Here is a 72,089-nt window from a genome sequence, read left to right as displayed (position 1 = left end):
ACCAGAAAATAGGAACTCTCTCACGGTACCTTGGCGTAACCTGAATATGATGGGTAAGCACTCACTGGACAGAAAGGTTTACCTGAAAATGGCTCTGAACCTTGTCTGACAGAGGCCAAAGGGAAACTCATTTGATGAGTGGATATGATCCGTCACAGAAAGGTGGTGAGGTTATGCAGCTGAAACAGTTGGCTTCACGCACCCCATGTGATTTCCCACATTTCTAGAGACATTTCGTCGTCTCTGTCACTGAGAAAGGAGGGAAATCTCAGAGATGAACAAATGGGAATGGAACATAGATTAAAAGCCATATCTATGTAGGTAACATGAATCAAACTAAGGTTGTGGACTAATGATTTTGTTGTTTTATTAGAAAATGGCAAACAGTAAATTCGCAAAGCTTCTAGATGATAACAAGCTTAAGGGCCCAAATTATGCTGACTGGTACAAAAATCTTATGCTGGTCCTAACTTCTGAAAAGTTAGATAAGGTGGTGAAAAATCCTACCCCAGAGCATTCGGGTGATAGGGCTTTTGAGGACCGTAGGAGGGACTACAAAGATTGGGAGGATAAGAACTCCCTAGCCCCCTACTTTGTCATTGCCTCACTAGACAACTCAATACAGAGGCAGTTCGATCAGATCGAACTAGCCAAGCACATATTGGATAGTCTAAAGACAATATATGAAGAGCAGAACCGTTCTACTCGACAGAAGGTCCTAAAACTGTTAATGACCGCGTAGATGTCTAAGGGGCAGAAAGTTCATGACCATTCTCTTTGGATGATGGGCTACATTAACGAAGTTGAAGCCCTTGGATCCGGGCTAGGTCTTGGCACGCAAGTGGATGCCATCCTGAATTCTTTGCCCTCTTCCTTCAATGCATTCACAATAAACTATAACATGAATAAACTGAATGTCAGCGTCCAGGAACTCAGCAATATGTTGCAGAGGGCTGAGGATCTATTCAAGAACGATGAGCCTGTTGTTATGCTTGCTAAAGCTAACAAATCGGGCAAGAAAAAGAGAAAGGCAAAGAAGCCACAAAAAAAAACTACCAAACCTAAGAAGTAGAAGAAGAACAAGGCATCTGATGTCTGTCACTTCTGCAAGCAGACCGGCCACTGGAAGAGGAATTGTCCTGCCTACCTGGAATCTAAGAAAGGTAACATCGAAACTTGTGTCATAGAAACTAACATGTTAGTTACTTCTGTGTCCTAGTGTGTTGACTCCGGGGCTTCAACTCATGCATGTAACTCACTGCAAGGGTTCAAAGTTAGCAGAAGGTTGAGTGAAGGTGAAATGACATTATTCTTGGGAACAACTGCAAGTGTTGCAGCAGCGGCAATAGGAACCATAGAATTAGTTTTTAAAGAAGGAATACTTGTACTTAAAGATTGTCTTTATGTACAGAACTTGAGAAGAAATTTAATTTCTGTTTCAAAACTGTGTGCTGATGGATATACTGTTTATTTTAGTAATGTGATTACTGTTAAACGGAATAATAAATTCATCGTATGCGGGGAACAAGAGAACGGTCTCTATGTTCTACATCCTTCTCTGAAAACTAACTTAACCGAAACTACGTCGGTCGAAAATCCCAAGAAAAGGAATTGTGATACAGTAAGTCCCACGTGCCTCTGGCATTACCGACTTGGCCATATCGGTATTGACCGAATCACAAGGCTGGTAAAGGATGGTCCTTTGGATTTTCTAACTGTAGAAAATCTTCCCACTTGTGAACCTTGCCTTCAAGGTAAGATGTCTAAGCGGCCATTTGACGGTAAGCCTGAAAGATCTGAAGGCACACTTGACCTAATACATACTGATGTTTGTGGTCCCCTGAGTGTTAGGACACGGAATCAACACGTGTACTTCATCACCTTTACAGATGATTTTTCACGATATGGTTACGTGTACCTAATGAGACATAAGTCTGAATCTTTTGAAAAGTTCAAAGAGTTCAGACAGAAAGTCGAGAAACAGTTAGGGAGAGAAATGAAGGCCCTTCGATCAGATCGAGGTGGCGAGTATCTCTCTGACGAATTCAGGGACTACTTAAAGGCCAATGGGATAGTGTCACAATTAGCTCCTCCTGCTACACCTCAACTCAAGGGTGTCTCAGAGAGAAGGAATAGGACCTTGTTAGACATGGTCCGGTCACTTCTCGTATGTTCACAATTACCCACATCCTTTTGGGGATACGCATTAGAGACTGCTATCTACGTGCTGAATCGGGTTCCAACCAAATCAGTTCCGAAAACTCCATATGAACTTTGGACCGGAAGGAAGCCAAGTGTAAGACATTTGAAGATTTGGGGTTGTCCTGCACACGTTAAAAGAACAAGTGCGGACAAGTTGGAATCTAAAACCAGTTGTTGCCTGTTTATAGGCTACCCAAAGGATTCGGTGGGTTATCTATTCTATGACCCGAGTGAGCAGAAAGTGTTCTGCAGTCGAAACGCCCAGTTCTTAGAATCCGATTACATCCTGGACACCCATCGTCAGGAAATAGTTCTTGATGAGAAGTCCGGAGCAGTGGGAGATGTCCCACAAATTCCAGGTAATTACCAACCTAGAAGAACCACCCGGGTATCCAGACCACCAGTCCGATATGGTTATGACCAGGATAGTTACCTAGTGGAAACCTTGACTAGTGAAGAGGATCCCGTGACTTACGCGGAAGTTATGTTAGACATAGACTCCCAGAAGTGGGTGGAGGCCATGAGGGCTGAAATGGACTCAATGGAGACCAATGGAGTCTGGACTCTAGTGGATCCGCCCTCCGGGGTAAAAGCAATTGGTTGCAAATGGATCTACAAGAGGAAGAAGGGCCCCGATGGCAGGATTGAGACCTTTAAAGCTCGCTTGGTGGCGAAAGGGTATACTCAGAAAGAAGGCATCGACTATGAGGAAACCTTTTCGCCCGTGGCCATGCTTAAATCCATTAGGATCCTGCTAGCTGTAGCAGCGTACCATGACTGTGAGATTTGGCAAATGGATGTCAAAACCGCGTTCCTGAATGGAGATCTTAGTGAAGATATCTACATGCAGCAACCGCAAGGCTTCATTGCTACTGGTCAGGAACACATGGTATGTAAACTTAATAGATCCATATATGGACTTAAGCAGGCTTCTAGGAGTTGGAACATCCGTTTTGATTCTGCAGTCAAAACGTTTGACTTTGAGCAGAATCCGGATGAGCCCTGTGTTTACAGGAAGTCCAGTGGGGATAAGATCACCTTTTTGGTGTTGTACGTGGACGATATCCTACTCATTGGGAATGATGTAGGAATGTTGACTTCGGTCAAGGTATGGCTATCACAGCAGTTCTCCATGAAAGATCTTGGAGAAGCTTCATACATACTGGGTCTTCGACTCTATAGAGATAGATCGAAGCGGATAATTGGATTATCCCAGGCTGCTTATATTGACAAAATTGTCAAGAGGTACAGCATGGAGAACTCCAAGAAAGGAAACGTTCCTTTCAGGCACGGAGTCACTCTCTCCAAGAAGATGTCTCCCAAGACTTCTGAGGAGATTGAGAGCATGAGAGACGTTCCCTATGCCTCAGCCGTAGGGAGCATCATGTATGCCATGCTGTGCACTCGCCCTGACATTGCTCAGGCGATGAGTGTGGTAAGCAGATTCTAGGCAAACCCAGGGCAGGAGCATTGGACTGCTGTGAAGAACATACTCAAATACCTTCGAAGGACAAAAGAGTTTTGTCTGGTATTCGATGGTAGTTCACTGCAAGTCTAGGGTATACCGATGCCGATTTCCAGTCGGATCCAGATGATAGAAAGTCTACATCTGGGTATATTTTCACGATAGGATCGTGTGTTGTTTCCTGAGTGTCAGCAAATAGGGGTCCTAAGTTGCAAATTAATAGTACACAACCCAAGCCGAGCGCATTGCCATAAGTGATGCTGCCTTAGGAGTGAAGGTGTTCATTCATTAATTTGGAATTCAGCACATCACCCATTCCATTATTGTATGACAACACTGGACCTATGGGAGGATGATAGCAAGAGGTAGCATCAGCGGAGAATGTGGTAGACCCATTGACTAAGCCACTAACACAGAAGGTGTTTGAGAAACACGTGGAAAGTATGGGACTCCGGCTTGTACCAGATTGGACCTAAGTGCAAGTGGGAGCTTTTGAAATTCGCCCACCCATTCCGCACTATTATGTACAGTGCACCCTCTGAAACCCGTCAAATGGGCTCTATGGGCCCAACACTTACCTTAAGTGGTCCCTGGGCCAAGCCACCTTGTAACACCCAGGGAGTGTGGGCAGATGCAAGATTAGCCCATCAGGTATTATCCTCAATGGTCTTACACTCAACCTCTCAGCCCATAATGATCAAACACTGCCCATCAGGTATTATCCCGGGAATTAAAACCTTTTGCAAATATTTTAGAAACCATAATACTATATATATACTTTTATATCTAATATAAGATATATTTTGCAAAACAAATCTCAACGATTGAAATCGGCTGCCGGCAGTCTAGGTTTCCATCAGTGAGAGTGCATCCCCGATCATTACCTTTGTCCGACAAAGGGGATGATCCTGTCACTATAATCACCCACTCAGATGAATTCTTAGACTGTTCCAACATACCTAGGTTTTGACCCCCGCTAAAGATCTCACTTGATTGGTACATCAAAGATAGCCCAATCCGACACCTAGTGCAGTATCATAATCGAGTCTAGGGGTCGGGTGTAACTTTCCAGTTTTGCCCATTAATCTCCAACGTCTAAGGCAATACTGGAAATCTGGTCCAGTTCAAAGATTCAATTAATCCAACACTGCATGTGCCAAGGGTCTCACCCTGGCAGCTGAGATAGGCCACACCAACTAACTTGGTGGCACATCAGTGTCAGCCTCATCAGGATAGGTCTCCCCAAACCAACCCACTGGTTGTGAACATTCTAAACTAACACCAGTCTCATTAAGTGTCCAGTTTAAGGGTATTACACAGAACATACCAAGGGAACATGAATCAAATATGCACTTTTAGTTATTTACAATAAACTCATGAAGTACAACATTCTGATTGAAGCTAAGGGCATACAAAACTGTCCAACAACAGTGATGAGCAAGGTCATCTCCATAGGGATAGGGTGGATTTATTTCCAAGTATATGAAGTAGGGGGTTGTTGAATTAAGGAAAATAAGATGAAATAAAAGAAAATAACAGAAAACGAGGATCAAATCGATGGGAGATAGCTTCCGGTTGAAGGACCAAGTTTAGCTTTGATTCTTATCATTGATCCTCGATGCAAGGATGAATTCTTAGGATATGAATAAATTGGTTATAGCCATTAACAAGCTCTAACAACCAACCTCTACTCGTATTATTCGACAACCAAAACAAGCTCTTTGATTGCTTCGCTTATTAATAGATGGTCCTAAACAAGCTCTTAGGATTTAATCTATTAATAGCATTAAGAGGGGAGAGACCCAATTTTGGTCAGTGATCTCACAAGCTCAGACCGTTTAAACCATATCATATATTTTCCAAATATAGATCAAAAACCTTTTTGCAAACAATTTATATTAGTTGCCACCATGATTAAATCTACCAATCATATACAAAATTTAAGGTTCAATCTGCCATAGATTATTCTCATTGAATGAGCAAGGGGCCCTTCTTGCTTAATCAATAAAAGTAATCTTAACAGGAAATCACAGAAAACATTTGAATACCCATAAACAATGAACTAAAATAAAATCAATTAGATCTCACAATGTTATAGAACCAAAGCATCCCAAACCCTTCAACCAGAAAATAAAACCTTATAGATACTTCATGATGAAATTGAAGGGATAGGAAATCCATTACATGGACGCCCAAAGATTGCGGAATAAGGGGGCGAATTTCAAAAATTTTTCTCTCCCTTCAACTGGGAACCGAATTCTCTATTTAGAAAATCATATTTTCAAGGATCATTCTTGAACCATAAACTGAACCAGATCTGAACCAAATCTCTCTGGAGTGTGTATGAGATCCTATCTCAATTCACAGGATGATTTTCTTTTTACACAACCCTAGGTTTGAAATCTGATTATGATCTCTCAGGGTTTCTACTCTTTTCTTCTTGATTAAGAAACCTCCTAATTAGAAGTTATCCCAATCCAAATTAGTATATGGATAGGGGATGATCTTAATCCTATCTTTAGATTAAGCTAGCTTACTCCTGATCTTATCAGGAGGTTACCATATTCAAATCTGATTTGAATTTGGTCTCCCAGAGGATAAGGTTAAAGGCCCAATCCTTCTTGCTAACTTTAATCCCAGATTCGCCCCATAGATGGGTGATCATATCATCCCAGCTCGAAAAGGGCTTTTGGCCCATTAAGTGTTTAGTGCTTAACTAGTTTCCAATTTGCTGCCCAGTTGGGCTTCTTTGTATGGCATGGGACCCAAGCATTGATCTACACACTAGCCACATGGGCTCGGCCCAGCCTTTATAACAAGGCCCAGCCGAATTCACTGACAAACTCAGTGAACCCCTGAGCCCATCACATGGACCCTATGGGCCCAACACTTACATTAAGTGGTCCCTGGGCCAAGCCATCTTATAAAAACTCAGTCCAGTTTTAGATTCTTACACAGAATTATACCAAACAACATGAATCAAACATGCAATTTATTTATTTACACTAAATATCAAAAGTACATCTAATCGGATTGAAGCTAAGGGCATACAAAACTGTCTAACAGGGATAGTTCCTCTTCCAGTGGTTGGCCTACTTGCAGAGGTGACAGGCATCAGATGCCTTGTTTTTCTTCTACTTCTTAGATTTTCCAGCTTTCTTCTGGGGGCTTCTTTGCCTTCCTCTTTTTCTTGCTCGATTTGCTAGCTTCAATAAGCATAGCCATAGAGGCTCATCCTTTTTTATCAAATCCTTGGCCCTCTGCAACATATTGATGAGTTCCTGGACGCTGACATTCAGCTTGTTCATATTGTAGTTCATTATGAATGGATTAAAGGAAGGAGGTAGAGAATTAAGGATGGTATTCACTTGCATGGCAAGATCTAGCCCAGATCCAAGAGCTTCGAGTTCGTTGATGTAGCCCATCATCCGAAGACAATGGTCATGAACTTTCTACCCCTTGGACATCTGCACGGTCATGAACAACTTCAAGACCTTCTGCCGAGTAAAATGATTCTGCTCTTTGTACATCGTCTTTAAACTATCCAATATGTCCTTGGCTAGTTCGATCTGATCAAACTGCCTCTGTATTGGATTGTCCAGGGAGGCAATGACATACCAGCGGGGTAGGGAGTTTTTATCCTCCCAATCTTGGAATTCCCTCCTTTGGGCCTCAGAAGCCTTGTCACTCGGACACTCTAGAGCAGGATTTTTAACTACCTTATCCAATTTCTCAAAAGTTAAGACCAGCATAAGGTTCTATACCAATTGGCATAGTTTGGGCCCTTAAGCTTGTTATCGTCAAGTAGCTTAGCAAATTATCTATTTTCCATTTTCTGATAAAACAGCAAAACATTAGTCCACAACCTTAGTTTGATTCATGTTACCTACATAGATATGACTTTTATTCTATGCTCCATTTCCATTTGTTCATCTCTGAGATTTTCCTCCTATCTCACTGACAAAGATGGCGAAGATGTCTCTAGAAATGTGGGAAATTACGTAGGGTGCGTGGAGCCAACTGTTTCAACTGCATAACCCAACAACATTTCTATGACGGATCATATCCACTCATCGTATGAGTTTCCCTTTGGCCTCTGTCGGACAAGGTTCAGAGCCGTTTTTCAAGTAAACTTTTCTATCCATTGAGTGCTAACCCGTCATATTTAGGTTACACCAAGGTACCGTGAGAGAGTTCCCATTTTCTCGTTAAGCCCCTCCCACATCGATCTATGACACCCCTATCATCTTATGAAACATTCAAACAAGCCCAACAGCAAATGGATAGCCCATTTTTTGGTGTGTTTCCTCATTACTGAAGAACACATCCTCATGCTAATGATGGAAGGCCTTTAGAGAATCCATCATATGGATCTCCCTATCACAAGCACTCATATTTGCTGGAGGGAACAAAAAATTACACCCTAGTTAATTTAGGTCAAACCAGAGTGGCTCCCACTGACTTTCATAAAGTCAGATTTGTGGTGGCCCAATTCGGCTAGGGTTTCTGCATGCATCCCATTTTAGGGTTGTGGGGCTTAGCATGAAAGGAAGGGGTCATCCAATGACCGTATAGGACACCATGGCAATGATGTGAATTTAGCCATGGTGTGCGCAAGAGCCACTAACGTATCATCACGGGCCAAGTGTTTATGGCCCATGGTCACAGCACATCAAACATCCACACATCACATGAAATGGAAGAATTAATCCAATCAATTAACTATTGTAAAGCCCATTAATTAGCCCGTTTAATGTCCATAATATTAACCATTAATATCATCTAGGTATATGGACTGAATCGCAGTTAGCAGTTCGGCCCATATAACTTTTATGTAAAACTGGGCTTTTGCAGTTTTAACCCCTTAAAACTGGGCTTTACAGGTTGGGCCGAATTGGTTCTTCCAATTAAAAATTGATTTTAGACTAGGAAGTAATAACAGGACTGAATACAGCCCCTTTCGAACTCTAGATTCGGTCGAAACAGTTTTGGTTTAATCTGGTCCAAAACGGTCCTAAAACAATTTTTAATTCAAGAAACAATTCAATGAAAGATTTGAAATTAAAATTCCAAATTTTTGACAATCAAAAACAGATCTGGATTGTTCGTACAACCTGCAAAATAGAGGTCAGTAATTAGGGTTGCAGTTTCCCAAACTGCAAAAACGCAGATGCGAACTCTTCATCTGCAAATCTCCAGTGCCACCATCTTCTCAATCAAGAAAAAAGAAAAAATAGAAATCCTATTTCTATTAAATAATTACATTCTTGATTGAATCCTATACATTCAGTCTAGAAAAAAAATTATTTTATAGACCATAATGAATAAAAATTGCAAACAACAGGTGCGCAGACATTCTGCACCAAATCTGATCTTCAAACTCCATGTACGAACAGTCCATTAAATCATAAATAAAATAAAAATCATTCTAAATTAAATTTTAGATTTAACAAAAATTAATTTTAGATCAATCGCCCATACAAGAAACAATTTCTTGAAATAAAAATGCAATCTGCACAATACCCAGATAGAACAACTGCTACCAAATTGCACAGGTTCAGATCTGATTTCTTGGTTCAACATTCGAACCTATGGCTCTGATACCACTGAAAGGAGAGAGAAATCCATCGTATGGATGCCAAGAAAGAAGTGGAATAGGTGGGCGAATTTTAAAAAATTTTCTCCCTTCTATCAATGGGGAATCGCATTCCCTTATTTTAGAATCAAATATTCAAGGATCTACTCGAACCAAATCAAACTAGATCTGAACCAAAGATCAGGGGAAGGGTTATACCTGATGCGGAGAATCAAAATCTTCCAACATCGGTGTTCACGCCCAAAGAAAGATCCAAGATCTGCTCCCGCTGAAGATGACACAACGATGGTGGGGCAGAACCAACAGTGTACGTCCTACGTACCAAACTCTTCGCAAGAATCCATTGGAGGCTTAGAGCACCGAACCAAATCAGTCTTTCAGCAAAGACTGATATCAAGAACTAGTTTCTTAATCTTACCTTCAGAGGAGTTCGAACCAAGCAGTAAGATGGTGGCGGCTGGAGGAGTTCCTAAGGCTGAAAGTGGCATGAATGCACATTTCAGCTTAGAGAAGCAGAGATCCTATCTCAGATTGCAGAAGATGTTACTGCAAAAAACCTAGGTCGAATTCTTGTAATTCTTGATTAGGGTTTCCTCCTTTCTTAGTAATTAAGAAAACTCCTAATCCTATTAGGAGTTATCCCAATCCAAATTTGTATTTGGATAAGGGATAATCTTAATCCTATATACAGATTAGGTCAGCCCACTCCTGATCTTATCAGGAGGTTACTAGATTCAAATCACTTTTAAAATTGGTCTCCAAGAGTGGATAGGGTTAGAACCCTAATCCTTTAGCTAACCCTAATCCCAGATATGACCCCTTAAGTGGGTGATCTTATCAACCAGGCCAAAATGGGCTTTAGGCCCAATAAGTAATCAGTGCTCAATAAGTTTCCAAACTACTGCCCAGTTGGGCTTCTTTTTTTAGCGTGGGACCCAAGCATTGATCTACACATCAGCCACATGGGTTCAATGCAGCCTTTGTTACAAGGCCTAGCCGAATTCACTAAAAACTCCAGTGAACCCCTTGAGCCCATCACATGAACTCTATAGGCCCAACACTTACACTAAGTGGTCTTGGGCCAAGCCATCTTATAAAAACCTAGGGACTATGGGCAGATGCATGATTAGCCCATTAGCTACAACCCTAAATGGCCTTACACTTAACCTCTCAGCCCATAATGATCAAATACTGCTCAACAAGCCACCCCAACACTTGGCTGCATACTAGTGTTAGCCTTGGTAGGATAAATCTCCCCAGACTTATCCAACGGCTGTGAAGGTTCTAAACTAACACGAGTCTCATTAAGTGTCTAGTTTCAGGGTCTTACACATAAATGTACCACACAACATGAATCAAACATGTACTTTATTTATTTACACTAAATGTCAAAAGTACATAAAACTTATTGGAGCTAAGGGCATACAAAACTGTCTAACACCATCATATGGATGGTCATACCCTGCAGGTAGGTTGGGCAAAATTTCAAAAATTTTTCTCTCTCCCATTTGGGAATCACATTCCCTATTTTAGAAAACTACATTTTCAATGATCAATCTTGAATCCTAAACCAGACCAGATCTGAAACCAAAAGGTAGGAGAGGGATATACTTGATACGGAGTAGTAGTAACTCCCAATGAAGGTGTTCACGCCCAAGGAGATCACCAAAGATTGCTCTCACTGATGATGACACAACGTAGGGTGGAGCAGAATCAATAGGGTGGTTCTTCAGCAAGAACCTGATTCTTCACCAAGAATCTGATGGAGAGTAAGTGAGCACAATTTCATATTAGTTTTTCTCCAAAAACTAATATCAAGAACCTTTTTTGATCACTCCTATAGGTGGAGATCGAACTGGCTATGGCAGCAACAACAGGAGAAGGCAAGAGTAGAAGATGACATCAGTCCAACTGTAGTTGTATTCTTTCTTGTATCAGTAATTTGATTGGGTGAATTGGGGTTCGTCCTCCTCCTCTTTTTATAGCTTAAAAGAGAGGTTCTCCTAATCCCATTAGGAGTTTCCTAATCCAAATCTTGTATTTGGATCTGGACTCTCTTTAAGAGATAAGGATAATCCATTATCATATCTGTAGATAAAGATCAGCCCTCCTAATCTAATTAGGAGTTTCCTGATCCAAATATCTATTTGGATCTGGACTCTCTGAGTGGATAGGGACAATCCCTTATCCTATCTACTGATCTAAATCCTAGAACTGCCCCTATTTAATTAATCTTATTAAACCAGTTCGAATTGGGATTTAGGCTCATTAAGTCCATGTGCTCATTTATCCTCCAAACTGTTGCCCAGTTGGGTATCCTTGTATGGCGTGGGACCCAAACATTGATCTACACGTCAGCCAAATGGGTTCAGCCCAGCCTTTGTTACAAGGCCTGGCCGAATTCACTTTAAGAGACAGTGAACCCCTGAGTCCATCATCATGGGATCTTAATGGGCCCAACATTTACACTAAATGGTCCTTGGGTCAAGCCACCTTATAAAAACACAAGGACTATGGGAAGATGCAAGACTAGCCCATCAGGTATTACCCCTCAATGGTCTTACACTTAATCACTCAACCCATAATGATCAAACACTGCACTCTCTACTCAAATGGATCTTGGGAATTAAAACCTTTTGCAAACATTGAAGGGATGAGAGATCCATCATATGGATGGCCGAACCAAGTAGGTAAATTGGGAAAATTTTCAAAAATTTCTCTCTCTCCCATCTAGAAATCACATTCCCTATTTTAGAAAAACTGCATTTTTCAAGGATCAATAATGAACCAAGATCCGAACATGATCTGAAACAAAGAGAGAGTTACCAAATACGAAGAAATAATATCTTCCAATGGAGGTGTTCACACCCATGGAAGGATCCAAAGACAGCTCCCACTAAAGATGACACAATGCAGGATGGAGCAAAATCAGTAGTGTTCTTCCAAAGAACCAAATCCTTCACCAAGAATTCCTTGGAGGGTAAGTGAGCACGACTCACAATCAGTTTTTCTCCAAAAATTGATATCAACAATGCTTCTTGATTGCTCCTACAACAATGGAGATCGAACAGGCTATGGCGGCAACTGGAGGAGAACATAGGGAGGAGATGGCACAGTCACACTGTTGCTGCCTTCTCTCTACATGATCTGAGATCTGATATCTCTGGTGGAGTTGGATGTAGAATGGTCCTTCCCCTCCTCCTTTTATATCTTTAAAGAGATTTGCTCCTAATCCCATTAGGAGTGTCATATTTGCAGATTAGATCAGCCCTCCTAATCTTATTAGGAGTTTTCAGATCCAAATCTATATTTGGATCTGGACTCTTTGAGTGGATAGGGATAAAGCCCTATCCGATCTACTGATCCAAATCCCAGATCTACCCCTCTTTAAATAATGTAATTATACCAGTTCAAATTGGGATTTAGGCCCATTAAGTCTATATGCTCACTAACCTTCCAAATTGCTGCCTAGTTGGGCTTCCTTGTATGGTGTGAGACCCAAACATTGATCTACACAATAGCCACAAGGGTTCAGCTCAGCCTCTATTATAAGGCCTGGCCGAATTCACTGAAAAGACAATGAACCTCCTGAAGCCCATCACATGGGCTCCTAATGGGCCCAACACTTACACAAAGTGGTCCCTGGGCCTAGCCACCATATAAAAACCCAAAGACTGTGAGCAGATGCAAGATTAGCCCATCAGGTATAACCCCCAATGGTCTTACACTTAACCTCCCAGCCCATAATGATCAATCATTGCCCGACAAGAGGGGACCTCTCCCTCGACTGCAAGGAACAGTGTTGCACGCTCTACTCACATGGATCCTGGGAATTAAAACCTTTTGCAAACAATTTGTAACTATCAGACAAAATGCATCATCAATCATTACCTTTGCCTGACAAAGGGGCTGATCCTATCACTATGATCACCCACTCAAATGAATTCTCGGACTGTCCCAACATACCAAGGTTTTGACCCCCTCTAAGGATCTCACTGATTGGCACATCAAAGATAGCCCAATTTGATACCTAGTGCAGTATTATAATTGAGTCTAGGGGCCAGGTGTAACATTCCAGTTTTGCTCACTAATCGCCAAGGTCCTGGGCAATACTGGAATTCTGGTCTGGTTCAGGGTTTCAAGAAAACCTACACTGCATGCACCTCGGGTCTCACCCTGGTAGCTGAGACAGGATACCCCAACCAATTTGGCAGCACATCAGTGTCAACCTTAGTAGGATAAATCTCCCCAGACTTATCCAACGACTGTGAACATTCTAAACTAACACAAGTCTCATATGTGTCTAGTTTAAGGGTATTACATAGAAATACACCATAATAACACGAATCAAATATATACTTTATTCATTTACTATAAATGTCATAATGTACATCAATTTGATTGTAGCTAAGGGCATACAATGTCTAACAACTCCCACTTGCACATAAGTCCAATCTGGTATAAGCTAGAGTACCATGCTTTCCACGTGTTTCTCAAACACTTTCTGTGTTAGTGGCTTAGTCAATGGGTCTGCCACATTCTCCGCTGATGCTACCTTTTAACATCAATCTCCCGTAGATCCAGTGTTGTCACATAATAGTGGAATGGGTGATGTGCAGAATTCCAAATTTCAGAATGAACACCTTCATTCATAAGGTAGCCTCACTTACGACAATGTGTTCGGCTTGGGTTGTGGACTATTATTCTTACTACTTAGGACCCCTGTTTGATAACTTTCAGCAAACAACACACAATCATATCATGAAGATATACCCAGATGTGGACTTTCTATCATCTGGATCTAACTGGTAGTCGGCATCAGTATACCCCTGGATCTGTAGTGAGCTACCATTGAATACCAGACAAAACTCTTTTGTCCTTCAAAGGTACTTAAGTATGTTTTTCACAACAATCCAGTGCAACTGCCCTGGGTTGGCCTGGAATCTGCTTACCACACTCACTGCCTAAGCAATGTCACGATGAGTGCATAGCATGGCATGCATGATGCTTCCTATGGTTGAGGCATAGGGAACGTCCTTCATGCCCTCAATCTCCTCAGAAGTCTTGGGAGACATCTTCTTGGAGACAGTGACTCTGTGTCTGAAAGGAACATTTCCCTTCTTGAAGTTCTCCATGCTATATCTTTTGACTATTTTGTCAATGTAAGCAGATTGGGATAATCCTATTATCCACTTCGATCTATCTCTATAGAGTCAAAGACCCAGTATATAGGAGGCTTCTGCAAAATCTTTCATGGAGAATTGTTGTGAAAGTCATACTTTCATCGTAGTCAACATTTCTATGTCATTCCCAATGAATAGAATGTCATCAACATACAGAACCAAGAATGTAAACATATCTCCACTGGATTTCCTATAAACATAGGGTTCATCCGGATTCTTCTTAAAGTCAAACTTTTTGATAGTTGAGTCAAACTGGATGTTCCAACTCCTAGAAGCTTGCTTAAGTCCATATATAGATCTATTTAATTTACATACCATGTGTTCCTGACCTGCAGCTATGAAACCTTGCGGTTGCTGCATATATATCTTCAGTAAGATCTTCATCCTGGAACGCAGTTTTGACATCCATTTGCCAAATCTCGTAGTCATGGTATGCTACTACAACTAACTAGATCCTAATGGATTAAAGCATGGCTACTAGTGAAAAGGTTTCCTCATAATCGATGCCCTATTTCTGAGTATACCCTTTTGCCACCAGATGAGCTTTGTAGGCCACTACCTTGCCTTCGGGGCCCTTCTTTCTCTTATAGATCCATTTGAAGCCAATTGCTTTTACTCCTGGAGGTGGATCTACTAGAGTCCAGACTCCATTGGTCTCCATTGAGTCCATCTCAGATCTCATGGTATCTACCCACTTCAATGTCCAACATAGCTTCCGTATAAGTCACGGGATCCTCCTCACTTGTTGTAGCTTCCACTAGGTAACTATCTTGGTCATAGCCAAGACGAACTGGAGGACTGGATCCCCGGGTAGTTCTTCTAGGTTGGTCACTACCTGGAACTTGTGGGACACCTCCCACTGACCCTGAGCTCTCTTCATCAAGAACAACTTATCCCAGGCTGCTTATATCGACAAAATTGACAAAAGGTACAGCATGGAAAACTCCAAAAAAGGAAATGTTCCTTTCAGACATGGAGTAACTCTCTCCAAGAAGATGTCTTCCAAGACTTCTAAGGAGATTGAGGGCATGAGAGATGTTCCCTATGCCTCGGCCGTAGGGAGCATCATGTATGCCATGCTGTGCACTCGCCCGGACATAGCTCAGGCGGTGAGTGTGGTAAGCAGATTCCAGGCTAACCTAGGGCAGGAGCTATGGACTGCTATGAAGAACATACTTAAATACCTTTGAATGACAAAAGAGTTTTATCTGGTATTCGATGGTAGTTCACTACAAGTTCTAGGGTATAGCGATGCCGATTTCCAGTTGGATCCAGATGATAGAAAGTCTACATCTGGGTATGTTTTCACGATAGGATCGTGTGCTGTTTGCTGGAAAAGCAACAAACAGGGGTCCACTGCAGACTCCACAACCGAGGCCGAGTACATTGCCGCAAGTGAAGCTGCCAAGGAATCCGTGTGGATGAAGAAATTCATACACGAATTGGGAGTGATTCCGTCCAGCACATCACCCATCCCGTTGTTGTATGACAACAATGGAGCGATCGCCTAGGCTAAAGAGTCTCGGGTCCACTCGAAGTCAAAGCACATCGAGAGGAAGTACCATGTACTGCGGGAGATCGTTGGTAGAGGGGATGTCCTAATTCAGAAGGTAGCATCAGCGGATAATGTGGCAGACCCATTGACTAAGCCACTGACACAGAAGGTGTTTGAGAGACATGTGGAAAGTATGGGACTCTGGCTTGTACCAAATTGGACCTAAGTGCAAATGAGAGCTATTAGACAGTCTTGTATGCCCTTAGCTTCAATTGGATTTGATGTACTTTTGTTATTTAGTGGAAATAAATTTAAGTGTATATTTGATTCATGTTGTTTGGTATAATTCTGTGTAAGACCCTAAAACTGGACACTTATAAAAACTTGTGTTAGTTTTAAATGTTCACAGCCATTGGATAAGTTTAGGGAGATTTATCCTGCCAAGAATGATACTGGTGTGCCACCAAATGTTGGGATGGCTTGTTTCGGCCGTCAGGGTAAGACCCAAGGCACATGCAGTATGGGATTGCCTGAACCCTTGAACTGGACTAGATTTCTAGTATTGCCCTAGACCTTGGAGACAGATGGGCAAAACTGGAAAGTTACACCTGACCCCTAGACTCAATTATGACACATCACTAGGTGTCGGATCGGGCTGTCTTTGATGTGTCAATCAGTGAGATCCTTAGTGGGGGTCAAAACCTGGACATGTTGGGGTAGTGTGAGAATTCATTTGAGTGAGTGGTCATAGTGATAGGATCAGCCCCTTTGTCGGACAATGGTAATGATCGGGAATGCACTCTCTTTGATGGAAACCAAAATGTCGGCAGTTGATTTCAATCATTGGAATTTTGTTTTGCAAAATAAGATATCTATATATATATATATATATATATATATATATGTATATGTACGGTTTCAAAAGATTTGCAAAAGGTTTTAATTCCCGGGATCCATGTGAGTAGAGAGTGCAGCACTGTTCCTTGCAGCCGAGAGAGAGGTCTTCTCTTGTCGGGCAGTGCTTGATCATTAAGGGCTGAGAGGTTAAGTGTAAGACCATTTAGGATAATACCTGATGGGCTAATCTTGCACCTACCCACAGTCCCTGTGTTTTTATAAGATGGCTTGGCCCAAGGACCACTTAATGTAAGTGTTGGGCCCATAGGGTCCATGTGATGGGCTCAAGGGGGTCACTGAGTCTTTCAGTGAATTCGGCTGGGCCTTGTAATAAAGGCTGGGTTGAACCCATGTGGCTGGTGTGTAGATCAATGCTTGGGTCCCACGCCATACAAAGAAGCCCAATTGGGCAGCAGGTTGGAAACTAATTAAACACTGAACACTTAATGGGCCAAAAGCCCATTTCGAACTGGGCTGATATGATCACCAGTTCATAGGGCGAATCTGAAATTAGTGTTAGTAAAAGGATTGGGTCTTTGACCTTATCCACTCTAAGAGACCAAATTCAAATTACATTTGAATATGGTAACCTCCTAATAAGATCAGGAGTTAACTAACTTAATCTGCAGATAGGATTAAGATTAACCTCTATCCAAATACTGATTTGGATTGGGATAATTTCCAAAATATTGGGAGGTTTCTTAATCAAGAAGAAAGAGGAGAAAACCCTAGCAGAAATATCAGATTTTGAACTAGGGGTTTTGAGTAAGCAAGAAACACATCCTGCAATATGAGATTTGATCTCTTACAGACTCTAGAGAGAAGAGACAATTCTGCCCTCTTCGTCCCTGGACTTCTCCTTCAGCCACCGCCACTACCTGTTGGAAGATTGGATCTTTGCAGCAACAAGAAGTTAAGAAAGCAGTTCTTGACAATAGTCTTGCAAGAAAGACACTAGGATTCGGTGTTCAAGGTTTCCAGAGGGTTCTTGTGAAGAATCCAGTGTGTAGGACACACCTTGTTGGTTCCGTTCCATCCACAACTGTGTCATCTTCAGCAGGAGCGAATCTTGGTTACTTCTTTGGGCGTGAACAACAACTTTGGGAGTTATTATTTCTCCGAATCAGGTATAATCCTTCCTGTTTCCTTTTGGTTCAGATCTGGTTTGTTTATGGTTCAAGTAAGATCCTTGAATTATGTATTCTAAATTTAGGGAATATGATTCCCAGTTGGAAGAAGGTAGGAAATTTTTTTGAAATTCGCCCCCTCCCATTCCGCACCTTTCTTGGCGTCCATTAAATGGATCATACCATTCTTTCAGTTGTCTGCACCGATTATGAACCAACAGCCCTTATGCATCACGTATCCCACTCTTGAGGTAGCCTTTGAACTCAAATCTGGTTTGATTCATCTATTGCCTATATTTCATGGTTTTCTAGGTGAGGACCCTCCTAAGCATCTAAAGGAATTTCATGTCGTCTGTTTGAGCATGAAGCCCCAAGGTATGACCGATGACTAGGTAAAACTCATAGCCTTTTCATTTACTTTAAGAGATTAAGCAAAGGATTGGTTGTATATTCTTCCTCCCGGTTTAATACGCACATGGGATGAGATGAATAGGATATTTTTAGATAAATATTTCCCTGCATCATGGGCTATAAATATAAGAAAAGAAATATGTGGAGTTCGGCAGTTTGGCGGTGAGACACTATATGAATATTGGGAAAAGTTTAAACAACTTGTTGCTAGCTGTCTACACCACCAAATACCCGAACAACTGTTAATCCAATACTTCTATGAAGGGCTCCAACCCATGGATAGAAGTATGGTAGATGCAGCCAGTGGAGGAGCTTTAGTGAACAAGACACTCGAAGCAGCCAGGGAATTAATTTCCAACATGGCTGAAAATTCACAATAGTTCGGTGCAAGGACAGATGGTACCAATAGGCATGTAAATGAGGTAAGTCATACTAACTTGGAAAATCAAATTTCAGATTTAACTGCTTGGGTTTAGCAACTCATTGCAGGACAATTACAAACAGCCAGGGTGTGTGGTATCTATTCGATTCCTGGGCATCCTACAGACATGTGCCCATCATTGCAAGATGGTTCGATGCAGCAAGTCAATGCCGTAGGAGGATTCTCGGGGCTGCCCCAATGAAATTATGACCCCTACTCCAGTTACTACAATCCAGGGTGGAGGGATCATCCAAATCTAAGCTATGGGAACCAAGGAGGACAACAAAGATATCATCCCCAATATTTGAATCAACAACCCCAATATTCAGCACCTATCATAGTGCAAAGTCAACCCTCAAGTTCAAGTATGTCATTAGAGGAAATCGTTAAGGCTCTTGCTACTAACACTCAGCAATTTCAGTAGGAAACAAGAACCAGTATTCAAAGTTTGGGGAACCAAATCAGCCAACTTGCCACTTCCATTAGCAAGTCGGAGGCGCAGAGCTCCAGGAAGCTACCATCACAAACGGTAGTCAACCCCAAGGAGAATGTAAGTGCAGTGGTGCTGAGAAGCGGGAAGGAACTGCAGCTAGAACCTACCTCACCAAGGAAAGCAGATAAAGGATAGGAAGAAGAGGAGGTACATGACTCAAACTAGAGACCCATTAAGGTAAGAGTTGGAGAGAACATTTCAGCCATGATCAAGAGGACCTTACTAGAAAAACATGCTGATCCACGTATGTTCACCCTACCTTATGTGATTGGCAATAAGCGAATCGAGCATGCCATGCTAGACTCAGGTGCATCTATCAATGTCAGGCCATACTCGATTTACTATGCTTTGAGATTAGGTCCTTTAAAGGAAACTAGAGTTGTTATCCAATTAGCTGATCGTTCTAACACCTACCCAGAAGGGATTGTTGAGAATGTATTGGTGCAGGTTAATGATCTAATCTTTTCAGCCGACTTTTACATTCTGAAGATAGAGGATGACATGGTCACAAGTTCATCCCCACTTCTATTAGGCAGGCCATTCATGAAAACGGCCAAGACCAAAATAGATGTGGATGAGGGTACCCTCTGAAGGGATGAGAGGTCCATCGTATGGACGCCCAAAGATTATGGAATAAGGGGGCGAATTTCAAAAATTTTTCTCTCCCTTCAACTGGGAATCACATTTCCTATTTAGAAAATCATATTTTCAATGATCATTCTTGAACCAAAAACTAAACCAGATCTGAACCAAAAGGAGTTGGAGAGGATTATATCTGATACGAAGAAATAGTATCCCCCAACAAAGGTGTTCACGCCCAAGGAAGGATTCAAAGACTGCTCCCACTGAAGATGGCGTAGTGCAGAATGGAGCAGAATCAATAGTGTTCTTCTCCAAGAACTCTATCCTTCACAAGAAGCAGCAGGATGGCACGTGAGCACAGCTTCCTATCAATTCATTCTCAAAGAATTGATGTCAAGATCGAATCTTGACTTCTCCCACAACTGGAGATCAAACTGGCAAACAGGGGTGGCAAGAACAGGGAGGCGGCAAGAAAGAATTCTGCAGGGATGCTTAATTCTTCCTTCTGTGATTTCAGCACTCAAGGGGATGTGAATATCTCATTCATCTAAAGGTTGCCGCCCCCTTTTGTTAACCTAAAGGATCAGCTCCTGATCCAATTAGGAGTTGCTTATCCAAATCATATTTGGATCAGCCTTCTCTTCAAGTGATAAGGATAAACCCTTATCTTATCTGCCGATTAGATTAGCTTTCTCCTAATCTCATTAGGAGGTTTCTAGATCTGAATCACATTCAGATCTAGACTCTTATCTGCTAATCTATCTCAGAATTCGCCCCATAATTAACTAATTAAATAGCCCAGTTCAAAATGGACTTTAGGCCCATTAAGCTTTGTGCTCACTTAACCTTCCTAACTGCTGCCCAGTTGGACTTCCTTGTATGGCGTGGGACCCAAGCATTGATCTACACATCAGCCACATGGGTTCGGCCTAGCCCTTGTTACAAGGCCTAGCTGAATACACTGTTATGGATAGTGCACCCCCTGAAACCCATCAAATGGGCTCTATGGGCCCAACATTTACCCTAAGTGGTCCTTAGGCCAAGCCACCTTGTAACACCTAGGGACTGTGGGTAGATCCAAGATTAGTCCATCAGGTATTATCCTCATTTGGTCTTACACTTAATCTCTTAGCCCATAATGATCATACACTGCCCGACAAGAGAGGACCTCTCCCTCGGCTGCAAGGAATAGTGTTGCACTCTCTACTTGTATGGATCCCAAGAATTAAAACCTTTTGCAAACCTTTTATAACCATTATATATATACTTTTATATCTCATATAAAATATATTTTGCAAAACAAATCTCAACGATTGAAATCGGCTGCCAACAGTTTTGGTTTCCATCAGTGAGAGTGCATCCCCGATCATTACCTTTGTCTGACAAAGGGGCTGATCATGTCACTATGATCGCCCACTCAGATGAATTCTCAGACTGTCCCAACATACCTAGGTTTTGACCCCCGCTAAGGATCTCACTGATTAGTACATCAAAGACAGCCCAATCCAACACCTAGTGCAGTATCATAATCAAGTCTAGGGGTCGGGTGTAACTTTCCAGTTTTGCCCATCAATCTCCAAGGTCTAGGGCAATACTGGAAATCTGGTCTATTTCAAAGATTCAATTAATCCTACATTGTATGTGCCTAGGGTCTCACCCTGGCAGCTGAGACAGGCCACTCTAACTGACTTGGTGACACCAAAGTGTCAGCCTTACCAGGATAGGTTTCCCCAGACCGACCCACTGGCTGTGAACATTCTAAACTAACATGAGTCTCATTAAGTGTCCAATTTAAGGGGATTACACAGAAACATACCAAGGGAACATGAATCAAATATGCACTTTTGTTCATTTACAATAAACTCATAAAGTACATCATTCTGATTGAAGCTAAGGGCATGCAAAACTGTCTAACACCCTCTCCGTCGAGTTTGATAGGGAGACTGTTAAATTTAATATTTTTGAAGCTATGAAGTACCCAAATGAAGACCATTCAATCTATTCGGTTGACACTATTGATTCCAACTGTGCAGGAAATTTTTGAAAAAGATATGAATGGGGAGATAGAATCGAGTGCACAATTGGATACGAAGGCCCCTATTTCAGATTTGAACCCACCCATGATGGATGGAAGGGGAGTACACCGAAAGCTACATCCACAAGAACTAAAAGATCCAATCCATGATTATTACAAATAGAGAAGTTTGTTTTTCCTTTTTCTTTTTGTTTTTACATTCCTAGTTTAGTTTTTTTGCCCTTTCTTTACATTTAACCTCACATTGGGACATTGGGGATAATGTAAGTTTTAAGTGTGGGGGAGGGGATTTAGGTTAGAATTTAGGTTGTGATTTGATTTAGGTCGTGTCTTTCTGCATTTACGTTAAAAAAAAAAAAAAAAAAAAAAAAAAAACACTCAACTCTTTTGAAATCAATTGAAACAATGTTCTAGGTAAATTATGGTGAACCTAGTAATGAAGTACGATCAAAGAGTACATGACTTATCTGAAGCCATTTTCCAATTAAGATAGTCCTAAATTCAGGTTTAAGTAAATAGGATAAATACTTCACCATTGCCATAATTGGTAGGATGGAGCATAAAATGCACCCACCGGTCAATTAATCCGATGGTAGGATGGAGCATAAAATGCACCTACCAGCCAAGTCATCTGATAGTAGGACGGAGCATAAAATGCACCTACTAGCTAGTAAATCAAACAGTAGGATGGAGCATAAAATGCACCTACTGACCAAGTAATCCAAAAGTGAGATGGAGCATAAAGCGCACTCACTTCTTCAGAGAAAAGAAAAAGAAAATAAAAAGAGAGAGAAGATAAAATGGTTTTTCCTGATTTACTACCTGGTTTGCAGTAGTAGAAATTTGATTGACTGATGAATGAGTCATGTATGACTTGGTTGTGTGATTTAATTGTTCGTAATAGCTAACCTAGAATATTTGTGGAGAAAGATGAAGGAGAGTTGAGTTTAAAAATCGGTAGGATAGTTAGTTTGTTTTTGTTTGAATTTTGTCTTGCCCAAGGACGGGCAAGGTTTATGTGTGGGGGGATTTGATGAGACCAAAAAGAACCATATTTTTATCCCCTAATATTCACTCTTTTACATTTATTTAGCACTTAAATGGACTCATTACTCTTGTATTTCGATTCATGGCAATAAAGAAGACAATTGGAAGAAAACAGGGCAAATCGGGTGATTTTGCATAGTTTCAGCGACAGTCAGTAATCTGGGCACAACTCTCAATTCCGAACTCCAAATTAGAAAATTCAAGAAGCATTAGAAAGATGAAAGGAAGACCCACAACTTTTACTTTTTGGATTTTCACAGATTCGGTCCGCATTGAGTCCAAAACTGGGCCCATAGTCAGAGCAAGTTTGCAGCCGGGCCCAATTCACAACTGAAGCCCAACTCGCAGAAGAACATGGAAGAAGCCCAAGTTATCAGAAAATCCCAACTCGAATGCGATAGCCTAGAGTCCTAATTCGAATGTAACCTCCAAGGAGGGAGAAAGTCTTATTAGATCTAAATTCTGAATGTAATCCTATCAAGATAAGAAGGATGGGGATTAGATAAGAGATAGGATAGGATTAGTTCAAAGAAGATCGGGACTCCCTTAAGATAAGATGATCTCCTAAAAGGAGTTGGAAAACAGCCCTCTCCTTTGACTATATAAAGAGGGGGGCAGACCACCTCTAGCAATCACTCACTCCTAGATCCAAGAGATCATCAAGAAGACCAAGAAGCTCAAGAAAGCAGTTCGGCTATGGAGAAACAAAGCATGGAGATTGTATAGATCATGAGAAGCTATGCTTCTTTTTCTGGTTCAAGGGAGGAGGTTCGATTGTGTCATTGTGAGGTTCTGTAGTTAATTTATTTTTTTGCTTTCTAATTCAAGTATTCATTGATTCTTGTGCATACTTTTATGGATGTTGATGTTAATTAGTTTGACAAACTGAATTAATGTTGATTTTCCTACTGCTATTCATGATTTCGATGATCCATAATTGTCACGAATAATGGTACAAGTAGAAATTAGGTTAATGTATTTTTGGGTCAATTGTTCATGATAGATTTTGACCAATGTATTGACATGATTTAACCTAAAAGGAATCGATGGAACAAGATTCAATAATTGTAGCTATCTCAATTGTTAGACAGTTTTGTATGCCCTTAGCTTCAATCCGATTTGATGTACTTTTGTTATTTAGTGTAAATAAATAAAGTGCATGTTTGATTCATGTTGTTTGGTATAATTCTGTGTAAGACCCTAAAACTGGATACTTATAGAGACTCGTGTTAGTTTTAAATGTTCACAGCCATTGGAGAAGTCTGGGGAGATTTATCCTACCAAGGTTGATACTGGTGTGCCACCAAGTGTTGGGATGGCCTGTCTCGTCCACCAGGGTAAGACCCAAGGCACATGCAGTATCACATTACTCGAATCCTTAAATCGGACCAGATTTCCAGTATTGCCCTGGAACTTGGAGACAGATGGGCAAAACTGAAAAGTTACACCTGACCCCTAGACTCGATTATGACACTTGACTAGGTGTCAGATCGGGCTATCTTTGATATGCCAATCAGTGAGATCCTTAGCGGGGATCAAAACCTAGGTATGTTGGGACAGTCTGAGAATTCATCTGCCACCAAGTGCTTGCAATCGAGGGAGAGATCCTCTTGTTGGGCAGTGCTTGATCATTAAGGGCTGAGAGGTTAAGTGTAAGACCATTTAGGATAGTACCTGATGGGCTAATGTTGCACCTGCCCACAGTCCCTAGGTTTTTATAAGGTGGCTTGGCCCAGGGACCACTTAATGTAATTGTTGGGCCCATAGGGTCCATGTGATGGGCTTAGGAGTTCATTGAGTTTTTTAGTAAATTCGGCTGGGCCTTGCAATAAAGGCTGGGCCGAACCCATGTGGTTGGTGTGTAGATCAATCATTGGGTCCGACGTCATACAAAGAAGCCCAACTGGGCAGCAGATTCAAAACTAGTTAAGCACTAAACACTTAATGGGCCAAAAGCCTATTTCGACCTGGGCTGATCTGATCACCCATCTATGGGGCAGATCTGAGATTAATGTTAGCAAAAGGATTGGGCCTTTAACCTTATCCACTTTGGGAGACCAAACTCAAATCAGATTTGAATCTGGTAACCTCCTGATAAGATCAAGAGTAAGCTAACTTAATCTAGAGATAGAATTAAGATAATCCCCTATTCAAATACTGATTTGGATTGGGATAATTCCTAATTTAGAATGTTTTCTTAATCAAGAAGAAAAGAGGAGAAACCCTAAGAGAGAAAAGAGATTTTCGAACCAAGGGTTCAAGCAAAAAGAAAGCATCCTGCGAACTGAGATTAGATTTCATACACACTCCAGAGAGAAGATAAACAATTCAGCCATCTTCATCCCAGGAGTTCTCCTCTAGCAGCCGCCATTCCTTCTTGTAAGATTCGATCTTTGCAGAAGAAAGAAATCAAGAAATCAATTCTTGACATCAGTTTTGCAGAAAAAGACTAAAAAAGATTTGGTGCTCAGAGTTTCCAGTGGGTTCTTGAGAAGGATCCCGTGTGTAGGACTCACTCTGCTGGTTCCGTTCCACCTACAGCTGTGTCATCTTGACGGGTTTGTCGAAGCCCTCAAAATTATTATTAGTCCCACAATAAAATATTTGCAGTAAAAGTGGTTCTAGGTCGAATCCCACAGGGAGCAAATCAGTAATCTCTTAGCCGAATGGGTAAAGTAATTGTGTGGGAAAATTAAATAACTAAAATTAAAAGAATAACAAACTAAACAAACAAGAGAAAATCAGTCTTACCGAATTCTGGTTCAAGGGTTCAGGTTGAATCGATTGGCCATCGATCCTACGTACAATTCAGAATTCTTGCAATTCAAGCATTTAACCTTAGATTTATTAGGATAGCCATAATAAACCTTGTGTTTTCCTAATTCAGTTGACCAAACCCAGCATTCGATCAACACTTATCACCACTCAACTGGGTACGATAGCGTTCCATGTTAAACAATGATAGCATTAAGATTTGTGAAAACAGTTAAACCAAGATAACAATAATTGAGATAGCTGCAATTACTGAATTTTGTTCCATCGATTCTTTTAGGTTGAACCATGTTAAAACATTGGTCAAAAGCTGTCATGAACAATTGACCCAAAAAGATATCAATCTAATTGCTACTTGTACCATTATTCGTGACAATTACGGATCACCGAAATCATGGATAGCAGTAGGAAAATCAACATTAATTCAGTTTGTTAGACTAATTAACATTAATATCCAATAAAAATGTGCACAAGAACCAATAAATACTTGAATTAAAAAGAAAGAAAATAAAGTAACTACAGAACCTCACAATGGCACAATCGAACCTCCCCCTTGAACCAGAAAAAGAAGCTTAGCTACTCATGATCTGCGCAATCTCCATGCTCTTCTTCTCCATAGCCGAACTGCCTTCTTGCTTCTTGGTCTTCTTGATGATCTCTTGGATCTTGGAATGAGTGATTTCTAGAGATGGTTCGCCCCCTCTTTATATAGCTAAAGGAGAGGGCTATTTTCCAACTCCTTCTAGGAGATCATCTTATCTTTAGGGAGTTTTGATCTTATCTTGAACTAATCCTATCCTATCTCTTATCTAATGCTCTAATCTCAATCTTCTTATCTCTCTAGGATTACATTCAAGACTTTAGATCTAATAAAACTCTCTCCTTGGAGATTACATTCGAAATTCGGACTCTTAACTCTTGAATTCGAGTTGGGCTGCTTCAAGGTACTTCTGCGAGTTGGGCTTAAGTTGTAAAATGGACCTGGCTACGAACTTGCTCCGACTTTGGGCTCGTTTCGTACTCGATGCGGGCCGAATCTGTCAAAACCCAAAACATAAAAGTTGTGGGCCTTCCTTTCATCTTTCTAATTCTTCTTGATTGTCCAATTCGGTGTCTGGAATTGAGAGTTAGGCCCAGATTACTGACTGTCGCCGAAACTGTGCAAAATCACCCGATTTGCCCTGTTTTCTTCCAATTGCCTTCTTTATTGCCCTAGATCGAAAGACAAGAGTAATGAGTCCACTTAAATGCTAAATAAATGTAAAAGAGTGAATATTAGGGGATAAAATTAGGGTTCATTTTGGTCTCATCAAATCCCCCCACACTTAAACTTTGCCCGTCCTCGGGCAAGGCAAAAACTCAAGTAACACAAGAGAGAATAACTATTGATTTTCAATCTTTCTTTTTCTCTACATGAGGCCTGGTTAATTTCATTCTTTAGTTCAGACTTGGTAACCTTTCCCTTTTCATCTCTCTCTCCCCTTTTTCTTGTTCAAGAGTGATCGCAAATCACCATTCCTCATGGTCCCAAGTTAAATCGATAGTCAAGGAGACAAGCCTTCCAGGGCTAAAACTCCTTAGACTGCACGGGTGCTCATTGCTTTTAACAAACCAATTCAGCCAGATGCAATTACTTTCCTTTGAATCAAAACAAGGTGTGCTTATTGCCATAAGCTTTCTATGTATCACATCTTCACCACTTAGTGTGAATTCCTAGGATCTGAAGGTGAGAATGGGGTTGGGGTTTTAGGGTGAGTGCATTTTATGCTCCATCTCACCCTTGCCTTTTTTTTCAAGATGTGAGTGCATTTTATGCTCCATCTCACACTTGCTTTCATTTCTAGATGTGAGTGCATTTTATGCTCCATCTCACACTTGTTTTTGTTTCTAGATGTGAGTGCATTTTATGCTCCATCTCACATTAGTTACTATTTTATTTTCAAACTCTTTTTTTTTTCACAAAAATCACAGGGTTTCACCGCCTGATCCATGAATTCATTGATCGTGGTCTCTATATGCCTAATACAGCAAGTTCTAGAATAATCAACCCATGTTTGACAGATAATTATGTGAAAATCAATCAAACCCTTATGCATCTTGCCTATTGATCGATTAAAATCATGAGGTACCATATGCAGCCAAGAAAGATTCAGTTAGTCATGCTTGCATCCTATTTTATCTATTCAGCCTAAGCACATGATTCCTGATAAGTTGAAATCGTTCAAGGATAAGTTTCAGGGAGCAGAAATTTGAAGAAGGTAATGTATCCCAAATTTCCATCAGATTTTCCTAATCCCCCCACACTTAAGTTATACATTGTCCCCAGTGTATATGATTATGCGTAAAGTAGAAGGATTTGGGGGTACTTCCCTGTTTGTCTTGTTGGGTTCCTGCTAAACACAAAAATCAAAAACCAAATGAAATAACAAAATTAACTAAACACAATGGGTTGCCTCCCACAAGCAATTGTTTAATGTTGTTATGCTCGACGTCCTCCTTTGCTACTTTAGCTCTCGTGGTTTCAGCTTTCGGTGTGCTCCCCTTCCATCTATCATGGGTGGGTTCAAATCTGGAATAGGGGCCTTCGTATCCAATTGTGCACTCAATTCTAGCTCCTCATTCATATATTTTTCAAAAAATTCCTACACAGTTGGATCAATAGTGTCAACCGAATGGTCTTCATTTGGGTACTTCATAGCTTCAAAAATATTAAATTTAATAGTCTCTCTGTCACATTCGACGAAGAGGGTACCCTCATCCACATCTATTTTGGTCTTGGCCGTTTTCATAAGTGGCCTGCCTAATAGAAGTGGGGCTGAACTTTCAATCATGTCCTCCTCCATCTTCAGAATGCAAAAATCAGCTGGGAAAATTAAATCGTTAACCTGCACCATTACATTCTCAAGAATCCCTTCTGGGAAGGCGTTAGAACGATCAGTTAATTGGATAACAGCTTTAGTTTCCCTTAAAGGACCTAATCTCAAAGCATAGTAAATCGAGTATGGCATGACATTGATAGATGCACCTAAGTCTAGCATGGCATGCTCGATTTTCTTATTGCTAATCGCACAAGGTAGGGTGAACATACCTAGATCAGCATGTTTTTCTGGTAAGATCCTCTTGATCATGGCTGAAACGTTCTCTCTAACTCTTGAGTCCTGCACCTTGTCTTCTTCTTGTCTTTTATCCACCTTCCTTGGTGAGGTAGGTTCTAGCTGCAGTTCCTTCCCGCTTCTTAGCACCACTGCACTTACATTCTCCTTGGGGTTGACTACCGTTTGTGATGGTAGTTTTCTGGAGCTCTGCACCTCCAACTTGCTAACGGCAGTGGCAAGTTGACTGATTTGGTTCCCCAAATTCTGAATGCTGGCTCTTGTTTCCTGTTGAAATTGCTGAGTATTAGTAGCTAGAGCCTTAACTATATCTTCTAATGACATACCTGAATTGGAGGGTTGGCCTTGCGCTGTGATGGGTGTTGAAAACTGGGGTTGTCGACTGAAAAAATGGGGCTGCTATTGCTGTTGTCCTCCTTGGTTCCCGTAGCTTAGGTTTGGGTGATCTCTCCACCCGGATTGTAATAATTGGAGTAGGGGTCATACTTTCGTTGGGGCTGGCCCGGGAATCCTCCTACGGCATTGACTTGCTACATCGAACCATCTTGCAATGATGGACACATGTCCATAGGATGGCCAGGAATCGAACAGATACCACACACCCTGGCAGTTTGTACTTGTCCTACAGCGAGTTGTCTTACCAAAGCAGTTATGTCAGAAATCTGATTTTCTAAATTTACATGGCTTACCTCATTAACCCGTCTAATGGTACCGTCTGTCCTAGCACCGAACTGTTGTGAATTTTCGGCCATGTTGGAGATTAACTCCCTGGCCGCTTCGGGTGTCTTGTTCACCAAGGCTCCTCCACTGGCTGCATCGACCATACTTCTATCCATGGGCTGAAGCCCTTCATAGAAGTATTGGATTAACAATTGTTCAGGAATTTGGTGGTGGGGACAACTAGCAACAAGTTGCTTAAAACTTTCCCAATATTCATATAATGTCTCACCACCAAACTGCCAAACTCCACATATTTCTTTTCTTATATTCACAGCCCGGGATGCAGGAAAATATTTATCTAAAAATATCCTATTCATTTCATCCCATGTGCATACAGAACCGGGAGGGAGAATATAAAACCAATCCTTTGCTTTATCTCTTAAAGTAAATGGAAAGGCTATGAGTTTTACCTGGTCCTCGGTCATACCATGGGGTTTCATGCTTGAACAGACGACATGAAATTCCTTTAGATGTTTGTGAGGGTCCTCACCTGGAAAACCATGAAACAGAGGTAATAATTGAATCAAACCAGATTTGAGTTCAAAGGCTACCTCAAGAGTGGGGTACGTGATGCATAAAGGTTGTTGGTTCATAATTGGTGCAGCCAACTCCCTTAATGTCCTCTCTCTATCAGCCATTCTTTCTACTTCTTCGAAGAAGGGAAGATCACAATCTGAATTCACCTTTTTTAGTGAATGATCCTTCCTTTGCTTCGCCTCCTTTCTTAAACGACGGGTGGTCCTCTCAATTTCGGGATTGTACTCGAGTTCACCTCGTTGAGAAGCACGAGTCATAAAATAAAAGAGGTTAACAAGAGGAAGGTAATAGCTAAGAAATTAAAGTTGCTCCCCGGCAATGGCGCCAAAATTTTGATGGGTTTGTCAAAGCCCTCAAAATTATTACTAGTCCCACAATAAAATATTTGCAGTAAAAGTGGTTCTAGGTCGAATCCCACAGGGAGCAAATCAGTAATCTCTTAGCCGAATGGGTAAAGTAATTGTGTGGGAAAATTAAATAACTAAAATTAAAAGAATAACAAACTAAACAAACAAGAGAAAATCAGTCTTACTGAATTCTGGTTCAAGGGTTCGGGTTGAATCGATTGGCCATCGATCTTAGGTACAATTCAGAATTCTTGCAATTCAAGCATTTAACCTTAGATTTATTAGGATAGCCATAATAAACCTTGTGTTTTCCTAATTCAGTTGACCAAACCCAGCATTCGATCAACACATATCACCACTCAACTGGGTACGATAGCGTTCCATGTTAAACAATGATAGCATTAAGATTTGTGAAAACAATTAAACCAAAATAACAATAATTGAGATAGCTGCAATTACTGAATTTTGTTCCATCGATTCTTTTAGGTTGAACCATGTTAAAACATTGGTCAAAGGCTGTCATGAACAATTGACCCAAAAAGATATCAACCTAATTGCTACTTGTACCATTATTCGTGACAATTACGGATCACCGAAATCATGGATAGTAGTAGGAAAATCAACATTAATTCAGTTTGTCAGACTAATTAACATTAATATCCAATAAAAATGTGCACAAGAACCAATGAATACTTGAATTAAAAAGAAAGAAAATAAAGTAACTACAGAACCTCACAATGGCACAATCGAACCTCCCCCTTGAACCAGAAAAAGAAGCTTAGCTACTCATGATCTGCGCAATCTCCATGCTCTTCTACTCCATAGCCGAACTACCTTCTTGCTTCTTGGTCTTCTTGATGATCTCTTGGATCTTGGAATGAGTGATTTCTAGAGCTGGTTCGCCCCCCTCTTTATATAGCTAAAGGAGAGGGCTGTTTTCCAACTCCTTCTAGGAGATCATCTTATCTTTAGGGAGTTTTGATCTTATCTTGAGCTAATCCTATCCTATCTCTTATCTAATGCTCTAATCTCAATCTTCTTATCTCTTAGGATTACATTCAAGACTTTAGATCTGATAAAACTCTCTCCTTGGAGATTACATTCGAAATTCGGACTCTTAACTCTTGAATTCGAGTTGGGCTGCTTCAAGGTACTTCTGCGAGTTGGGCTTAAGTTGTAAAATGGGCCTGGCTACGAACTTGCTCCGACTTTGGGCTTGTTTCGTACTCGATGCGGGCCGAATCTGTCAAAACCCAAAACATAAAAGTTGTGGGCCTTCCTTTCACCTTTCTAATTCTTCTTGATTATCCAATTCGGTGTCCGGAATTGAGAGTTAGGCCCAGATTACTGACTGTCGCCGAAACTGTGCAAAATCACCCGATTTGCCCTGTTTTCTTCCAATTGCCTTCTTTATTGCCCTAGATCGAAAGACAAGAGTAATGAGTCCATTTAAATGCTAAATAAATGTAAAAGAGTGAATATTATGGGATAAAATTAGGGTTCGTTTTGGTCCCATCACATCTTCAGCAGAAGCTGATCTTGGTGTCCTCTTTGGGCGTGAACACCAACTTTGGGAGATACTGCTTCTCCGGATCAGGTATAATCCTCCATTTTCTTTTTGGTTCAGATCTGGTTCGATTATGGTTCAAGTAGGATCCTTGAATATTGTATTCTAATTTTAGGGAATACGAATCCTAGTTGGGAGAAGGTGGGAAAATTTTTGAAATTCGCCCACCCATTCCACAATCTTTTTGGCGTCCATAAGATGGATCCTTGTTAGACAGTCTTGTATGCCCTTAGCTTCAATCGGATTTGATGTACTTTTGTTATTTAGTGGAAATAAATTAAAGTACATGTTTGATTCATGTTGTTTGGTATAATTCTGTGTAAGACCCTAAAACTGGACACTTATAGAAACCTGTGTTAGTTTTAAATATTCACAGCCATTGGATAAGTCTGGGGAGATTTATCCTGCCAAGGCTGATACTGATGTGCCACCAAGTGTTGGGATGGCTTGTTTCGGCCATCAGGGTAAGACCCAAGGCACATGCAGTATGGGATTGCTTGAACCCTTAAACTGGACCAGATTTCCAGTGTTGCCCTAGACCTTAGAGACAGATGGGCAAAACTGAAAAGTTACACCTGGCCCCTAGACTCGAGTATGACACATCACTAGGTGTCGGATCGGGCTATCTTTGATGTGTCAATCAGTGAGATCCTTAGTGGGGGTCAAAACCTGGACATGTTGGAGCAGTCTGAGAATTGATCTGAGTGAGTGGTCATAGTGACAGGATCAGCCCCTTTGTCGGACAATGGTAATGACCAGGAATGCACTCTCTCTGATGGAAACCAAACTGCCGGCAGTTGATTTCAATCGTTGGAATTTTGTTTTGCAAAATTAATATATATATATTTATATGTATATGTACATTTTCAAAATATTTGCAAAGGTTTTAATTCCCGGGATCCATGTGAATAGAGAGTGCGGCACGGTTTCTTGCAACCGAGAGAGAGGTTTTCTCTTGTCGGGCAGTGCTTGATCATTAAGGGCTGAGAGGTTAAGTGTAAGACCATTTAGGATAATACCTAATGGGCTAATCTTGCACCTACCCACAGTCTCTGGGTTTTTATAAGATGGCTTGGCCCAGGGACCACTTAATGTAAGTGTTAGGCCCATAGGGTCCATGTGATGGGCTCAAGGGGGTCACCGAGTCTTTCAGTGAATTCGGCTGGGCCTTGTAATAAAGGCTGGGCCGAACCCATGTGGCTGGTGTGTAGATCAATGCTTGGGTCCCACACCATACAAAGAAGCCCAACTGGGCAGCAGATTGGAAACTAGTTAAACACTGAACACTTAATGGGCCAAAAGCCCATTTCGAACTGGGCTGATATGATCACCTATTCATGGGGCGAATATGAGATTAATGTTAGTAAAAGGATTGGGTTTTTAACCTTATCCACTCTGAGAGACCAAATTCAAATTAGATTTGAATCTGGTAACCTTCTGATAAGATCAGGAGTTAACTAACTTAATCTGCAGATAGGATTAAGATTATCCCCTATCCAAATACTGATTTGGATTGGGATAACTCCCAAAATATTGGGAGGTTTCTTAATCAAGAAGAAAGAGGAGAAAACCCTAAGAGAAATATCAGATTTCGAACTCGGGTTTTGGATGCAAGAGACACCTCCTGCGAATTGAGATTTGATCTCTCACAGACTCCAGAGAGAAGAGACAGTTCTATCCTCTTCATCCCTGGATTTCTCCTCCTCTAGTAGCCGCCATTCCCTGTTGGAAGATTGGACCTTTGCAGCAACAGGAAGTCAAGAAATCAGTTCTTGCCAACAGTCTTGCAAGAAAGACCAAAAGATTCGGTGTTCAAGGTTTCAGAGGATTCTTGCGAAGAATCCAGTGTGTAGGACGCACCCTGCTAGTTCCGTTCCATCCACAGATATGTCATCATCAGTAGGAGCTGATCTTGGTTTCTTCTTTGGGTGTGAACACCAACTTTGGGAGATAATGTTTCTCCGGATCAGGTATAATCTTTCTTGTTTCCTTTTGGTTCAGATCTGGTTTGATTATGGTTCAAGTAGAATCCTTGAATAATGTACTCTAAATTTAGGGAATATGATTTCTAGTTGGAAGAATGTAGAAAATTTTTGAAATTTGCCCACCCATTCCGCACCCTTCTTGGCATCCATTAGATGGATCCTACAATTCTTTCAATCCTACCATTCTTTCATCAATTATTGTTATTTTGGTTTAACTATTTTCACAAATCATAATGCTATCATTAATTAATATGGAGCGCTATCGTACCCAGTTGAGTGGTGATAAGTGTTGATCGAATGCTGGGTTTGGTCAACTGATTTAGGAAAACACAAGGTTTATTATGGCTATCCTAATAAATCTAAGGTTAAATGCTTGAATCGCAAGAATGCTGAAATTTACCTATGATCGATGGCCAATCGATTCAACCCGAACCCTTTAACCAGAATTCGGTAAGACTGATTTTCTCTTGTTTGTTTAGTTTGCTATTGCTTTCTTATTCTTTTAATTTTAGTTATTAAATTTTCCCACTCAATTATATTATTCATTCGGCTAAGAGATTATTGTTTATCTCCCTATGGGATTCGACCCAGTACCACTTTTGCTACAAATATTTTATTGTGGGACTAGTATTACTTTTGAGGGCTTCGACAACCCATCAAGGCTCTTGTTAAAAATAAGACTTGGGACCTCGTACCATATCAATCTTCGATGAATGTGGTCGGCTCTAAGTGGGTATATAAGATCAAAAGGAAACCTGATGGATCTTTGGATCGCTATAAAGCCCGACTAGTTGCTTAGGGCTTCACTCTGATACCAGGTGTTGATTTTTCTGACACCTTTAGTCCTGTCGTTAAACCCACCACCATTTGTACTATTCTCTCTCTTGCGATCTCCCATCAGTGGGTCATTTGACAATTGGACTTTGACAATGCCTTCCTAAATGGGCTTGTCCCTGAGAATATCTATATGCAGTAGCCTAAGGGTTTTGAAGATGTTGATCACCCTACTCATGTGTGCAAACTATCCAAGGCACTCTATGGACTTCGACAGGCTCCCCAGGCTTGGTTCTCACACCTTAGCACTAAGCTTGTCGAATTGGAATTTCGTACTACTCGTTGTGATGCCTCTCTTCATTTACTCTCATGGTGATCGTTGTATTTATTTGTTATTATATGTGGATGATGTTATACTCACTAGGACTTCCCCGACACTCATTAAATCCGTGGTGACCAGTCTGGGCCGAATGTTTTAGCTTAAGGATCTTAGTGACCTACATTATATTTTAGCTATTGAAGCTCCCCGAGATCACACTGGACTTTATCTTTGTTAGCGTTGCTATATCTTTGATCTACTTCATCGTGCTGGCCTTGATGGTGCAAAACCTCTCTCCACTCCCATAGCGACGACAACTAAACTCTCCAAGTTTCATGGCTCTCCTCTCTTTGATCCATCTCAGTATTGGAGTATTGTTGGAGGACTGTAGTATCTCACTCTCACTCGTCCTGACATCAGGACGAACAATGGATAGCAGTCAAGCATATTCTTCGGTATCTTAAACATACCCTAGATCATGCTTTATTCTTCTCCTCCCGGTCTTCTACTCACCTCATTGCCTTCTTCGATGCTGATTGGGCTGGATGCCCTAATGAACGCCGGTCTACTAGTGGCTATTGTATTTATCTCGGCTCTCACCTAGTGAACTGGAGTGTCAAGAAGCAACAGATAGTTGCCAGGTCCAGTACAGAAGCTGAAATCAAATTCCTTGCAAATACTACTACTGAATAATTTGGTTACAATCCCTCTTAATGGATCTCGGAATCCATCTCACATCAGTTCCATCACTTTATTGTGATAATGTGGGAGTGTGTTTTCTTGCTGCTCATCTGATCTTTCATGCACAGACTCACCATATAGAGGTCGATTTTCATTTTCTATGGGATCACCTCCTCAATAAATCTCTCCAACTTCATCATATTCAGTATCTGGGTCAGCTGGCTGACATTTTCACCAAACCATTATCTTCCCCGTGCTTCACATCCATAGTACACAAGCTGCATGTGCTCCCAATGCCCATTCGCTTGAGGGGGCATATTGAGGATGCCAATATTGCCACATCATCAGATATAGCCACATCATCAGAAGATGACATGCCAATAGATATGCGATGAACTTGTGATAAGTTCATCACATATCTCTATTTGTTTTGTGATAGATCTCCACTAACTTGATAAACTCTATCAGATAGAGTTCAGTCTGGATAAACTCTATCTGATAGAGCTCAATGTAATATGATCTCTTAATTGAGTATTGTACATAAACTTTAACTCTTGTATCTATAAATATACAAGGTTTGACTAGTTCCCCCATCGAACCATTCTCATTCAATACAAGTCTTTGCTTATTTCTTTAACTCTTATATGTACACATAATTATACAACACATATACACATAATGACAATTTTTTATTGGACTTGGATTGTAGTTGGAATTTTAGTCCATAGATAGCCATAGCAGGTAGGGCCCAAGAGTCATTTATGCTTGAATTGAAAGTTATATACATATATATTTAGATAACAAATTTTATATTAATATATAGATCAAAATCTTTATATATATTTTTATAATAGATTAAAATTAAATAAAAAAATTAATTTGTAAAAAAATAATAATTTTACAATTAACACGGACAAGCCTATCATTATCCCGAGCCCAGAAAAATATTATTATGCTTGAGGTGTAAGTCGGGCTAGGCTAGGTAATGGGAGTCATAGCCCATCTTCCATAGCTCCTTAGGCTTTAATGTTAACAATTTTCATCTAAAAATAGTTAAAAATCCAAAAATAAAGCATTAATGGGTTGTACTCATTTTGGTTCAGTCCAATTACTAGGAATGTCACATTTCTCTTAGGGGTGTAACTTAGGGAGTTGGATCAGGTTGAAGATCAACCAAAGCCCAACCTAAAGTTTGTTTAAGTAATATTTACAAAAATTGTAACATTTAACGTTAATAAAGTAAAGAAAATAAAATAGAACACCAATACATAATATGGAAAAAATAATTATTTTATTAAATAATTAAGAATAATTTATTATTTTTGTTAAAATTTATTAGTATAATTAATCTAAATTACCAAATTATTAAATTACTACATTACTACATTATTTTTATAACAAATAACTAAAATAAAGATTAATTATTTTAAATAACACCAATACATAATATGTACATAAATTTTTTCAATTTTATTTTATTATACACCAAAATTTATATGGAATAAAATTCTAATATTTTTTTTTCAATTTCTTATTTATCTTATTAATTTATTTTAACTTTTTATTATTTTTTTCAAAATTTCTAAAAAAAATCATGTTGCCCCCTGCCTGGCCCTACATGGGCCCACTTAGGCTCATGGCACAATACAGTCATAGACCTCTAATCCAGCCCCTTTTTTACCCTAAGCGGTCTACATGATCTGTTCTTTCTCAGATTACTCGGGTGCCTTCTCCCGCCTTGACCCTTTCTTACTCAATCTCAGTTGACACCTCAACAAAGTATCGGAGACCAAATCAGCCCCGAACAATATCATCCTCCGCAACATCCCACAGCACATTTTAGCCATGCATTGGGAACATCTTCCGATGGTAATATCATCGGGAAATGCTCTCATAATAACGTTACCGAATCCGGCTTAACAAAAATAAAATTCCCGTTTCAACTCATTTTACCCCATTAAAACACCCTCTGCGGCTCTGTCAAACCATCAAGAAGTCTGCAAAGCATCCATCAAAAGTTTGGAGTGTTAAGACGACTATCACACCATTGAAGCGTCTCGCCACCAACCAAAATACTGATATAAGCTATCAAGTATTTAGTGACTAAGTTATCAGGTTTACCTGGAAAAGCGCTTCGTCATAACTAGCTTCTTTTTCGGTAATGCATAAAATGCATTTAATTTACTGCTTTACAGCTACGCCTAACCCTTAAGCATCACCCACTCAACCACTCTTTTATAAATGCTTTCTTCTTGCTAGGGACAGATCGAGCGAACGAGCTGGGGAGAGAGAGAGGAGCAATTAGAACTCCCAGCAGCGAGTTTAAACGTATGGATTTGGTGCACGAGGATGACCACAAGAGAACAGGTATCGATTGAAGCCTTTAAAGAGAAGAATTTCATTCTATTTTATCTATTTTTCCTTCTACAACCCGACTTTGATCTTAGAATCTTCATGGTTGATGTCATTTCTTGATATAACTCGATAGAAACTGAAGCCATAACGGAGCATAATTTGAAATCAGCTATAGCGTTATTTCAAGATCCAGCTACAGTCAGAGAAAACATCGCAGAGCAGACTAGGAAACGTAGTTCGTAAATACGTAGCGTGAAAAAATGTGTTTTTGTAATTAGACACTTTCGTGTATAGTTGAATAATCTTGAGCGGTGGCGGTGGAGCCTGCTAATGCTACATGCCATGTATTGTGTTTTATATGGCCTTAAATGTCGGTTCCGGACACGTATACCCGATTGAGAGGCTGAAGCTTTGACTGATCTGCCGAAACGCTGCGGTTTCTGCTATTCCGAGGTGAGCCCACCCACACGGCCTATATGCCATGTTTGGTAAAAATATTCAGAAAACCCAATCCAAATCAGTGAAATCACCATTCAGTCGTTTGACTCGTTTTAAGGATTTGAATAGCTTATTTCAAGAGCTACAAAACCGCTGAACCAGCTTACCTGAATCTTCGGCTCAGCCTCCTCAAACGGAATGTCAAGCTTTGTCAGCTTTTGAGTAAATATGGCAAAAATCTCGGGCGCTAGACGAAACTTCACATGCTTATTGCTTCTGTAGGTTTTTCAGTTCTTGGTTTAGTTCCAGCCCCAAGCTCATTTATCAAATGGCCAAAACTCAGACTTTTTTGCGGTAAAAAAATAGTAGGTCCGAGTAACAGACCCATTTTGCATTAAAAAAAGAGCAGGTATAATTAAGTGCGAAGACCCATTTTACATTAAAAAGAAAAACAGTAGGTCCGAGTAAGAACGATGACTCTTGGTAGGTTCGCATAAGGAGAATTACCTTTTTTGTATTATTTTTATGATAAATCAGAAACCGAATCTGTTCTTCACATTGGGCGCCTCACACGCATATCTGCATTGGCAACATCTTCCATAATTCTAAGTTATTATTCACGGAAGATGTTTACAATGCACGGTGGATGTGCATATAAAGCGCTCAAGTGTGAGGAGCAGATTCCGTTCCCATAAGTCATTAAATCTCTTAAACTACTCCTGAGTAAGAATCAGAAGTAATACTCCTTTTGTATTAAAAAACGAGTGGGTCGGCCGTCTGACGTAAGAGCAAAATACCTCTTCGCAAGGCAGTGGGAAACACGAGAAAACTATTGCTTCATTTAGAAAACGGTACTAATTACGGTGGATGATAAGGTCACGCTTCCTTCTTTTGGAAAATTTAAGTACTTTTCAACTGAGTGGCTTTATCATCCACCATGAACACGACGGTTTCCTCTTTTATAAATTGAGCCAAAGTCAAATGGAATAAATGGATGATAGCTCCGGGACCCAATAGCGCGCTCATCCTAGTTCTTTTTTTTTTTTTCTGAATAGTGCTACTCATATGAATTGATTCCATTATTCTTTTACCAAGAAAAACAGAATCGATTCCATTATTGTTGACATCAAGCAATGAGGCATGGTCGTTAAAAGCGATTTCTGTTGAGTGAAATCTCCTACCTTGGATGGACTTTGTCCTCTTGCAGATCTGATGAGTGATGACCTCTTGCTCAGTTTGTTTGGGAGCAATGGAGCATGGTCATTAAGACAAAGAATAGCTTGGTACATTCACGCAGTCCAGCCAAAACAAGTTTGGAAATTCAAATTTAGAATAGGTTTAATGTGACGCATGAAAAAAACATAAAAATGAAATTCTGCCTCACATGAGAAATCAACCCAGATGTTCAAATGATGGGTATTGATTTTGTTATGTAGTGGATTTTCAGAACCACTGTTAAGTCTAAAAGCTTGACATTATCCAAAAGACCATCTAGAAAAGTGAACTGGGCCAAGGTGATTGAACTTTTCCATGTTGACCCGGATAACTTTGCCCAGTTATAACATACGGATACTCAGATAGTCATCGAATTCAAAACTACATTTCGGAGTTCATGAATTGTGAAATAGAGTTTATAAATCAAGTTATCAAATTGGTTGATGTGTATTTGTTTTCTTGGTCCTTTGGGCAATATTTGGTGTAGGTACTGTGTGGACAGCTACTGTTCATGCTGTAACGGCTGTGATCGGATCAGGTGTACTAGCATTGCCATGGAGTGTTGCTCAAATCGGGTGGATTTTTGGGACGCTTGTGCTTGTTATCTTTGCAGTCATCACCTATTTCACTGCCATTCTTCTTTGTGACTGCTACAGATCTCCAGATCCAGTTAATGGAACGAGGAACCGCACGTACATGGATGTAGTACGAGCATGTCTGGGTAAGCAGTACAGATATTTAGTAATGTAAGTTAATATTCATACTGTAACAAGTTTGAGATTTCATAGATTTCCATGTGGATATCTGTTGTTTCTTTCAGGCAAACGAGATGTATTTGTCTGTGGCATCGCTCAGCTCATCATTCTTTGGGGAACTATGATTGGGTACACTGTAACAGCTGCCACAAGTATAATGTGAGTGGTTAATCTATCTACCCTGAATATACTCATTAATTAAGAATCCGCTATTAGCGAAGTTTACTGGTATTTATATTCTATGGGCTCATTTTGTTGTTATAGTAGTAAAACATCATCAAATAAGTTTGTTCTAGGAGTGAATTGAAGAAGTTGACGAAAACCACAGAAAGTCTTGTAAACCTGTTTTGTTCATAGTTAAAATTGTTGACATAGATCAATTAAGTGGAAAAAGAGACGAATAAAGACTTTATTAGCCTTTTCAGTACCCGAACCTGGCTAATTATGAGCTGGACTTGGTTTATAACAATCAAAGAAGCCAGGACCTTTTTTTTAAGCACAAAGGCAAACTCCATTCAACAATCAACAAGAGAATTACATCTCAAGAGAGACCATAGACGGTAGGAAATCTGGTAAGGTAGACCAGGTCGTGGCTCTGTTATGCCTAATGGCATATTGAGCAAGCTTGTGAGCTACTCGATCACAAGAATGAGATGTAAAATGAGTGGAGCATAGAGCAAGCTTGTGAGCAAGCCCAAAGACCACCTGTTTCTCGATTTCCAAATGTACCACGTTATGATAGCCCCCTGAACAAAAATAGGAATGGGTATGGATGAACTAAAGGTATTGTCCACCCTTCACCACATTTCAAAATAATTTCTCAAACTCGCAGCAGTAAATTCCCTTGACCGCATTCCAATAGGTGAGGCCAACCAAATCGGTGCCATAACTGGATAGGAAAAGAATAGGTGTTCCATAGTTTCAAGCTTTTCAAAACAGAGTGGACATATGGAAATCACCAATTTTCATTATATCACCAACCAGGATTGCCTCCATAATGCACCTCCAAATGAACATTTTGATTCGACGAATAAGCAGTTTAGGACCCCAAAACTTTTTCCACTTAGAAAAATTGCAAAGTAGCCCATGTTATAAAATTCACACTCATCTGTCAAGAGCTTGTGGGGTAAATTATGAACCCCAACACTTTTTCCCATGTGGGGTACATTTCCAAATCAATTTATCCTTGCTTTCTTGCTCAATAGTAAGAAGCTGGACCTATCTGATTCTGTTGATGATTGAAAGATCAAAGATTTGTTCAAGGTCATCTGTCTTCCATGAACTTGAGTTGTGATCAATAATGAGAGCAACCTTACTACAAAAGTTGGACTAAGAGAGAGGTTTTTCTATGGGCTCCCTATCCACCCTTGGGTCATCAAAAATATCCACCTCCCAACCATTTAAAATCAGCCATTTACAACCATTTAGGAATTTAGAACGATCACTTATTATGCTTCGCCAAACAAGGAAAGCAATTTTTCTGATGTTGTGTTTCCAAAAGGAAACTCCGCAAAGGTACTTTTGCTTCAGGACTCGAGCCTAGATGGAATTTGGTTCAATAAGAAACCACCACACTAACTTTTGGAGAAGATCTTTGTTCATCAAGGAAAGTTTTCTTAGTCCAAGTCCTCCCTTATCTTGTAGACCTAAGAACATGTGCCAGACCTTCAAATATATTGAACGTTGATTTTTCCCACCAGAAATCTCGACAGATGTTGTCCATTACTTTGCAATCAGCTTTAGGTATCGATGTTGTGGCCATGTAGAACAAGGGGATAGCTTGAAGGGTAGACATAATGAGAGTAGTCTTGCCAGATTGTGAGAGGACTCCAGCTTTCCAGTTTTTTAACTTAGACTTGAATTTATCAATTAAAAATTCCAAGATGACGCATTGTTGGAGTTTACAAGAAGGTGACTATCAAGATAGATCTCGCCCTTTTTCATCTCAATAATTCCCAATTCTTGCTTAATGGCATCTCTAGCCAAGGATGGAACATTTTTGCTAAAGTGGATGGATGATTTACTGAAGTTAACTTGTTGGCCTGACTACCTACAAAAAAGATCAAACATTTCTTTGATTTTCTTTACTTCATGGTGGTCAGCTTCTCCAAAGAGAAAAATATCGTATGCAAAAAGTAGATGGTTCATTCTTTCATGATAATTACACAACTTAACTCCTTTAAGCACACCATTTAACACTACTTGTGATAAGAGTCTAGACAGGATCTCAATATAAATAATGAAGAGGTAAGGAGAAAGGAGACAACCTTGTCTTAACCCTCTTTGTGGTGAAAAATCATGACTACATTCTCTATTTATGATGATTGTCATGCTAGGAGAGGCAATACAAGCTTTGATCAATGAACAGAAAGAATAAAAAAAAAAAACTAGAAGTTGCAAGCAGTGAGTAAGGAATTACTAATTTACTCTATTGTAGGCCTTTGCAAGACCAAATTTCAAAAGAAAAGAACCCTTTCCTTCTTTAGATTTATTCATGGAGTGAACTATTTCCTTTGCAAGCACAATATGTTAACTTTTCAAAACAAAAGAACCTTACCTTTCTTGTTATTAGCTCTAATTTATAATGTCTTTTATTTTATAACAGGTCCAATTTTTGCAAGATCAAATTTCAAAAGAAAAGAACCCTTTCCTTCTTTAGATTTATTCATGGAGTGAACTATTTCCTTTGCAAGCACAATATGTTAACTTTTCAAAACAAAAGAACCTTACCTTTCTTGTTATTAGCTCTAATTTATAATGTTTTTTTTTTTTTTTTTTTTTTTTTTTTTTTTTTTTTTTATAACAGGTCCAATTTATAATGTTGAGAGTGAGATTCATTATTTAAAAATCTCCATGCATGACAATGGTTTTTAATAAATTTTGTGAAACTTTGGTTTCACTTAAGGTAAACAAAATCAGAACTACTAAATATGTGGCTTAAAAATATTAAAAGAAATTTTGAGAATATTCTGAATTTCATTATATTTGGATAAAATCCTTGGTTGAAATTAATAATATAAAATACACAACATGCAATATGTTTATTTAAATCTTTTAAATAACTAATAATTAAGCACTTGCGTTGTTGCACGTGAGAAAATTTTCTTCATATTAATTAATTGAATTTTAGATATATCATAGTTAAGATAGAAATTGAGAATTAACAAAAGTAACAATGTGATTAAAGTTAAACTTAAGTATTTATTATTTAATTATGACATTATGGGTTTTTATGAAATGTTAGATCACTAACCCACCATCTAGATAAGAAAATAGCTTTGCTTTTGGATTAGTTTTAAATTAGGGAAATTTATAGTTGAAGCTAGTTGTACATTTAAAATTAGAATACAAGTTGTTCCATAAACCAACAAAACTCTCACAAGAAGTCCCATGTTAGTAACAGCCACATAAGCCCTTGATGACATGGCGAGGGTTTTTAATTTGAAATTTAGAGCTGGTGGTCAGAGTTTTGTTGGTTTCTGGACCAACCTGCAACCTAATTTTAAATGTATAACCAACGTTGACTATAATTTCCCTTTAAATTATATATTTCATTTACATAATGTAAAATATGTTTTACTTATTACACTTAATTTTGGTTTGGTTTCACTTAAGGTAAACAAAATCAGAACTACTAAATATGTGGCTTAAAAATATTAAAAGAAATTTTGAGAATATTCTGAATTTCATTATATTTGGATAAAATCCTTGGTTGAAATTAATAATATAAAATATACAACATGCAATATGTTTATTTAAATCTTTTAAATAACTAATAATTAAGCACTTGCATTGCACGTGAGAAAATTTTCTTCATATTAATTAATTGAATTTTAGATATATCATAGTTAAGATAGAAATTGAGAATTAACAAAAGTAACAATGTGATTAAAGTTAAACTTAAGTATTTATTATTTAATTATGACATTATGGGTTTTTATGAAAGGTTAGATCACTAACCCACCATCTAGATAAGAAAATAGCTTTGCTTTTGGATTAGTTTTAAATTAGGGAAATTTATAGTTGAAGCTAGTTGTACATTTAAAATTAGAATACAAGTTGTTCCATAAACCAACAAAACTCTCACAAGAAGTCCCATGTTAGTAACAGCCACATAAGCCCTTGATGACATGGCGGGGGTTTTTAATTTGAAATTTAGAGCTAGTGGTCAGAGTTTTGTTGGTTTCTGGACCAACTTGCAACCTAATTTTAAATGTACAACCAACGTTGACTATAATTTTCCCTTTAAATTATATATTTCATTTACATAATATAAAATATGTTTTACTTATTACACTTAATTTTGGTTTGTCTATAGTATTATTTGAATCAAACCACTAACCCACCATCTAAAAATAAAAATTGTTTGATTTCTAAGTTAATATTAAATTTTGTATTACATTTCCATCATTAATAAAATTATTTCTTATGTATAAAACTTATTTTTGTTCAACAAAATGAATGCACAATATTAGAGACATACCTAATATTTTATTTTTTATAAATATATAACATTAGATATGTGCCCAAAGTTTTCACTATCATTTTTTTCTATTTTTGTGATTCTTTGTATTTTCTATTATTAAAAATTTTATTATCTGACTATGACATCATTTCATTTCTACGTAGATTTTGAATTTGGCATTCCATTTTCATCATTAATAAAGATACTTCTTACATTTCATAGCTATTTATTTTAATTTTTATTATTTAATTATGTCACTATTTATTAATCCATTTGACCCCAAATGGTCGAATTGCTTACCCACCACCAATAGGAAGGAAGAAAATGATATTGTTTTCAAATTACATTTCAAAATATTTATTTTTATATTATTAAAATTAATACTGTGGATTTAATTACAAGAATTTAATGATGAGAAAAATATATCTTAAATATAGGATTTAATTAGAGAAAATAAGAAAATATTTTTATTTCCAATTGGTTTTAAATTTTACATTCCATTTCCATCATTAATAAAAACATTTCTTATTTATCATACTTATTATTGTTTAATATTTATGTTAAAATTGTTTCCATTTCTTTTTAATTTTTAATTATTTAATTTTATCTATTTTTTAATTTATTATTTAATGAGGGCAACATGGATTAACCCATTTAACCCAAAATGATTTAATTTCTTACCACCACCTAGAGGAAAACACTATTTTTGCTAGGTAGATTTTAAAATTATAAGCTCTTATGTTATAGGAATTATTAATTTATTAAGTATGGATTTAATTAATAGAACTTAATGATGGGAAGAAACAAAGAATGACTTAAATATAAACATGAATGCAAGTTAATAAGTTAAATGTTGGATTTAATGAGAGAGAATTGAATGCATTGAATATCTTTAAATTACCTCTTTTCAACTCATTTAATATCAAGAACGGATTACCCTATTTGCCCTCATTTTTTATCAATAAATTTAAATATAGAAGGGTAAATTTTGTCTATAGAAAATTCCAAAAATATTCTTGAGGTCATTCGTGCTTTTTAAAGTAGTATAGATTTTAAGTGTGATGAAAATAATTATTTTGTTAAAGCAGGCCTTTTGTAACTAAATCCTTTTGAAAGAATTTGTTGTAATGCGTGCTCTTGTTTTCCCTGTGATTTTTAATGATGCCAAAGAAAGGAAATGAGGGAGAAGAAGGTAATTAAACTTTCTATGCAACAATTTGGTTGACTTTTAAAATCTCAAGATATGTCTATTAACAACTTTGCTCTCCCTGTATATCTGCACTTCTCAATATGAGGAGTGAGGGAGATGCTATATTTTTCTTGGTTTAGGGTTTGAATAATTATTTTTTCCCCTTCCTTTGAGGGGGGGGGGGGGGGGAGGGAGAGGGTAGAGTTATTAGATTGTCGTTAAAAAAGCACCTTTGGCCACAATCCTATGAGTACAACATGTCAAAACTGGTCACGTAGCTCTCAACAAGAGGATGTCAGGTTCTCTTGGTGATAGTTTGTTGACGGTTTAATCTTTCAATTCTTCAATTGTTTTCTAGTAAGTGTATTTGCAACTCTTATATTTAATATTCTTGTGTTCTTTTCAAATAAAAACTTCAAACAATTAAATAATTGAAATGAACCTTTTACTAACTTTGGTTGTTTGGGGCATGACAAAATTTTCATCCTTCCCACTATATATATATATATATATATATATATTATATATGCCATGTCAACATGGCTATCCTTTTTCCCCCACCATTTATCTATTTTCTATTTTTTCTGATTTTTTTTTAAATTAAACAAAATTACTCAAGTAGCCATTCAATTTTAAGTCTTTAAGACTTACATCTCTCCTCATTAACTCTCTTCTCTTTTTCATTAACACCTTTCATTGTCTCCCCTCATTAATCATTCCATTAACTTTCTCTCTCCTCTCAAATGCTCTATTAATCATTCCATTAATTTAGCAAGTTTTATCTAGCAACTATTAAAAATTAACAAATTAATAAAAATTAGTAGCTCTTAAATTAAAAATTAAAATACATTTTTTTTCTATTTAAAATTAACTAATATCATCAAGACATTTAAAATTAGTAAGAACAACTAAAAAATATTAAAAACAATGAAATAAACCATTAGAGTTCAATATAAAATATTTTTAAAAATAATTAAAATAATAAAACCAATAATGACTCAATTAGAATTGTTACAAAACTCCTACTTAGAAATGATCATTTATAACTTAGGCCAACATAGCTAGACCTAAAGCAACTATTTTCTTCTAAGCTAGGCCTTAGTGGGATGTACACCAAGTGCACACATAATGTGGGCATTAGGGCTGTAAATGGATTAGATTCCATTCAGTCTAATTGCATCCACATTCAATTATGAAATCTCCAGATCTGTGTCTACATCAAATTATTCTGTTGGATTTTAGATTGAATTTGGATTTAATCCATAACCATCTTATTGTGTTTAAAAAAGATGGTAAATAATAATATAGGATGGGACTGGTTGGGCCATGCAGCCTTAGAAACTGTTAATACACAATCAAAGGCTGGTCCAAGGTCTGTTATTTTTCAATTCATTGGGATGCACAATGGGGGTAGCCCATCCCTCCATAGTTATTTTGGCTTCAATATTATTAATTCTTATCTAAAAATAGTTGAAAACCCAAAAATAATGCATTCACAGATTGCACCCAATTTGGCTTAGTCCAATTATGAGTGTCACATTGCTCTTAAGGGTGCAACTTGGGCGGATTGGATCAGGTTGAGAATCAATCCAAGCCCAACATGAAGTCTTAAACCTTAAGCTTGGATTACATAATTATTTTACTAATTCATTAGCAATAATTTATTATTTTTGTTAAAAATTATTAATATAATCAATCCAAATTACTAAATTGTTTTTGTAACAGTTTATTAAAATAAAGATTAATTATTTTAAACAACATTGCATTCCTTCCTTATAATGGTTATTGGTTTTAGTTGTTTCATTTTCCCTTGACAAATCCAGTGGATTGTACGGTCCTCTACCTCTAGTAAGCATATATATAATGCAACTTAAGATGTTCAAACCATACTTTCAATTCTTCATTTAGTAGTCCATTAATGAACTGCATATTCTCTGACCTATTATTACAATGCTTTTTCTACTCCAATGAATGTAATAGGGCCACGAAACGATCAAACTGTTTCCATGAGAAAGGGCATGATGCGAAGTGTGAAACATCAGGAAATTCATATTTGATCATATTTGGGGGTATAGAAATCATATTGTCTCAACTCCCAAGCTTGGAGAAAGTAACACTGCTTTCAGTGATGGCGGCTCTTATGTCCTTAGCTTACTTATTCATCTCAATGTACTTGTGTATGGTAAAATTTGCTTCCAAGCCCAAGTTTAGAGGGAGTTTAACAGGAGTTAAGATAGGATCTAAGGGCATCACTCCAGCCACAAAGGTTTGGCATTCTTTCCAAGCTCTAGGGAATATTGCCTTCGCCTATACCTTTTCCATGCTTTTGGTTGAAATCCAGGTACGAGGCTTTATAATAGAAAACACTCTTTGTTTTTTTCCTAAGCAAGGTTTTTTGTAAGCAATCCATGTAATACATGCTTTCACTTTATGAAGGACACGCTGAAATCTCCTCCGCCAGAGAATAAAACAATGAAGAAAGCCAGTCTATATGGTCTTGGAATAACAACATTCTTTTATGTGTCTCTGGGTTGTCTGGGGTATGTTGCATTTGGAAATGATGCCCCTGGAAATGTTCTTACTGGATTCTATGAACCATTCTGGCTTGTCGACATTGGGAACATTGCTGTCCTCGTACACTTGATTGGAGCTTATCAGGTACAATTATTCCATGCATTGGATCAATTGGTTTTATTGTCTAGTTGATAGCTGACTCGCTGACTCAAAGTCTTCAAACTTTCAATCTACTAGGCCTGCCGCTTGATGAATTGGCATACTCACTTAGGAAAATTCTGATTATTTTACAAAATTTATGAACCTTTTATGTTTTTATATATTTTATTTAATTAGTGTACAAGGCTTTTGGAGGCACTTGGAATTATATGACTTTGTTGGAACTTTTCTTAAATTTTGAAGTTATAAAACCAATTTCTAAAACTGATTTATTGATGGATGTTAATAAAAACTAAAATTAATTAAAAAAAAACAAATTATTTTATAATTTAGGGAATGTTTATAGGTCTGCAGTAAATCCGGTAAAACTCTTTTATTGAGATTACATTCAACTTCTATTCTAATGGGACTCTTGAATCTTGAATTTGAACTGGGCTTCTTTAACAATTCGGGCTTGCTTCAAGACTCTCTGCGAAATGGGTTTCAGCTTGTGAAATGGGCCTTGGTACGAATTTAAACTTCCGAGATCATATCTGCTCCTCAGAGCGTGCCTAACACCAACCTCACAGGGCATCGTAGGCGTGCATTGAGAATATCTCTTGTACATGATATTATCAAACATGGGAAGATGTTCCCAATGCACTGCTGCGATGCACTGTGAGGATGGTGTGAGGCACGCTCTGTGAGGAGCAGATCTGAACTCAGGACTTCCAGATATCCATTGGTGAATCTAAGGTTAAAAAATTTTATTTCAGATATTACTGAGAAATTCAACAGGGAAACTAGTAGATTTATCTTATGGATCCCATCTATCCTTTTCTTTCTTTCTTGTCAAGTTGGCATCATCGAACTTCAAGTTGACACAAGTGAGAAACCTAGAAAGCTAGCTAATTGACTGAAATGCAGCTTTGGAAGCAATATCTGATCTTAGGAGAAAAAAACAGTGAGAAACCTATTATGAATTATTCTTGCTTAGCTCTCTCCAACGTATGAATTAAGTTGATGTTACATGTTCTTAGAAAAGTTTTAGCATCTCCTATTTTTAACTCGTGAGGGTAGATTTCATGATGAGCTTTCTCTTATTCGGTATCTCATCTTAGGTATATTCACAACCTATCTTCCATTTATATGAGCAATGGCTGGCTTCAAAATATCCTTCAGCTGGATTTTTCCACAATGTGCATACAATACGAGTACCCTTTACAAAGGCCCGTAGGATAAAGTTTACACAATGCAAGATTCTTCTTCGGACATTGTTCTGTGCCTTTACAACCTTTGTGGCTATGGTATTTCCATTCTTCAATGCAATTTTGGGATTGCTTGGTTCGGTTGCCTTTTGGCCGTTGACAGTGTACTTTCCCATATCCATGTATATGCAACAAGCAAAGGTCAAGAGAGGAAGTTACAAATGGGTGCTTTTGCAGAGCTTGAGCATGTTTTCTCTGCTTGTTTCACTTGTTGCTGCTGTTGGTTCAGTTGCAGGTATGGTTGATCAATTGAGGCATGTTGAACTGTTTAGCATTAGAATCTAGATGTCATCTTCTTTGTTCTCCATCACTGATCTGATCCACATGTCTAACGTACCTTAAATTGAGCAATACTTTCATTCAATTAGTTCTAGAAGTGAGAAATGATTTTGAGGGTCCATAATTTAACAATGGCAGTGAAATGGGATTCATGTAGTTGGGACATGACTTTGTTGAGTTGAGTTGAATATCAAATGAATAACAATTCTAAATGTTGTCAATGGTGTGCATAAAAATTATTTTTTTTATTATTTTACAGGATATAGATTTAACTCTCACGTTACCTTTTATTTTGCGGCCAAGCTGCAGAAAATCCTTTAGGCATTCCAATATGAATATGAAGACAACCCCAAACATAAAGTGTTTTTCTTTTTTTCTTTTTTTACATAGACATCATATTTATTTCAATTTTGCCAAAAAATAATTTATTGATTGGCTTATTTGGTAAGTGATAACCATTTAGCACTATAATATATTGATGGTTTCCCAAAAACACATCACCTCGGATTAGATAGCAATCTCCCATTTATAGGTTCTAGATATCAATATTGCATATGTTATTGGTATGGATGTGTATCGTGATACACATATTCTGCGGAAAAGGCATGAATATACAAAACATCAAAAAAATTCTTGCAAATCCTTCAAATACCTATATCTAAAGGCATGGATGCACTGTAGACATCACATCACTTGTGACGCATGATCTACCGTGAGGTTGCACAAGCAGCTAGTGCATGAGAAATAACGGCGTGGCAAGACATTAATGTGGCAACATTGAGTTTCCAACAAAATTGTTTCCCGTAAATATGCTTGTCATCCTCTCAGATTTGGGACAGGATCTAGTAGGCACAACACAAGTAAGCATGATAAATATTTTGATTAGTGTCAAAAGTTGGTTTTAATCTTAAAATGGGTTGAGTGTATTTTAAGGGACAGGTGTCAAAAAAAATTATAAGTGCTTATTAAACATGCTTACAATGTTCTGCCTGCTGATCCGAATTACTCAGATTTCGTCACGAAAGAACCTTGTGATGGAGCATTATATTACAACCTCCCATTGCATACTCTTGGCATGTTCCCCATCACAAGTTGATCGTAATTCTATTAAGTCTTGATGCACCCCCATTGATCGCATTATCACGGCCTTACCTTGCATGCACACACCTCATAACATAACATTTTGCTCTCACCTTGCTGACATGCTTCACAAATCAATGGTTTTAACATATTCACAGTTGTATATGTGAGTATATTATATAGTTATATGCAAGGTTTTTTAAAACTAGATCGGATAAGGAATCGTTCTGGAGACCGGTTCCTGTGTCAAATGGTTCGACCATCGGACCAAATGGATCCTCTGTTTTGACAAAAAAAAAGACAAAATAATTAAAAAGGGGCCAAAAGTCATTACCAAAGTCGATGGTTCGACTGCCCAGGTCAGCAGTTCACTGACCAAATCAACTATTTTTGGCCAAAAAGCTGTTTTAGGGTGAAATAAAACCAATTAGGTGACTTGTTCTCGGTTTTTCTGGTTCAACCATCCAATATGGTTTTGAAAGCACTAGTTATATCAAGAATCAAAGTTTGCATTCATTGATGTAAACCCAGCCACAACAATTTCATAAGGAAAATTGAGTTAAGTGGGTGACGTGGATTATGGATAAAAGGTTGATCGCTAGACTTCTAAGCAAAGTTTTTAAAATCAGATCAGACAAGGAACTGTTATGGGGACCAATTCTCGGGTTGAATGGTCCAACCACTCAGACTGAGTGGACCATCTATTTTGAAAAAAAATATATATAAAAAATTAAAAACTGACAAAAAACCGTTCTCTGAGTCGATGGTTCAACGGTTTGACTTCCCAGGTCAGCAGTTCGCTAAAAAATCAATGCTTTTTGGCCAAAAACTTGTTTGGGGGTGAACTGATCAAGTGACTGGCTCTCAGTTTTTCCAGTCTGACCATCTTGTTTGGTCCAGTTTTGAAAACACTGCTTCTGAGGTGAGTGGACCCAACTCAGATGCGGTAAACAAGTTATTGTCCCAATTTCCAATATATTTGTGCATCAGGGCTGATCATATCCTATCCAAATTTGGTAGGAAAAGAAATCCATATTATCATATCAGGTTTGGTTTCATTTCAAAATATGAACTTTCATAGATGATCGAAATCCAAAATATGAGTACAAGCAAGGTCAGATCTTGGATTGTATTGTTCTGTTTAAGGGTGTCAATGGACCAGTTTTGGATTGGATCCCGTCCAATCCAAAATCAATTTGGATGGATTGGATAGACCAATACGACATATTGGATTGGACCAATCTAGTCCAAAATATTTATTAGATTGGATTGGACCTGGTCTATCTGTAACAAATTTATATTGGATTGGGTTGGATTAAGTCAATATCTAGTCCATTGATATAAGATAAGAATATGTGTCAATGGACCAGGTTTGGGTTGAAACCAATCTAAATCATAATGAATCCGAACAAATTGAATGGCCCAGACATTGAATTGGACCAGTCCAAATTGGTCCAAAACATTCATTGGATTGGATTGGACCTGGTCCATTTATAATGGATTCACATTGGACTGCATCGGATTGGACCAAATCCAATCCAATTGGCACCCATAAATTTTTGTTTCATCAAGTCGCATTGAGAACCGAGAAGGGAATAACACAAAGTCTCGAACATCCTTAATTCTTATTGCAGAAGTCTTTGTAAAATGCGCCTTCTTCAATACAATACATATGGCATCATCTCTCTGCCTATGTGAGACTGACTTTCGAATTAATCCAACTTCAATCCATTCTATACATGGACGATTTATGGTATGGACTAGTCCGAGTCTATATCGTCTTTAGGACTGTCCAATCCATCCATACCACTTTCGATTTGGGCGGTGTCCAACCCGAAACCAGTCTATTGACACTCCTACCTAGAGCCTCTCTTTACTACCATCTATCATCCTTCAAGTAGATCTCCTTAGTGCCTCCTACACTGAACTTAAATTAAGAATATCTAGTTCTTTTTTGAACATGGAGATGGCACTAAGAAGTTTGAAGACCATTGAAATCAACCTCATTCCCCTCCCCCTACAGAGTTAATAGAGGACCACCCACAACCAACCATACATAAATCAAAAGTTTGAGTTTAAAGGTGGTAAAGAATTGAAGATTTTGGATGACAAGTTCTATGATCTCATCAATTAGATTATGGGAGTTGAGAGTCGCCTAACATAACATCACCGTCAATCTTCAAATGGTGGATTGGATCAACTACTTCGACAGGTATATGAAGATCAAAGATATGCTTCAGTAACTACTCCAATGTCCTCAGAAGTAGTCTCTGTTAAACAGTGTATGTCCTTAGCTCAAATCAAATTGATGTACAGATACATTTATTATAAATAAATAATAGTACATAATTGTTTCATGTTATGATTGGTGTCTTTCTGTGTATTTACCCATTAAACTGGACACTTATGAGACTCGTGTTAGTTTATCATGTTTTCAACCGTTGGATAGACTTGCGGAGTTTATACTGCCAAGGCCAACACTAATGTGCTGCCAAAGAAGTTGGGGTAGCTTGTCAGTTGCTAGGGTTAGACCCGAAGCACATGTAATGTGTGTTTGTTTGAAGCACAGAACCTGTACCATTTTCTAGTTATATCCTAGACCTTGGAGACTAATGGGAAAAACTGGAAAGTTACATATAACCACTGGACTTGATTATGGTACTATATAGGGTGTCGAATCGGACTGTCTTTGATATGCCAATTAGTGAGATCCTTTGGGGGTCAAAACCTATGTATGTTGGGGCAGTTTGAGAATTCACTTTAGTGGGTGACCATAGTGATAGGATCAGCACCTTTGTCGGACAAAGTGAATGATTGGAACTGCACTCTCTTTGGTGGAAATCGAAACTGCCGACAGTCGATATCAACCGTGTTTGAGATTTGTTTTGCATATATATATATATATATATATATTATGTTTTAAGAAAAAAAGGGTTTTCAAAAGGTTTTAAATCCTAATACCCATCCGAGCAAAGAGTGCAACACTACACCTTACAGTCAGGGGAGAGGCCCTTCCTTGTTAGGTAGTGTTTGATCATTATGGGCTGAGAGGTTAAGTGTAAGAGACTATTAAGTGTTGTTTACCTGATGGGCTATATCTTACTTAATACCATTGTCCTTGGGCCTTCATAGGATGGCTGGACTCAAGCATCATTTGACTGTAAATGTTGGGCCCATTAAGAGTCCATACTGATGGACATAGGAGTTCAATGTACTTGATACTGAATTTGGCTAGGCCTTTTCTCAAAGGTTGGGCTGAAACCATGTGGGCTTATGTAAGGTCATTGTTGGGGTCCCACGCCATACAAAGTGAACCTAAATGGGCCAGCTGAAGGGAAGGGATGGGAGATCCATCATATGGATGGTCGAACCTTGTAGGAAGGTTGAGCAAAATTTCAAAAATTTCTTTACTTCCATCTGAGAATCGTATTCTAAATTTAGAAAATTGCATTTTCAAGGTTCGTTTTTGTAACCAAACTGAACTAAATCTGAAAGCAAGATTAGGGAGAGGTATATCTTATACAGAATTCATGCAAAAATGCTCCTCCCAATGCAAGTGTTCATGCCCAAAGAGTGTACCAAATCCTCCCTCCACTGAAGATAACACAACTTAGGATGAGGTAGGGTCAGTAGGTAGTTCTTCACCAAGAAATTGTGATTCTTTAGCAAGAATCGAATCAGGTAGTGAGCACAACTTCTGAATTATTTCTTCTAGCAAGAAACAATATCAAGATCCAATCTTGATCAGTTCCAACAAATGGAGATCTAACAAGGTAGGACGACAAGAGTAGGAAGAGAAAGAACTGAAGGCGAAACATTCAAACATTGTTCTCTATTGTTATTTTCTGATCCTCCCTACTCTCTATATATAGCCTTAAAGAGATGATCTCCTAATCTAATTAGGAGTTTCTTGATCCAAATCCTTATTTGGACTTGAACTCTTTAAGTGATAAGGATAATCCCTTATCTATCTTCATATCAAGATCAGCTACTCCTAATCTAATTAGAAGTTTCTGAAAGGGATGAGAGATCCATCACATGGACGCCCAAAGATTGCGGAATAAGGGGTGAATTTCAAAAATTTTCTTCACCCATCAACTGGGAATCACATTCCCTATTTAGAAAATCATATTTTCAAGGATAAATCTTGACCCTTAAATTGAACCAGATCTGAACCAAAAGGAATGGGAGAGAATAATACTTGATACGGAGAAGTAATATCTCCCAACGAAGGTGTTCACGCCCAAGGAAGGATCCAAAGACTGCTCCCACTGAAGATGGCGCAGTGCAGGATGGAGCAGAATCAGCAGTGTTCTTCCCCAAGAACTCTGTCCTTCGCAAGAAACAGTAGAATGGAACGTGAGCACAACTTCCTTTTCAATTCTTTCTCAAAGAACTGATGTCAAGATCCAATCTTGACTTCTCCCACAGTTGGAGATCGAACTGGAAAACAAGGCGACAAGAGCAGGGAGGCGGCAAGAGAGTATTCGTAGACTGCAAAATTCTCTCTTCTTGATTTCAGCACTAAGGAGGATCTGATGTGTTTCTTGTTGGTCTCTCTCAAGGCTGCCGCCACCTCCTTCTTTTTGTTAACTTAAAAGATCAGCTCCTAATCCCATTAGGAGGTGCTTATCCAAATCATATTTGGATCAGCCTTCTCTTCTAGTGATAAGGATAAACCCTTATCTTATCTGCAGATTAGATTAGCTTTATCCTAATCCCATTAGGAGGTTTTTAGATCTGAATCACATTCAGATTTGGACTCTCTGAGTGGATAGGATTAAGACCCTATCCTATCTGCTAATCCATCTCAGAATTCTCCCATTTAACTAAATAAATAGCATAGTTCGAAATGGGCTTTAGGCCCATGAAGCTTTTGTGCTCACTCAACCTTCCTAACTACTGCCCAGTTGGGCTTCCTTGTATGGCGTGGGACCCAAGCATTGATCTACACATCAGCCACATGGGTTCGGCACAGCCTTTGTTACAAGGCATGGTCGAATACACTGTTAAAGACAGTGCACCCCCTGAAACCCATCAAATGGGCTCTATGGACCCAACACTTACCCTAAATGGTCCTTGGGCCAAGCCACCTTGTAACACCTAGGGACTGTGGGCAGATGCAAAGTTAGCCCATCAGGTATTATCCTCAATGGTCTTACACTTAACCTCTCAGCCCTTAATGATCATACACTGCCCGACAAGAGAGGACCTCTCCCTCGACTACAAGGAACAGTTTTGCACTCTCCACTTATATGGATCCCAGGAATTAAAACCTTTTGCAAACATTTTAGAAACCATAATATATATACTTTTATATCTCATATAAAATATACTTTGCAAAACAAATTTCAACGGTTGAAATCGGCTGTCGGCAGTCTTGGTTTCCAACAGTGAGAGCGCATCCCCGATCATTACCTTTGTCCGACAAAGGGGCTGATCCTGTCACTATGATCACCCACTCAGATGAATTCTCGGATTGTCCCAACACACCCAGGTTTTGACCCCCGCTAAGGATCTCACTGATTGGTACATCAAAGACACCCTAATCCGACACCTAGTGCAGTATCAAAATCGAGTCTAGGGGTCGGGTGTAACTTTCCAGTTTTGCTCATCAATCTCCAAGGTCCAGGGCAATACTGGAAATCTGGTCCAGTTCAAAGATTCAACTAATCCGACACCTAATGGATTTAAGCATGGCCACAGGCGAAAAGGTTTCCTCATAATCGATGCCCTCTTTCTGAGTGTACCCCTTCGCCACCAGACGAGCCTTGAAGGTCTCAACCTTACCATCGGGGCCCTTCTTCCTCTTGTAAATCCATTTGCAACCGATTGCTTTTACCTCGGAGGGCGGATCTACTAGAGTCCAGACTCCATTGGTCTCCATTGAGTCCATCTCTGCTCTCATGGCCTCCACCCACTTCTGGGAATCTATGTCCAACATAGCTTCCGTGTAAGTCACGGGATCCTCTTCACTAGTCAAAGTTTCCACCAGGTAACTATCCTGGTCATAACCGTAATGAACTGGTGGCCTTGATACCCGAGTGGATCTTCTAGGTTGGTCACTACCTAGAACTTGTGGGAGATCTCCCACTGCTCTTGAGCTCTCCTCATCAAGAACACTTCCTGACGATGGGTGTCCAGGATATAGTTGGTTTCCAAGAATTGCGCATTACGACTGCAGAACACTTTCTGCTCACTTGGGTCATAGAATAGGTAACCTACAGAGCCTTTTGTGTAGCCTACAAATAGGCAACGACTGGTCTTGGATTCCAACTTGTCTGCACTCGTTCTTTTAATGTGTGCTGGACAACCCCAAATCTTCAAGTGTCTGACACTTGGTTTCATTCCGGTCCAAAGTTCATATGGAGTATTCGGAACCGATTTGGTTGGAACCCGATTCAGCACATAAATCGCAATCTCTAATGCGTAACCCCAAAAGGATGTGGGTAACTCTGAGTGTATGAGAAGTGACCGGACCATATCCAATAAGGTCCTATTCCTCCTCTCCGAAACACCGTTAAGTTGTGGTGTAGCAGGAGGAGCTAATTGTGATACTATCCCATTGTCCTTTAAGTAGTCCCTGAATTCATCAGAGAGATACTCGCCACCTCAATCTGATTGAAGGGCCTTAATTTCTCTCCCTAACTGTTTCTCGACCTCTTGTCTGAACTCTTTGAACTTTTCAAAGGATTCAGACTTGTGTCTCATTAGGTACACGTAACCGTATCGTGAAAAATCATCTGTGAAGGTGATGAAATACACGTGTTGATTTTGTGTCCTAACACTCAGGGGACCACATACATCAGTATGTATTAGGTCAAGTGTGCCCGTACATCTTTCAAGCTTACCGTTAAATGGCCGTTTCCTCATCTTGCCTTGTAGGCAATGCTCACAAGTGGGAAGATCTTCTATAGTTAGAAAATCCAAAGGACCATCCTTTACCAACCTTGTGATTCGGTCAACACTGATGTGGCCAAGTCGACATAGTTTTGGTTATGTTAGTTTCTAGAGAAGGATGTAGAACATAGAGACCGTTCTCCAGTTCCCCGTATGTGATGAATCTGTTGTTTCTTTTAATAGTAATCGTATTACTAAAGAAGACAGAATAACCATCTGCACATAGTTTTGAGACAGAAATCAAATTTCTCCTTAAATTTTGCACATAAAGACAGTCTTTCAGTACAATTGTTCATTCTCTAAAAATTAATTGCATGGTTCCTATGGCCGCGGCTGCAACAGTTGCAGTATTCCCTAAGAAGAGTGTGACTTCTCCTTCACTCAGCCTTCTGCTTACCTTGAACCCCTGCAGTGAGTTACACGCATGAGTTGAAGCCCCGGAGTCAATACACCAGGATGCAGAAGCTACCAACAAATTGGTTTCTATAACACAAGTTTCGAAGTTACCTTTCTTGGATTCCAGGTAGGTAGGACAGTTCCTTTTCCAGTGGCCGGTCTTCTTGCAGAAGTGACAGGCATCCGATGCTTTGTCTATCTTCTGCTTCTTGCTCTTAGCGGTTTTCTTCTGAGGCTTCTTTGCCTTCCTCTTTCTCTTGCCTGTCTTAACAGCTTCAACAAGCATGGCTACAGGCTCATCCTTTCTAATCAGTTCTTCAGCTCTTTGCAACATATTGCTGAGCTTTTGTAAGATGACATTCAACTTGTTCATGTTATAGTTCATGATGAACGAATTAAAGGAAGGAGGCAAAGAGTTAAGGATAGCATCTATCTGGGTTGAAAGGTCCAGCCCGGATCCAAGAGCCTCCAGTTTGTTGATGTATCCCATTATCCGAAGACAATGGTCGTGAACTTGTTGACCCTTGGACATTTGTGCGGTCATGAACTGTTTCAAGACCTTTTGTCGAGTAGAACGATTCTGCTCTTCATACATTGTCCTGAGACTGTCCAATATGTCTTTGGCAAGTTCGATCTGATCGAACTGCCTTTGTATCGGGTTGTCTAAGGAGGCAATGATGTAACACCGGGCAAGGGAGTTTTGCTCCTCCCATTCTTGATAGTCTCTCCTTCGGGCCTCAGAAGCCCTATCACCCGGACGCTCCGGGGTAGGATTCTTTGCCACTTTGTCCAGCTTTTCAGAAGCTAGGACCAGCATAAGGTTCCTGTACCAGTCAGCATAGTTTGGGCCCTTCAACTTGTTGTCATCAAGCAGTTTTGCAAAAGATCCATTTGCCATTTTCTGATAAAAAAGCAAACATCAGTCCGCAACCTAATATGATTCATGTTCATTTCATAGATATGGATTTTAATCTACGATCCATTTCCATTTATTCGTCTCTGAGATTTCCCTCCTCTCTCAGAGACGGAGACTACAGGTTGTCTCTGGAAATGTGGGAAATCACATAGGGTGCATGGAGCCAACTGTTTCAGCTGCATAACCCCACCACCTTTCTGTGAAGGATCACATCCACTCATCATATGAGTTTTCCCTTTGGCCTCTGTCAGACAAGGTTCAGAGCCGTTTTCAGGTAAACCTTTCTGTCCAGTGAGGGCTTACCCATCATATTCGTGAACGCCAAGGTACCGTGAGAGAGTTCCCATTTTCTGGTAAAGCCCCTCCCACATCGGTCTATGACGCCCCTATCATCTTATGAAACACTAAGACAAGCCCAACAGCAAATGGATAGCCCATTTTCTGGTGCGTTTCCTCATTACTGAAGGACACATCCTCATGCTAATGATGGAAGGCCTTTAGAGAGTTCATCATATGAATCTCCCTATCACATGCACTCATATTAGCTGGAGGGAACAAAATTACGCCCTACTTTGATTTAGGTCAAACCAAAGTGGCTCCCGCTGACTTTCATACAGCCAGATTTCGGTGGGCCTTGAATCGGCTAGGGTTTTGCACGTAACCTCTTGATGAGGTGTGGGGCCCACCACTAAGGGAAGTCATCCAATGACCAAAAGGGACGCCATGGCAATGATGCATTCAGCCATGGTGTGCGTAAGAGCCACTGTCGAATGAGCATGGGCCAAGTACTTATGGCCCATGTACGCAGCACATCACACATCCATACATCACATGCAGGGATAAATTGATCCAATCAATTAATTATCTGTAAGGCCCGTTGGAAGCCCGTTAAAATTCCATAATATTAACCAATAATATTATCTAGGTATATGGGCTGAATTAGTGTTACCCAGTTCGGCCCATATAGCTTTATCCTTTAAAATGGGCTTTTGCAGTTTTAACTATTTAAAACTGGGCCTTTACAGGCTGGGCCAAATTAATCATTTAATTAAATTTCAATCCTTAGGCCCATTAGTGGGAAATTAGGGCTGACTTTCAGCCTTGATTAAACACTAGAATTGGTCCAAATAGTTTTGAACCAATCTTGGTTCGAATGGGTCTAGGGTTTGATTTTTAATTAAATCCTTAATTCAAGAAAATAATTTGAAATTAAATACTGATAAAAGGAAAAACAAGAATCAGTCAAACAGGGCTGTTCGCACAATCCTTCCAACAAAACAGAGGTTAGATCACAGAATGCAGTTTCACAAACTATAAATTGCAGATATCATTTCTCTCATCTGCGAAATCTCCTTCTCTACGAAATCTCCTTTTCTGCGCCGCCAACTTCGATCCAAAATAAAAATAAATAGAAATCCTATTTCTATTAATAATTACATCAGATCGAATACCTATACATTGAGTCTAGAAAAAAAAAATATTTATAGACCCAAAATAAATCAAGAATTGCAAAATCGCAAGTTCCCTGCGCAAACCAAGAATTCAATCTCCTCTTGTACGAACAACTCATAAATCAAGAAAATTATAAAGAACAATTCTAAATAATAACCAGATTTATTTAAAATTAATTTCAGATTATTTGCCCATTTGTTTTGGGAACAAATTTCCCAAAAACCAAATCTGCGCAAGTTGGGTAGAACGCCTTCTCCCTAATTGCGCAGGTTCAGATCTGAAACAGAATGGTTCAAGATTTGAACCTGGGCTCTGATACCACTGAAAGGAATGAGAGATCCATCACATGGATGCCCAAAGATTGTGGAATAAGGGGCGAATTTCAAAAATTTTCTTCTCCATTCAACTGGAACTCTGTTGGGCAGGATGGAGCAGAATCAGCAGTGTTCTTCCCCAAGAACTCTGTCCTTCGCAAGAAACAATAGAATGGAACGTGAGCACAGCTTCCTTTTCAATCCTTTCTCAAAGAACTGATGTCAAGGTCCAATCTTGACTTCTCCCACAGTTGGAGATCGAACTGGAAAACAGGGCGACAAGAGCAGGGAGGCGGCAAGAGAGTATTCGCAGACTGCAGAATTCTCTCTTCTTGATTTCAGCACTAAGGAGGATCTGATGTGTTTCTTGTTGGTCTCTCTCAAGGCTGTCGCCCCCTCCTTCTTTTTGTTAACTTAAAAGATCAGCTCCTAATCCCATTAGGAGGTGCTTATCCAAATCATATTTGGATCAGCCTTCTCTTCTAGTGATAAGGATAAACCCTTATCTTATCTGTAGATTAGATTAGCTTTATCCTAATCCCATTAGGAGGTTTCTAGATCTGAATCACATTCAGATCTGGACTCTCTGAGTGGATAGGATTAAGACCCTATCCTATCTGCTAATCCATCTCAGATTTTGCCCCTTTAACTAAATAAATAGCCCAGTTCGAAATGGGCTTTAGGCCCATGAAGCTTTTGTGCTCACTCAACCTTCCTAACTGCTGCCCAGTTGGGCTTCCTTGTATGGCGTGGGACCCAAGCATTGATCTACACATCAACCACATGGGTTCGGCCCAGCCTTTGTTACAAGGCCTGGTCGAATACACTGTTAAAGACAGTGCACCCCCTGAAACCCATCAAATGGGCTCTATGGGCCCAACACTTACCCTAAGTGGTCCCTGGGCCAAGCCACCTTGTAACACCCAGGGACTGTGGGCAGATGCAAGATTAGCCCATCAGGTATTATCCTCAATGGTCTTACACTTAACCTCTCAGCCCTTAATGATCATACACTGCCCGACAAGAGATGACCTCTCCCTCGGCTGAAGGAACAGTGTTGCACTCTCCACTTATATGGATCCCAGGAATTAAAACCTTTTGCAAACATTTTAGAAACCATAATATAATTACTTTTATATCTCATATAAAATATACTTTGCAAAACAAATTTCAACGGTTGAAATTGGCTGCCGGTAGTCTTGGTTTCCAACAGTGAGAGCGCATCCCCGATCATTACCTTTGTCCGACAAAGGGGCTGATCCTGTCACTATGATCACCCACTCAGATGAATTCTTGGATTTTCCCAACATACCCAGGTTTTGACCCCCGCTAAGGATCTCACTGATTGGTACAGCAAAGACACCCCGATCCGACACCTAGTGCAGTCTCATAATCGAGTCTAGGGGTCGGGTGTAACTTTCCAGTTTTGCCCATCAATCTCCAAGGTCCAGGGCAATACTGGAAATCTGGTACAGTTCAAAGATTCAATTAATCCCACACTGTATGTGCCTGTGGTCTCACCCTGGTAGCTGAGACAAGCCACCTCAACCAACTTGATGGCACCACAGTGTCAGCCTTGTGAGGATAGGTCTCCCTAGACCGACCCACTGGCTGTGAACTTTCTAAACTAACACGAGTCTCAATAAGTGTCCAGTTTAAGGGTATTACACAGAAAGACACCAAGGGAACATGAATCAAATATGCACTTTTATTCATTTACAATAAACTCATAAAGTACATCAATTTATAATTTTTTCCAATTCTCAAACAATCACAAACATAATAGAATGATGAGAACGGGTCATATCCATAGGGAAGCGAGGGAAAAATTAATACATACTCCAATCCGGACAAGAGAGTACAAGTGGGAAGTGTAAAAATATAAAAATTAATTAATTAAACTGAGAAAAATATAGAATTTGAACAGTGGTTGGGATCCGACTTCAGAGGTGGTAGCAATGGTGTTGGCGGACTGCAAGTAGGAACCCCTCCTCTTACCTAGGCATCCTCTTCCTCTACCCTTGAATTTCTCAAGATCAGCCTTCCATCTTACCTGGGGGCAGAATCCAACCCTTTCTCAGGAGCCCTTGGGTTCTTTTTATAGAGAAGTGTAGATACAATTAGGATTAGAGAGAAAGAAGGCGGCAACAACTGGGTTTTAGCAAAGTTATGGGCGCCCTAAGGTTTCTAATGGAGGGTGAGGATTGTTTTGGGGAGATCCTAAGGCTATGAATAGAAGGGGAGGGCGCCCAATATTATGTAGGGCTGAGATTTGGTTGCCCAAAAATAAATGGAGGAGATTGAGGTGCCTAGGGTTGAAAGGTGGAGATTAGAAGAGTGGGTGGCACCCTAGAGTGGATGGTTGAGATATAAGATGGAGTGGAGGGTTGAGATCTAGTGGTGAGGGTCTGAATGGTGAGTATTAATAGTTAGGTGGCACCCTAGGGTTTAAAAGCTGCAAAAAGAGTGCCCTAGAATGAGTGGTTGAGATTAAAAGATGTGGAGGGTGGAGATTAAACACCTAAGGGCGGCTAGGGTTTACTAAGAGAGAAAAGAATGGGTTAAAAGGCACCCTAGGGTTTGCTAAGGCATGGGGAGCATGCTAATACAGTAGGAGGGGAGCGAAACTAGGTTTAGCAGCTAGGAGGTGCCCTCCTGCTTTCAGTTTTTCACAAAAGCACTCCCTCTCTCAATTGGACTTCACACCAGCTTCCCAAAATCTTTATTTCAGCCATGAAAACTTCTTAGTTTTCCCCAGAATTTACACAGAGACCCTTAGAGGCCAAAACATTGTATTTAATTGGAAAAATGGCACATCTTGACTATTCTAAGGCCGAAAAGACCCCTGAATTGATGCCCTTTAGGCATCAAAATGTAGAGTTATCAATAAGCCCATTAGGTATAACCCTCATTAGTCTTACACTTATCCTCTGAGCCCTTAATGATCAAATACTGCCTGACAAGAGAGGACCTCTCCCTCGGCTGCAAGGTAAAGTGCTACGCTCTCTACTTACATGGATCCCGTGAATTAAAACCATTTGCAAACAATTTCTGAAAACATAATATATAAGTATATCTCTATATAAATATGTTTTGCAAAACTAAATTTCAAACACATTTGAAATCCATTGTTGGCAGTTTAGGTTTCCATCAGAGAGAGTGTATTTCCCCGATCATTCACTTTGTTCCACAAAAGGGTTGATCCTGTCACTATAATCACCCACTCAGGTGAATTATCGGATTGTCCCAAGATACCCAGGTTTTGACCCCTTCTAAGGATCTCATTGATTGGCACATCAAAGACAACCCAATCCAACACTTAGTGCAATACCATAATTGAGTCTAGGAGTCAGGTGTAACATTCTAGTTTTGCCCATCTGTCTCCAAGGTCCAGAGCAACACTGGAATTTGGCCCAGTTTAGGGTTTCAAGAAAACCCACACTACATGTACCTCAGGTTACCCTGACAACTGGGACAAGCCACCACAATCAACTTGGCAGCACATCAGTGTCAGCCTTGGCATGATAAATCTCCCTAGATCTATTCAACGGCTGTAAAGATTCTAAAATAACACGAGTTTCATATGTGTCCAATTTAAGGGTATTACACAGAAACACACCACAATAATATGAGTCAAATATGTACTTTATTAATTTACAATAAATGTCATAATGTACATCATGCTGATTGGAGCTAAGGGCATACATTGTCTAACAACTTCCACTTGCACTTAGGACCAATTGGGGTATAAGCCGAAGTCCCATATTTTCCATGTGTTTCTCAAACACTTTCTGTGTCAATGGTTTAGTCAATGGGTCTACCACATTCTCCACTGATGCTACCTTCTGAGTCTGGATGACCCCTCTTCCAACTATCTCCCGTAGTATGTGGTACTTCCTCTCGATGTGCTTTGAGTTCGAATGTGCTCGTGGCTCCTTAGCCTGAGCAATGGCTCCAGTGTTGTCACACAACAGTGGAATAGGTGATGTGCAAGATGGACGACTCCTAATTCCTGAATGAACTTTTTCATCTAGACGGCTTCCTTGGTAGCTTCACTTGTGGCAATGTACTCGACCTCAATTGTGGAATCTGTAGTGCACCCTTGTTTGTTGCTTTTCCAGCTAACGGCACAGAACCCCATCATAATGATGTATCAAGATGTAGACTTTTTATCATCTGGGTCTGACTGGAAATCAGCATTGATATACCCAAGGATCTATAGTGAACTACCATTGAATACCAGACAAAACTCTTTTGTCATTCGAAGGTATTTCAATATGTTTTTCACAGCAGTTCAATGCCTTTGTCTTGGGTTAGATTGGTAGCTATGAACCATACTCATGGCTTGAGCAATGTCTAACCAAGTGCACAACATGGAATACATGATGCTCTCTATGACAAAGGCAAAGGGAACTTCCTTCATGCCCTCAATCTCCTCAGGTGTCTTGGGAGACATTTCCTTAGAGAGAGTGACTCAATGCTTGAAAGGAACATTTCATTTCTTGAGGTTCTTTATACTGTATCTTTTGACTATTTTGTCAATGTGAGCAGACTAGGATAATCCTATTATCCTCTTCAATCTATCTCTATAGAGTCAAAGACCCAATATATAGGAGGCTTCTCCAAGATCTTTCATGGAAAACTGCTATGAAAGCCATACTTTCACCGTAGTCAACATTCCTACAATATTCCCAAAGAGTAGAATGTCCTCTACATACAGAACCAAGAACGTAACCTTATCCTCACTAGTTTTCTTGTAAACATAGGGCTTATCTAGATTCTACTCAAAGTCAATCTGTTTAGTGTTGGAGTCAAACCGGATGTTCCAACTCCTAAAAGGTTGCTTAAGTCCATATATGGATCGACTAAGTTTACATACCATGTGTTCCTGACCTATAGCTATGAAACCTTGCGGTTGCTGCATATATATATCTTCAGTAAGATCTTAATTTAGGAATGCAGTTTTGACATCCATTTTCCAAATCTTGTAGTTATGGTATGTTGCTATAGCTAGTAGGATCCTAATGGATTTAAGCATGGCCATGGGTGAAAAAGTTTCCTCGTAGTCAATTCCCTCTTTCTAAGTGTACCCTTTCGCCACAAGACGAGTCTTGTAGGTCTCAATCTTACCATTGGGGCCCTTCTTCCTCTTATAAATCCATTTGGAATCAATTGCCTTTACCCCAAAGGACGGATCTACTAGAGTCTAGACTCCATTGGCCTCCATTGAATCCATCTTAGCTCTCATGGCAGTTACCCACATTAAGGAATCTATGTCTAACATAGCTTCAGTATAAGTTACGGGATCCTCTTCACTGGTCGTGACTTCCACCAAGTAATTTTCTTGGTCATAATCGTAATGAATTGGAGGCCTGGATACCTAGGTAGATCTCCTTGGTTAGTTATTAACTAGAGCTTGTAGGACATCTCCCACTACCCCTGAGCTCTCCTCATCAAGAACAAATTTCGGACGATGATTGTTCAGCATGTAATCTTCCTCCAAGAAATGGACATTTTGACTACAAAACACATTCTACTATCCTGGGTCATAGAATAAATACCCAACAAAGCCTTTGGGGTAACCTAGAAATAGGCAACGACTAGTCTTAGACTCCAAAGTTCATAAGGTGTCTTCGAAATGGATTTGGTTCAAAACCGGTTCAGCACATTTATTGCAGTCTCTAATGCATGTCCCTGAAAGGATGTAGGTAATTCTGAGTGGAAGAGAAGTGATTGGACCACATCCAATAAAGTCCGGTTCCTCCTCTCTAACACACCGTTTAACTATAGTGTAATAGGAGGAGCAAGTTGTGATACTATCCCATTGTCCTTTAAGTAGTCATTGAATTTGTTAGAGAGATATTCGTCTCCTCAATCTGAATGAATGGCCTTAATGTGTCTCCCCAATTGTTTCTCGACCTCTTGCCAGAACTCTTTGAACTTTTCAAATGATTCAAACTTGTATCTCATTAGGTACACGTAACCATACCATGAGTGATCATCGGTAAATGTTATGAAATAAACATGCTGGTTACGTGTCCTGACATTCATGGGACCACAAACATCAGTATGTAATAAGTCAAACATGCCTATCGATCTTTCAGGCTTACTAGAGAATGGCTGTTTCGTCATTTTACCCAGAAGGCATGGTTCACAGGTTGGAAGATCTTCTTGTTAGACAGTTGTGTATGCCCTTAGCTTCAATCCGATTTGATGTACTTTTGATATTTATTGTAAATAAATAAAGTGCATGTTTGATTCATGTTGTTTGGTATAATTCTATGTAAGACCCTAAAACTAGACATTTAATGAGATACGTGTTAGTTTTAAATGTTCATAGTCTGCGGAGATTTATCCTGCCAAGGCTAATACTGGTGTGCTGCCAAGTGTTGGGATGTTCTATCCCGGCCACCAGGGTAAGAATTAAGGCACATGCAGTATGGGATTACTCGAATCCTTGAACCGGACCAGATTTTTAGTGTTGCCCTGTACCTTGGAGATAAATGGGCAAAACTGGAAAGTTACACCTGACCCCTAGAATTGATTATGATACTTTACTAGGTGTCGGATCAAGCTGTCTTTGATATGCCAATCAGTGAGATCCTTAGCATGGATCAAAACATAGGCATGTTGGGACAGTCTGAGAATTCATCTGAGTGGGTGATCATAGTTATAGGATCAGCCCCTTTGTCGGACAAAGGTAATGATCGGGAATGCACTCTCTCTGATGGAAACCAAACTGCCGATAATTGATTTCAATTGTTGGAATTTTGTTTTGCAAAATTAATATACATATAAATATTTGTATGGTTTCAAATTGTTTGCAAATGGTTTTAATTCCTGGGATCCATGTGAGCAGAGGTGCAGCATTGTTCCTTGCAACCGAGAGAGAGGTCCTCTCTCGTCGGGCAGTGCTTGATCATTAAGGGCTGAGAAGTTAAGTGTAAGACCATTTAGGATAGTACCTGACCTGCCCACAGTCCCTGGGTTTTTATAAGATGGCTTGGCCCAGGGACCACTTAATGTAAGTGTTGGGCCCATAGGGTCCATGTGATGGGCTCAGGGGTTCACAGAGTTTTTTTAGTGAATTTGGCTGGGCCTTGTGATAAATGTTGGGCCAAACCCATGTGGCTGGTGTGTAGATCAATGCTTGGGTCCCACGCCATACAAAGAAGCCCAACTAGATAGTAGATTGGAAAATAGTTAAGCACTGAACACTTAATGGGCCAAAAGCCCATTTCGAGCTGGGTGGATATGATCACCCATCTATGGGGCGAATCTGGGATTAAAGTTAGTAGAAGGATTGGGCCTCTAACCTTATCCACTTTGGGAGACCAAATTCAAATCAGATTTGAATCTGGTAACCTCTTGATAAGATCAGGAGTAATCTAACTTAATTTGCAGATAGGATTAAGATTATCCCCTATCCAAATACTAATTTGGATTGGGATGACTCCTAATTAGGAGGTTTCTTAATCAAGAAGAAAAGAGGAGAAACCCTACGAGAGAACAAAAAATCAGATTTTGAACCTAGGGTTTTTTGCAAGAAAGCATCCTACGAATTGAGATTGGATCTCATAGACACTCCAGAAAGAAGAGAAGCTATTCAGCCATCTTCGTCCCAGGAGTTTGTTAGACAGTTTGGTATGCCCTTAGCTTCAATCAAAATGATGTACTTTATGAGTTTATTGTAAATGAATAAAAGTGCATATTTGATTCATGTTCCCTTGGTATGTTTCTATGTAATAGCCTTAAACTGGACACTTAATGAGACTCGTGTTAGTTTAGAATGTTCACAGCCAGTGGGTCGGTCTAGGGAGACCTATCCTGACAAGGCTGACACTGTGGTGCCACCAAGTCGGTTGGGGTGGCTTGTCTCAGCTATCGGGGTGAGACCCTAGGCACATACAGTGTAGGATTAATTGAATCTTTGAACTGGACTAGATTTCCAATATTTCCCTGGACCTTGGAGATTGATGGGCAAAACTAGAAAGTTACACCTGACCCCTAGACTCGATTATGATACTGCACTAGGTGTCAGATTGGGCTGTCTTTGATGTACCAATCAGTGAGATCCTTAGCGGGGGTCAAAACCTGTGTATGTTGGGACAGTTTGAGAATTCATCTGAGTGGGTGATCATAGTGACAGGATCAGCCCCTTTGTCGGACAAAGGTAATGATCGGGGATGCACTCTCGCTAATGGAAACCAAGACTGCCGACAACCGATTTCAATCGTCGAGATTTTTTTTGCAAAATATATTTTATATGAGATATAAAAGTATATAAATTATGGTTTCGAATTGATTTGCAGAAGGTTTTAATTCACAAGATCCATACAAGAGAGAGTGCAACACTATTCCTTGCAGCCGAGGGAGAGGTCCTCTCTTGTCAGGCAGTGTATGATCATTATGGGCTGAGAGGTTAAGTGTAAGACCATTGTGGATAATACCTGATGGGCTAATCTTGCATCTACCCACAGTCCCTGGGTCTTACAAGGTGGCTTGGCCTAGGGACCACTTAGGGTAAGTGTTGGGCCCATAGAGCCCATCTGATGGGTTTCAGGTGGTGCACTGTCCATAACAGTATATTCAGCTAGGCCTTGTAACAAATGTTGGGTTGAACCCATGTGGCTGATGTGTAGATCAATGTTTGGGTCCCACGCCATACAAGGAAGCCCAACTGGTCAGCAGTTTGGAAGGCTAAATGAATACATAACCTTTCGAACTGGGCTAATTTGATTAGTCACTTTAGGGGCGAATTCTGAGATGGATTAGCTGATAGGATTGGTCCCACACCCTATCCACTTAGAGAGTCCAAGATCTAAATCTTATTTAGATCTAGAAACCCCTAATTAGATTTGGAGATGGCTGGTCTAATCTGCAAATAAGATAAGGGTTATCCCTTATCAGTTAAAGGGACTTCTAATCCAAATATGATTTGGGTTAGCAACTCCTAATGGGATTATGAGCTGATCCCTTTTAAGTCTATAAAAGAAAGAGGGGGCGGCGGCCTTTAGACATGCAAGCAATACACATTCTTGTCTTCAGAGTTGAAATCACAAGAAAAGAGAATCTGCACCCTGAAAATACTCTCTTGTCGCCTCCTTCCTGCAGCCGCCACCTACAACAGTTCGATCTCCAGTTCTTGGGAGAAATCAAGATTGGATCTTGATACCAATCTTTTGGAGAAAAGATTGGTGGGAGTTGTATTCACAAGCCGTCCAGGTGATTCTTGAGAAGGGTCAAGTTCTTTTGGAAGAACACTGCTGATTCTGCTCCACCCTGCACTGCGCCATCTTCAGTGGGAGCAGATTTTGGATCCTTCCTTGGGCGTGAAACCTCCATTAGGAGATACTACTTCTCTGTATCAGGTATTATCCCTCCCTACTCCTTTTGGTTCAGATCTGGTTCAGTTTATGGTTCGAGAGTGGTCCTTGAAAATATGATTTTCTAAATAGGGAATTCGATTCCAAGTTGAAGGGAGAGAATTTTTTTTTGAAATTTTCCCCCTTATTCTGCAATCTTTGGGCATCCATGTGATGGATATCCTATCCCTTCAGAGTTCTCCTCCAGCCGCTGCCATTCTTTCTGACAAGATTCGATCTTTGAAGAAAAAAGAAATCAAGAAATTAGTTCTTGACATCAACTTTGTAGAAAAGACTGAAAAAGATTTGGTGCTCAGAGTTTTTAGAGGATTCTTGCGAAGGATCCAGTGTGTAGGATGCACTCTCTTGGTTCCGTTCCACATACAACTATGTCATCTTCAGCAGGAGTGGATCTTGGTGTCCTCTTTGGGCGTAAACACCAACTTTGGGAGATACTGCTTCTCTAGATCAGGTATAATTCCTCCCTTCCCTTTTGGTTCAGATCTAGTTCGATTATGGTTCAAGTAGGATCATTGAATATTGTATTCTAAATTTAGGGAATACGATTCCCAGTTGAAAGAAGGTAGGAAATTTTTTGAAATTCGCCCACCCATTCCACAATCTTTATGGCGTCCATTAGATGGATCTTACCATTTTTTTAGTGATATCAGAGCCACAGGTTCGAATCTTGAACCAAAAGAAAATCAGATCTGAACCTGCGCAGATGGACAGAAGATGTTTTGCCAAGATTTGCGTGGACTGTTTTCTTTATTTCAAGAAACTATTTCTTGTTAAGGACGATTGATCTGAAATTAATTTTTGTTAAATCCAAAATTTATTTTGAACTGTTCTTTATTTATTTTGATTTAATGGACTGTTTGAACCTAAAAATCATAGTGCAGATTTGGCACAGATGGTCTGTGCACCCTTTTTCCTTTTTATTCATTTATTTTATTCAAATTTGGTCTATAAATAATTTTATTTAATTTTCTAGACTGAATGTATAGGATTTGATCAAGAATGTAATTAATTAATAGAAATAGGATTTCTGTATTTTTATTTTCTTGATTGAAGAAGAAGGAAGAAGATGGCAGCGCTGGAGATTTGTAGATCGAGAATTTGCTTTCTGCGATTTGTAGTTTGTGAAACTGCAACCCTAGTGATTAACCTCTGTTTTGCAGGTGGCGTGAACAATCCATATTTGATTTGTGATTGTCTAAAATTAAAATTGTTAATTTCATATCTTTCATGAATGAACTCTTGAATTGAGAATCAGTTTCA

The 72,089-nt window shown here is 39.4% G+C and overlaps 1 protein-coding gene and 1 non-coding gene across 3 annotated transcripts; both read left to right on the top strand.

Annotated features, from left to right (window-relative positions):
* Window positions 1-29,721: 29,721 nt before the first annotated feature.
* Window positions 29,722-29,828, top strand: LOC148843859 (small nucleolar RNA R71). Its single transcript, XR_016103962.1, has one exon. It is a non-coding gene; the product is annotated as a small nucleolar RNA R71 (small nucleolar RNA).
* Window positions 29,829-37,457: 7,629 nt separating this feature from the next.
* On the top strand, window positions 37,458-50,606 carry LOC148843858 (amino acid permease 8-like). Of its 2 annotated transcripts, none has more exons than XM_088960109.1 (7): window positions 37,458-37,927; window positions 38,035-38,136; window positions 40,265-40,498; window positions 40,598-40,691; window positions 48,167-48,527; window positions 48,623-48,844; window positions 49,960-50,606. In XM_088960109.1, exons 2-7 carry the CDS (start codon window positions 38,100-38,102, stop codon window positions 50,389-50,391), a joined length of 1,380 nt encoding a protein of 459 aa, XP_088816235.1. In that variant the 5' UTR covers window positions 37,458-37,927; window positions 38,035-38,099; the 3' UTR covers window positions 50,392-50,606. The 2 variants fall into 2 exon arrangements, with proteins under 2 accessions (XP_088816235.1, XP_088816236.1); XM_088960110.1 differs by having other exon boundaries at window positions 37,482-37,927; window positions 38,029-38,136.
* The last annotated feature ends 21,483 nt before the right edge of the window (window positions 50,607-72,089 follow it).

Source organism: Nelumbo lutea, chromosome 8 (assembly GCF_056320005.1).
Source record: "Nelumbo lutea isolate HS-2025 chromosome 8, American lotus-T2T, whole genome shotgun sequence".
NCBI classification, from domain to species: domain Eukaryota; kingdom Viridiplantae; phylum Streptophyta; class Magnoliopsida; order Proteales; family Nelumbonaceae; genus Nelumbo; species Nelumbo lutea.
This window is presented reverse-complemented; position numbering and strand designations above follow the sequence as displayed.

Excerpts from the sequence above, each read along its gene's own strand:
- LOC148843858 (XM_088960109.1), top strand. The coding sequence starts at position 38,100 with ATGGATTTGGTGCACGAGGATGACCACAAGAGAACAG. Across the intron at positions 38,137-40,264 it reads GGATGACCACAAGAGAACAG|GTACTGTGTGGACAGCTACT; the intron begins GTATCGATTGAA and ends TATTTGGTGTAG. Across the intron at positions 40,499-40,597 it reads TGTAGTACGAGCATGTCTGG|GCAAACGAGATGTATTTGTC; the intron begins GTAAGCAGTACA and ends TGTTTCTTTCAG.